The following is a 72089-nucleotide window of genomic DNA, read 5'->3' as shown; positions in this document are numbered from 1 at the left end:
CTTTTGGGACATTTAAAAATGGTCCCTGCAGTCTCCAGACAGCTTTTGTGGATTCAGCCCTGAAATAAAGAGTAGATTGCCTTTCAAAAGCTAGGCTTTATTAACCTTAAAAATCCAGCAAGTACATGTTGAGCACCCAGTCTCAACCACTGTAGAAAACTGAATTTAAGATGGCCACCACAGGTCACATGGAATCAACTAACCAATAAGTTTACAGCATATATCTCAAGGCAGGAAAACAGGCAACCAACTACAATGCTTCTTATAAAACAAGAATAATCACCACATTCACCCCTCCTTTTAAAATATACTTCAACCTAGGTAGCCTTTACAGTTTACAATTAGTTATTTATGACTAGAGCAATACATGTATAATGCCTTCAACAATTTTAAAATTTTACTATTAATTTATTAATTATTTTAAAAGTCCATTTTTAATCGGTCGACCGGATATCTTGTTCGTGTCGACCTTTTTAGCCTTGATGGAGTTCCTTGCCCTCCCACACCAGGAGACACAGAAATATCTTCTGCAGGGAGGCTATCAATATCCCGATTATCAACAGTTTCCGGATTAGAAGTCCCATTAGAAGGTAGACTGGGAGGGTCATGAACATCCATCGGGGGCAGACTAAGAGAATTGTAAGTGTCTGCAATAGGATTGGAAATGTTCGTAGAATCTGTGACGACATCAACATTATCTGAATTATGGCTATTGTTAATGTCCTCAGGAGAGGGCTGGCCACCACAAGGAGCTAAGTCTTTAACTGAAACCGTACTTTCTTTCCCATCTTGGAATCGAATGTGAGCATATTGGGAATTTGCCTCCAATAGCTCCACCTCCTCCACTAAAGGATCATACTTTGACAGTCTAACATGGCGTCGGAGCAGCACAGGTCCCTGCATAGTAAGCCATGAAGGTACCGAATATCCCGTAGTGGATCTCCGCGGATAGTTGAAGAGCCTTTCATGGGGGGGTCACATTAGTAGCCATTGAAAGCAATGATCTAATGGAATGCAGGGCATCAGGCAGTACCATTTCCCACTGTGTATTCTTAAGGTTCCGGGATGTCAAAGCCAACATAACTGCCTTCCAGATCGCCCCATTGTATCGTTCGCACTGTCCATTACCCTGGGGATTATACGGGGTAGTTCTGCTAGTAGAAATTCCCCGACTCTGGAGGTATTCCTTCAACTGGGAAGACATAAAAGAACTTCCCTGATCCGAATGGATATACGCAGGCATCCCAAAGATGACAAAAAGTTGAGTCAGACATTTAATAACTGTAGCAGCTGATACATCTGCACAAGGAAAAGCAAAAGGGAACCTTGAAAACTCATCCACAACAGTAAATATATATCGATTCTGAGTCGTTGAAGGAAGAGGCCCCTTAAAATCAACGCTCAGGCGTTCAAAGGGAGAAGTAGCCTTTATAAGATGAGCTCGTTGAGGCTTAAAGAAATTCGGTTTACACCGGGCGCAGACAGAGCATGACGAAGTCATCCGCTTGACGTCTTCAACTGAAAAGGGCAAATTCTTACTGCGTACGAAGTGTATCATCCTCGTAACACCAGGATGGCACAAAGCATTATGAAGATTAATAAGCGTATCTCCGTGAAGCACAGAACAATAAGCCCGCGACAGTGCATCAGCGGCAACATTATCCTTCCCCGGACGATAGACTATATCGAAATGATAGCATGCCAACTCGATCCTCCACCTCATTATTTTATCATTCTTAATCTTTCTGAAATGTTTGACATCAAACATGAAGGACACAGATTTTTGGTCAGTTACTAACGTAAAGTGTCGCCCAGATAAATAATGTCTCCATTTACGCAGTGCTTCTACTATTGCGTACGCCTCTTTCTCTATTGATGAATGTCTCTGCTCACTATTGCTCAGAGTACGTGAGAAAAAGGCCACAGGTCTTCCATTTTGGTTCAGGGTAGCCCCAATTGCAAAATCGGAAGTGTCCGTCTCAATCACAAAGGGAACCTGCTCATCAATAGAATGCACAACTGCTCCAAGGATATCCTTTTTAAGATTATCAAAACACATCCTGGCCTCCCATGATAGAGGATATGTCGTAACCCAAATAAGGGGCCGGATCTTCTGTGAGAAGTTTGCAATCCAATTAGAATAATAAGAAAACAGTCCAACAACTCGTTGCAAGGCCTTAGAATTAGTAGGGCAAGGTAACTCAATCAGTGGTCGCAGCCGTTCTGGATCTGGTTTAATCTTGTTTCCCGAGATAATATACCCCAGTAAATTTACCTCGGTGGTCGAAAAGATACACTTCTCTTTATTGAAAGTTAAGCCAACTTTTTCCGCAACTTGAAGGAATCTTTCTAGATTAAAATCGTGCTCCACCCTTGATTTGCCACACACCGTGATGTCACCTAAATATGAGAAGGTGTCAGAGAGAGAGTTATCACTTATAAAAGCATCCATTGCCCGTTGAAAACAGGCGACACTGTTAGTAACACCGAATGGTACTCGGCAAAACTGGTACAGCTTTCCGCCAGCTTCAAAGGCCGTATATGGTTTGTCCCTCTTAGCGATAGGAATCTGATGATAAGCACTCTTTAGGTCAATAGTGCTAAAAACCTTATATTGAGATACTTTATTGATAAGCTCATCAATCTTAGGCAGGGGGTACGCATCTAATTGAGTATACCTGTTAATAGTTTGAGAGTAGTCTATCACCATTCGCTTCTTATGTCTCTCATTAGTGGTGACAACTCCCTGTGCCCGCCAGAGCGAAAAACTAGGTTCAGTGATTCCTTCCGATAAAAGACGTTGAACTTCAGAATTAATAAATTCTTTATCCTGACTGCTATACCTTCTTGACTTGGTAGCAATTGGCTTACAGTCCGGCATCAAATTGGAAAAAAGTGATAATGGAGAAATGAATAAAGAAGTTAATCCACAAATAGACAAAGGTGGCTTGGTTCCTCCGAAAGAAAGACTGAGGGACTCATGTAATTGAAGCACATCATGACCAATCAAAATGTCCACACAGAGGTTAGGCAGAATGGATAGGCGTATATCAGTACACGTATTACCTAGGAGAATTAATTTCACAAGACAACAACCAGCTACTTGTGAGGTGAGAGTCGTCTGAGCCATACACACCTGATAGGAAACAGGCGAAATTTTCAAATGCTTCTCCCTCACAAACTGAAGACTTAGAAAGCTCTCAGTACTGCCCGTATCTATAAGGGCCTTCACTTCTAACCCATTAACTTGGGCCATAACTATAGCTTTGTTTAGGCCATGGGAAAAGGCGGCAGAAACTGATGCAATAAACGCCCTATCTAAAGGCTGAATGGTCGCAGAGGAGGCAACCGATTTGCAAACACATGCATAATGACCTCCCTTGCCGCATTTACTACACACAGCCTCCCGGGCAGGGCACTTCAGACGGGGGTGCCGGGCGTTCCCGCAAAAATAACACTTCTGAATCCTAGAGGCAACAGCTGCCGAAGTAGAAACTGTTTCGGAATCTGGTAAACCACTCCTATTAAATCCACATAACTCCCTTTCATCCAGAACTGCCGAAACCACGGTCGCAGTCCGATCAAAAAGAGCATAAGAATCCGAACTTCTCTGAGCCAAATCCAATGTAGAGGCTTGCTCAAAAGCACTCTTAAGATCCAAAGTCTTATTTTCTAATAACCGCTGACGAATTGATCTAGACAGTAATCCATTAATAAATGCATCCTGTACCGACTCTTCCTTATGTTCTTCTGCAGACACGGCCTTATAATTACAGTTAGCACCAAGACGCCGGAGTGCTTGAAAATAAGCATCCAAGGATTCTCCCGCCTGCTGCCTACGGGCAGATAAAAGGTGACGTGCAAATACCTCATTTTTGGGTTTAACAAAATTTTTTTCCAACGTAGCAATAGCCAATTCATAAGTTTCACAGTCCAAAATATACTTATACACATCCGGAGCAATGTAGTTGATTAGTATATCCAACTTATTCAGAGACTGCTGATCCAACGCACCCAAAAAGTTTTTAAATGTACGATACCAATGTTTCCATTGATCATCCACTCCTGCAGAATTAGGGTCAGCATTAAATCGTTCCGGTCGAAGATATCGTTCCATTATAGCAAAAGGTTAATAAATTGAAATAAAGAGTAGATTGCCTTTCAAAAGCTAGGCTTTATTAACCTTAAAAAACCAGCAAGTACATGTTGAGCACCCAGTCTCAACCACTGTAGAAAACTGAATTTAAGATGGCCACCACAGGTCACATGGAATCAACTAACCAATAAGTTTACAGCATATATCTCAAGGCAGGAAAACAGGCAACCAATTACAATGCTTCTTATAAAACAAGAATAATCACCACAAGCCCACAGTAAGTTATGGAAGGCAGTTTCGGAGTAAACAAAACCAGACAGAGCCCATACATATGGATTGGATGCAGATCCGATCAGATCGGCCTGTAGATAAAGGCCATCTAAATGTTTACCCAGACAAAGGGGAACAGATTCAAGGTTAAAGGGGGACATTAAAGACAATACAAGGTCATTCCAGACCAGAGATGGCAGTTACCGGCCATCCCAAAGATACTTTAAAAACAATGACTACCCCGCTGTGCTACAAGCCCGCCAAAAGTTAAACAAAGACTAACCTTGATTTGGTGGGAGATAAGGGCCTCCATGGAAAAGTATAACTGGAGTCCTGGGGTAGCATTGAGGGGGAAGGTATTCGGATCGGAGACCATCGGGTTTCGGTAGCCATTGAGGAGCATCAGCTTCATTGGTGCAGAGTTCGAGTGGAGATGATCGAGGAGAGGATCGGGTTTGGAGGATCGAGATTCGAGTTCGGAGAGAAGCTCGAGGGGGAGAGAGAGGTTCGAGAGGGGAAATCAAGTCAGCATCCAGCCCCGGGGTAACTTTCAGGAGATCATCGACCAACCCCGGGACGTTGACGAGACGAGAAGAAACCCATGTGATAATGGTAAAACAGATGGCCTCTCTCCACACCGATGTCCAGGCCTGTTAACATCCAGCCTGTCCGAGTCCATTACCTCGAGGGAGGAAAGAGTGTGTCGCAGCCCGCTGTGTTCCGCTGACCACGTGGAGACAGGACGCCCGAGAGGACCAAAACGCAGACTTCAAAACCTCTGTTTTCTAACTGGGATTGGTGAGCATGTTTCTGGCCCCATCATAATCTAATCTAGCTAGGCTTAGGAGGTGGGCATTTTAGGGGATAATTAACAATGAGTTGTTGTCCCTCGATGTTCCGTGTGCTTCCCTATTTCATGATGAACCTTGTAAAGCATAATATGCCTGTAGATATGTTGGTTAGTACTGTATTATGATTTGTTTTTCCCTCCCCTGTACCTTATTTTGGCTTACATTCAATTTTTACTTATGCAATAAAATTTCATTTTGTTTCATTAAACCTGGTCTATAGAGTATTCTCTGCATTGTAGTTCCTGCCTCAAAGTCCAGTGTATAGAACCTAAGGGGTGAGTGGGTCGAACCACTCGGTAAATTACTGTGCAAGAGAGAGAGGCCTCTAGAGCGAGAGAGAGAGAGACCTCGGCGATCGAAAACCCATTACACACCATCCAGAACAAAGCAGCCTGCTTGATTGGCACCCCATCCATCACCTTAAACCTTCACTCCTTCTACCACCAGCGCACTTTGGCTGTAGTGTGTACCATCTACAAGATGCACTGCAGCAACTGACAAAGACTTCTTTGAAAGCATCTCCCAAACCCGTGACCTCTACCACCTAGAAGGACAAGGGCAGCAGGCACATGATAACACCATCACCTTCAAGTTCCCCTCCAAGTCACACACCATCCTGACTTGGAAATATATCGGCATTCCTTCATCGTCGCTGGAGTCAAAATGCTGGAACTCCCTCCCTAACAGTACTATGGGAGTACCTTCACCATACGGACTGCAACGCTTCAAGAAGGCGGCTCACTGCCACCTACTCAAGGGCAATTAGGGATGGGCAATAGATGCTGGCCTTGCCAGCGCATTCACTTCCCATGAATAAATAAAGAGAAAAGTTTCTTTATCCTTGACCAGGCGGATGAGTCTTGACCATTAGAGGGGCAGAAGTGGGACTCATCTGTTGTCCAATCTTGATTCTTAGGCTAGATCCTGAAAAGAAAGGTAATGACATTTTGGATTGCCTGGCACCCTTATAAAGACGGCTACTGGGCATTCAAGGTCACTTTTTTTGGCTGAAGCCCTGGGACCCTCCCACTGACCAGCCTATGTCCCATTATGCAGCCTCCTTGCACTGATAGCTGCCTTAAATGTGCCATTAATGGCACAGGCACCCAACAGGAATATTTAAATTAACTCCCTGATTCAGTGAAGTCCAGGAAGGTCAGTAGCAGAGCTCGCTAGCTGGCAGATCCTGTGAATTACTTTTGGATTAAAGGTCCATGGTTTTTCATCCCCAGGAATTATCCCCACTATGATTACAATGATATTAACCAGAAGAAATCTTTCCCATTGGAAACATTTGTTGATTTCCATGGAGAGTAATGGGATACCTAAGAGCACAGCCTTGACATTCCTGTGGGCAGGGTACCTGCGTTTAGAAGTGATGGACAGCATCAGAAGTGCACTCGAACAGGATGTAATGAGTAACTCCTATAATTCAGGTCAATGCTTATGAATATCTCGGGGGCATGCACTAGGCGCGAGTGCACCTCCGATTGGGTGCATTGCCATTGAAGAGGAATGAATTGGTATACAGTCTCAGGATATAAATCCTACAGCTGCATTTCTTTTTTATTAATTCTCGGGATGTGGCCGCTTTTATTGCCCATCCCTAGTTACCCTTGAGAAAGTGGTAGTGGGCCTTTCTTACTGAACCGCAGCAGCCTGTGTAATGAAGGTGCTAGGCAGGGAGTTCCAGGATTTTGGCCCAGTAAGAATGGAGAAACTGTGATATAACTCTAGGTCAGGCTGTTGTGTGACTTTGAGGGGAACTTGGAGGTGTCCTTATAGATGGTGGAGGTCACCGTTTTGGGAGGTGCTGCTAAAGAAGATTAGGTGAGTTGCTGCAGTGCATCCTAGGATGCACAACAGCCACAGTATGCTGATGGTGGAGGGAGTGCATGTTTAAGCCATTGGATGAGGTGCCGATCAAGCAGACTGGATGAACAGAAATGTCCTCCAACTAAATATTGGTAACACCGAAGCCATTGTCTTTGGTCCCCGCCACAAACTCTGTTTCCTAGCCACCGACTCCATCCCTCTCCCTAGCATCTGTCTGAGGCTGAACCAAACTGTTTGCAACTGAGGTATCATATTTGACCCTGAAATGAGCTTTCGACCACATAACCTATTTTCACCTCCATAACATCGTCCGTCTCTGCCCTTGCCTCAGCTCATCTGCTGTTGAAACCCTCATCCATACATTTGTTACCTCTAGGCTATGCACTCCTGGTTGGCCTCCCACATTCTACCCTTCATAAACTTGAGGTCATCCAAAACTCTGCTGTCCGTGTCCTAACTAACACCAAGTACCATTCACCCATCACAGAGAAACATAGAAACATAGAAGATAGAAGCAGGAATAGGCCATTCGGCCCCTCGAGCCTGCTCCACCATTCAATGAGATCATGGCTGATCATCCAAATTCAGTACCCTGTTCCTGCCTTCTCTCCATACCCCTTGATCCCTTTAGCCTTAAGAAATATATCTAACTCCTTCTTGAATATATTTAATGAATTGGCCTCTACGGCCTTCTGTGGTAAAGAATTCCATAGGTTCACCACTCTCTGGGTGAAGAAATTCCTCCTCATCTCTGTCCTAAATGGCTTACCCCTTATCCTTAGACTGTGACCCCTGGTTCTGGACTCCCCGACCATCGGGAATATCCTTCCCACATCTAGTCTGTCTAGTCCTTTTAGAATTTTATAAGTTTCAATGAGATCCCCTCTCATTCTTCTAAACTCCAGCGAGTATAAGCCCAATCGACCCAATCTCTCCTCATACGTCATTCCTGCCATCCCAGGTATCAGCCTGGTGAATCTTCGCTGCATTCCTTCCATGGCAAGAACATCCTTCCTCAGGTAAGGCAACCAAAACTGCACACAATACTCAAGGTGTGGTCTCACCTAGGCCCTGTACAACTGCAGCAAGACATCCTTGGTCCTGTACTCAAACCCTCTCGTTACGAAGGCCAACATACCATTTGCCTTCTTAACCGCCTGCTGCACCTGCATGCTTAACTTCAGCAACTGGTGCACAAGGACACCCAGGTCTCATTGCACTTCCCCTTCTCCCACTCTATTGCCATTCAGATAATAATCTGCCTTCCTGTTTTTGACACCAAAGTGGATAACCTCACATTTATCCACGTTATATTGCATCTGCCATGCTTCTGCCCAATCACCCAACCTGTCCAAATCATACTGGAGTTTCTCGGCATCCTCCTCACAGCACACACGCCCACCCAGCTTTGTGTCATCTGCAAACTTGGAGATAATACATCTAGTTCCCTCGTCTAGATCATTAATATATATTGTGAATAGCTGGGGTCCAAGGACCGATCCCTGCGGTACCCCACTAGTCACTGCCTGCCACTCGGAAAAAGACCCGTTTATTCCAACTCTTTGCTTCCTGTCTGCCAACCAGTTCTCTATCCAAGTCAATAGCTTGCCCCCAATCCCATGTGCCTTAACTTTACACCCTAATCTCTTATGCAGGACCTTATCGAATGCCTTTTGAAAGTCCACCGCTGTGATCGCTGACCTACATTGGCTCCCGGTTAAGGAACACCTCGATTTTAAAATTCTCATGCTAATTTTCAAATCTCTCCATGGCCTTGCCCCATCCTCTTTCTGTAATCTTCTCCTGCCCCACAACCCTCCGAGGTATCTGCATTCATCTAATTCTAGAAACATAGAAAGAAAAATAGGAGCAGGAGTAGGTCATTCAGCCCTTCGAGCCTGCTCCACCATTCAATATGATCATGGCTGATCCTCTATCTCAATACCATATTCCTGCACTCTCCCCATACCTATCTCTCTCTTTCTTTAATATATTCAGTGACTTGGCCTTCACAGCCTTCTGTGGTAGAGAATTCCACAGGTTCACCACCCTCTGATTGAAGAAATGTCTCCTCATCTCAGTCCTAAATGTCCTACCCCATATCCTGAGACTGTGACCCCTCGTTTTAGACCCCCCAGCCAGGGGAAACATACTCCCTGCATCCAGTCTGTCTAGCCCTGTCAGAATTTTATACGTTTCATTGAGATCCCTTCTCATTCTTCTAAACTCTAGTGAATACAGGCCTAGTCAACCCAATCCCTCCTCATACGACAGTCCTGCCATCCCAGGAATCAGTCTGGTGAACCTTCGCTGCACTCCCTCTATGGCAAGTATATCCTTTCTTAGGTAAGGAGAGCAAAACTGCACACAGTACTCCAGGTGTGGTCTCACCAAGGCCCTGTATAACTGTAGTAAGACATCCTTGCTCCTATACTCAAATCCTCTTGCAATGAAGGCCATGATACCATTTGCCTTCCTAACTGCTTGCTGCACCTGCATGTATGCTTTCAGTGACTGGTGTAAAAGGACACCCAGGTCACTTTGTACATCAACATTGCCCAATCTATCACCATTTAAATAATACTCTACCTTTCTGTTTTTCCTACCAAAGTGGATAACTTCACATGTATCCACGTTATACTGCATCTGCCATGTATTTGCCCACTCACTCAACTTGTCTAAATCGCCTTGAAGCCTCTTTGCATCCTCCTCACAACTCACAATCCCACCTAGTTTCGTGTTGTCAGCAAACTTGGAAATATTACATTTGGTTCCCTCATCCAAATCATTGATATATATTGTGAATAGCTGGGGTCCAAGCACTGATCCCTGCGGTACCCCACTAGTCACCACCTGCCACCTCGAAAAAGACCCATTTATTCTTACTCTCTGTTTCCTGTCTGTTAACCAATTTTCAATCCATGTCAGCATATAACCATCCATCCCATGTGCTTTAATTTTGCACACTAACCTCTTATGTGGGACTTTATCGAAAGCCTTCTGAAAATCCAAATACACCACATCCACTGGTTCTCCCTTATCTATTGTACCAGTTACATCCCCAAAAAACTCCAGTAGGTTTGTCAAACACGGTTTCCCTTTGATAAATCCATGTTGACTTTGTCTAATCCCGTTGATATTTTCTAAGGGCAAGATTTTCATTAGGCTGTGGAGGCGGGATTGGAGGCATGTGGGGGGTTAAAATCCCAAAATTGGGGGGCACGAACCCATCCCGCCCCAACCCGCCTCCATGCCAGTTTCAATGGAGCCGGTTACCCGACCCACACTGGGACCTGCCTCCCCGAGGCAGGAAGGGGATTAGTGCCAATTAACTGCCTGTTAACAGGTAGTTAACTGGCAGTTTTTAGCCTAATCCCTATTTTCATTTGTGAAATGTGGGATTCCCGATGGCTCCAAACCATGACAAGTTAGTGAGGTGGGCCGTTGGGATGAAGGGCTTGGAGGGGTCGAGATTGGTGTTCAGGTGAGTGATGGGTGCATGAGTGCAGAGGTAAGTGTGTTTGGTGTGTTTAAAGTGTTTAAATAAGTTTTACTTACCTTTACAGCCTTCCTTCCTTCAGGTCTCAGGAGTCCCTCATCTCACCGGCACAGAAAGCAGAATGGCCGCGATCTGTCAAAAATTGTAGCATTCAGCTTTCTGTTCCGGAGAGACCTCGAAATCATCCTGAGAGGAAGGAATTAACTTGGAGTACAGATTGTCAGTGTTTGACAGCTTCAAACAGCTGTCGAACACTGATATTTCATCTGTCAAAAGGTCTTGAAATATCAATCTGTGACGTCACCTGTTGCCGGGTGGCCCTTAATTGGCCCGCTGAGCCCGCTGGGCAGGCTCAACAAGGTCAATCAAGTCAAAATCGTGTGGATTGGCTAGAACTCAATGGAGGCAGGACTACATCCCCGAAAGTTGTAGTCCCGCCTCCTACCAGCCTCCTCAATGAAAATCCAGCCCTAAGTGTCCCGTTATCACATCCTTTATAATAGACTCTAGCAATTTCCCTACAACTGATGTTAGTCTGTAGTTCCTTGTTTTCTCTCTCCCTTCTTTTTTAAATAGTGGGATTACATTTGCCACCCTCCATTCTGCAGGAACTGTTCCATAATCTATAGAATTTTGGAAGCTGACAACCAATGCATCCATTATTTCCATGGCTACCTCTTTTAGTACTCTGGGATGCAGATTATCAGGCCCTGGGGATTTATCGGTTTTCAGTCCCATTAATTTCTCCAGCACTATTTTTTTACTAATACTAATTTCCTTTAATTCCTCCTTCTCACTAGACACTTGGTTCCCTAACATTTCTGGGAAGTTATTTGTGTCCCCTTCCATGATGACAGAACAAAAATATTTATTTAATTGCTCTGCCATTTTCTTGTTCCCCATTATAAATTCTCTCATTTCTGACTGTAAGGGACCTACATTTGTCTTCACTAATCTTTTTCTTTTTACATACTTGTAGAAGCTTTTACAGTCCGCTTTTACGTTCTTTGCAAGTTTACTCTCATACTCTATTTTTCCCCTCTTAATCAATCTTTTGGTCCTTTTTTGCTGAATTCTAAACTGCTCCCAATCCTCAGGCTTGCTACTTTTTTTGGCAACTTTATATGACTCCTCTTTGGATCTAATACTATCCTTAATTTCTTTTGTTAGCCATGGTTGGGCCACTTTTCCTTTTGTGTTTTTGCGCCAGAATGGAATGTATAACTATTGCAGTTCATGCATTCGTTCCTTAAATGTTAGCCATTGCCTATCCACCGTCATGCCTTTTAATGAAGCTCCCCAATCTATCATAGCCAACTCACTCCTCATACCTTCGTAGTTTCCTTTGTTTAGATTTAGGACCCTGGTTTCAGATTGGACTTCTTCACTTTCCATCTTAATGAAGAATTCTATCATTTTATGGTCACTCTTCCGTAAACGACCCCGCATAACAAGATTATTAATTAACCCCTTCTCATTGCACAATATCCAATCTTTGATAGCCTGTTCCCTAGTTGGCTCCTCAACGTACTGGTCTAAAAATCCATCTCGTGCACACTCCAGGAATTCATCCGCCACAGTTTTACTGCTAATTTGGTTTGGCCAGTCTATATGTAGATTAAAGTCACCCATGAGTAGTGTAGTACCCTTGTTACATGCATCTCTAATTTCCTCCCTACATTACCACTACTGTTTGGAGGCCTATAGACAACTCAGACCAATGTTTTCTGCCCCTTGGTGCTTCTTAGCTCCACATCTTGATTTTCTGAGCTAATATCCTTTCTCACTATTGCTCTGATTTCATCCTTTACAACAACGCCACCCCACCTCCTTTTCCTTTTTGCCTGCTCTGGCCTCTTGAGCATCCCTGGTTTTAATCGTTCCACCGTTGGTGGCCGATCCTTCAGCTGCCAAGACCCTAAGCTCTGGAATTCCTTCCCTAAACCTCTCCGCCTCTCTACCTCTCTTTCCTCCTTTAAGACACACCTTAAAACTTACCTCTTTGACCAAGCTTATGGTCATCTGCCCTAATATCTCTTTATGTAGCTCGGTGTCAAATTTTGTTTTCTAACGCTCGTGTGAAGCGCCTTGAGACGTTTTACTATGTTAAAGGTACTATATAAATACAAGTTTTTGTTGTTGTCCTGGATGGTGTCAAGCTATGATAGTGGGGTCCTCGGGATGTGGCTGAATAGGTAAATCTACTCAGCACTTTTGGCTGAAGACACTTGCAAACACTTGCAAAGCCTTGAACTCATATGCTGGGCTTGACCATGGTTAAGAATGGGGATGTTCATTCAGCAGCCTCCTCCTGTTAGTTGCCTGGTTGTCCACCACCATTCCCTACTGGATGTGATAAGGCTATAGAACTTTGCACTTATCCATTGATTGTGGGAATGCTTAGCATGCAGGTAGGCCTGTGCAGTAGCTTCACTATATTCATACCTCATTCTAATGTATGTCTGATGCTGCTCTTGGTACACCCTTCTACACATTACATTGAACAAAGGTTGGTTTCCTGGCTTGATGGGGATCAGGGAATAAGGAATGTGCTGTGGCTTGAGGTTACAATTTGTGCTTCTGCTGATGGCCCATGGCATTTCATAGATGCCCAGTTTTGGGTTGTTAAATCTGTAAGTAGTTAGTCCTAGTGATTCATTGCTTGATGGAAGATGATATCACAGTGTAGCCAACACTTTTTCTTTACAAGGACTGTGTGGTGGTCACTTCTACTAGTGCAATCATGGACAGGTATGTCTGTGACAAGTAGGTTGATGAGGTTACAGTCAAGTAGGCTACTTCTTTGTGTTAGTTCCCTCACCACCTGATGCGGGCCCAGTCTGGCAGCTATGTCCTTCAGGACATGGATAGCTCAGTCAGTGATGGTACTATGGAGCCACTCTTAGGGGTCCCCCACATCGGAGTCCCCCACACAGAGTACAGTTTGTGCCCTAGTCTTCCTCCCACTTGACTGTATATCACTGTGCCCTCTGGTGAGTCTATCTTCCTGGTAGGACAAAACATAAACAGGAATGATGCTGGAGGAGTCTGGGATGTTAGCTGATAGATATAATTCTGTAAATATAATTATCTTAGGCTGTTACTTGTCTAGTCTCTGGGACAGTTCTCCCAACTTTGCACCAGCCCCGAGATGTTAGTGAGGAGGACCTTTCAGGGTGGACTGGACTGAGAGTGTTGTAGTCTTATATGATGCTTGGGCTGCTGTTGATAAGTCTGTCTGATTTTCTTATTATTGACATTGTAGCAATTGTTTTCAACTGGGTGGCTTGTTGGGCCATTTAGAAAGCATTGAGAATATGATATAATTGGGATTACGGAGACATGGCTCCAGGGTGCCCAAGGCTGGGAATTCAACATCCAGGGGTATTCAATATTCAGGAAGGACAGGCAAAAAGGAAAAGGCGGTGGGGCAGCATTGCTGGTTAAAGAGGAGATTAACACAATAGTAAAGAAGGACGATAGCAAAATTTTTCCACTCCTTTCCCCCCGCCCTTTCCTTTTGTTTCGCTCTCACACCTGGCAGCTATCCCTTGCCCTGCCAGTACACTTTACACCCAATCTCAGCCTATTACCATCTCGTCTAACTTCTAACACCTTTTATTGTCTCTTTTTTACTTCTTTTGTTTCTTTTATTCTTTTGTCCGATCGCAGCCCTGCCTCTGATCTATCGTTTCTTTCCAGTTTTGAAGAAGGGTTCGACCTGAAACGTCAACTCAAACTTCTGTCCACGGATGTTGCCTGACCTGCTGAGTTTTTCCAGCATTTTCTGTTGTTAGTAAGGAAGGATATTAGCTCTGATGATGTGGAATCTGTATGGGTAGAGCTGAGAAATACCAAGGGACAGAAAACGTTAGTGGGTGTTGTATACAGACCCCCAAACAGTAATGCTGAGGTTGGGGATGGCATTAAATGGGAAATTAGAGATGTATGCAATAAGGGTACAGCAGTTATCATGGGTGACTTTAATTTACATATAGATTGGTCTAACCAAATTAGTAACAATACTGTGGAAGAGGAATTCCTAGAGTGTATACGGGATGGTTTCCTGGACCAATATGTCGGGTAGACTGGGTATTATGTAATGAAAAAGGATTAATTAGCAATCTTGTTGTGCGAGGCCCCTTGGGGAGGAGCGATCATAATATGTTAGAATTCTTCATTAAGATGGAGATTGAAGTAGTTGATTCAGAGACTTGGGTACTGAATTTAAATAAAGGAAACTATGATGGTATGAGGCACGAGTTGGCTAGGATGGATTGGGGAATGTTACTTAAAGGGTTGACGGTGAATAGGCAATGGCAAACATTTAAAGAGCACATGGATGAACTACAGAATTTGTTCATCCCTGTTTCGCATAAAAATAAAACAAAAAAGGTGACACAACATTGGCTAACAAGGGAAATTAGGGATAGCATAAGATCCAAGGAGAGGACATATAAATTGGCCAGAAAAAGCAACACTCCTGAGGATTGGGAGCAGTTTAGGATTCAGCAAAGGAGGACAAAGGGATTAATTAAGGGGGGAAAATAGAATATGAGAGTAAGCTTTCAGGGAACATAAAAACTGACTGTAAAAGATTCTATAGCTATGCGAAGAGAAAAAGATTGGTAAAGTCAAGCATAGGTCCCTTGCAGTCAGAATCAGGGGAATTTATAATGGGGAACAAAGACATGGCAGACCAATTAAATGCATACTTTGGTTCTGTCTTCACAAAGGAGGACACAAATAAACTCCCAGAGATGTCTGGGAACATAGGGTCTAATGAGAGGGAGGAACTGAATGAAATCAGTATTTGTAGGGAAATGGTATTAGGGAAATTGACAGGATTGAAGGCCGATAAATCCTCAGGGCCTGATAATCTACATCCTAGGGTACTTAAGGAAGTGGCCCTAGAAATAGTAGATGCATTGCTGGTCATCTTCCAAAATTCTATAGACTCTGGAACAGTTCCCATGGATTGGAGGGCAGCTAATGTAACCCCACTGTTTAAAAAATGTGGTAGAGAAAAAATGGGGAATTATAGACTGGTAAGCCTGACATCGGTAGTGGGGAAAATGCTAGTGTCCATTATAAAAGATGTAATAGCAGAGCACTTGGAAAACAGTGACAGGATTGGACAAAGTCAACATGGGTTTACAAAAGGTAAATCATGCTTGACTAATCTACTGGAATTTTTTGAGGATGTAACTGGTAGAATAGATAAGGGAGAACCAGTGGATGTGGTGTATTTGGACTTTCAGAAGGCTTTCGATAAGGTCCTACATAAGAGACTAGCATGCAAAGTTAAAGCACACAGGATTGGGGGTAAGGTACTGACTTGGATAGAAAACTGGTTGGCAGGACAGGAAGCAAAGAGTTGGAATAACAGATCTTTTTCCGAGTGGAAGGCAGTGAATAATTGGGTACCGCAGGGATCGGTGCTAGGGCCCCAGCTATTCACAATATATATTAATGATCTAGACGAGGGAACTAGATGAAATATCTCCAAGTTTGCAGACGACGCAAAGCTGGGTGGGTGTGTGTGCTGTGAGGGGGATGCCGAGAAACTCCAGTATGATTTGGACAGGTTGGGCGATTGGGCAGATGCATGGCAGATACAGTATAATGTGGATAAATGAGACGTTCTCCACTTTGGTGGCAAAAACAGGAAGGCAAATTACTATCTGAACCACAATAGATTGGGAAAAGGGGAAGTGCAATGAGACCTGGGTGTCCTTGTGCACCAGTTGCTGAAGGTAAGCATGCAGTTGCAGCAGGCGGTTAAGAAGGCAAATGGTATGCTGGCCTTCATAGCGAGAGGATTCGAGTACAGGAGCAAGGATGTCTTGCTGCAGTTGTACAGGGCCTTGGTGAGACCACACCTTGAGTATTGTGTGCAGTTTTGGTCGCCTTATCTGAGGAAGGATGTTCTTGCCAAGGAGGGAGTGCAGCGACGATTCACCAGACTGATACTTGGGATGGCAGGAATGACGTATGAAGAGAAATTGGGTCGATTAGGCTTATATTCGCTAGAGTTTAGAGGAAAGAGAGGGGATCTCATTGAAACTTATAAAATTCTAACAGGACTAGACAGACTAGATGCAGGAAGGCTGTTCCCGATGGCGGGGGTAGTCCAGAACCAGGGGTCACAGTCTAAGGATAAGGTGTAAGCCATTTAGGACTGAGATGAGGAGGAATTTCTTCACCCAGAGAGTGGTGAACCTGTGGAATTCTCTACCACAGAAGACAGTTGAGGCCAATTCATTAAATATATTCAAGAAGGAGTTAGATATATTTCTTAAGGCTACGGGGCTCAAGGGATATGGGAAGAAAGCAGGGACAGGGTACTGAATATAGGATGATCAACCATGATCGCATTGAATGGCAGAGCAGGCTCGAGGGGCCGAATGGCCTACTCCTGCTCCTATCTTCTATGCTTCTATGTTTCTATGTCAACCACTAAGCGTAGCACTGGAGTCACATGTTGGCTAGATGAGATTGGAGACCTTCTCTGAAGGACATTATGAACTAGTTTAGTTTTTATGATAACCGAGAAGGTTTCAAGTCAATATGGCATCATATTTCAGGCTTCCTTGGGGCGCAGGGCATAACCTGAAAAGTGGATCATTTTTGCCCCCGTCTTCCATCCAGAAAACACATACAATGAGGACCAGTTTCTGCCACAATATATTTTAATGGAGGATGATGGTATATTTTAGATGTTTTTGGGAATTAACAAAATAATAGTGAATAATGAAGCACCTGAAAATATAGGTTACCTGCTTCACCGCCAGAAGTGTGAGAGACTGAGACTCCTAGCCACCAGCTAGAGAGGATGTGGACTGCATGAAATCCCAGGGATACGTTTCTTTTAATAACTAGACCAGGTGGCTTGTGCCCCAGGCACAACAGAAGTGCCCATCCCAATTGGTTGGCTGAAAATTAGAGTGTCAGATGTCCTTATTGGGCCAAAGGGATTGGCAAAAATGTTTTATTTTTCCTTGAAGGGCATTCATTCTAAGATAAGTGATCTCCTCTGGGATTGATTACCTTTGCTAGGAAACACTTGGGAAGGTCCAGTATAGAACCAATGCTTGCTCTCAGCAGGTGTGGGTTCTGCTGAGCCGAAAAAGGATGCAGTGGGCTGAATTCCTAGGGTAGCCCTTGTAGGGGACGGCGTGTGCTCAGTCAGCTTCACCTCTGACTGCCCTTTGAGTGGTTCGAATCGCTCCCACACCCCTGGGTACTAGACACCGGACTTAGGTACAGGCGGCGATACAGAAAATCGAGTAGACAAGTGGTTTGGTGTAAGAAAACCAAAATTTTATTAAAAGCAGATTACAGCAATCTTATGAAAATTACTGGTATGAAATTACAGGCATAAACAATTACACTTAGATGGGAATGGGGAACACACGGCACATCGAGGGAAAACAATTACATTAAAAATCCCCTTATCCTTATCCCACCCCCTATACGTAACTAGATTAAGCTATGAGGGGCCAGGAATTCATGCTCATCAAGCCAAAACCTGTTGCTTTAATGGTTGTGAGTTTTGAGGTCCGTTCTTGCTGTCCTTTGGGGTATCCCGTCACCACGTGGTCTCAGGGTGCGGCGCTGAAGTTGTTGATGCGAAGCACCCTCCTTTTCCTCAGCTACCGTCGTCGTCGAGTCGCGATGGGTTTTCTTCTTCTTCTCCCTCGAGCAGTCGTCGGCGGTAATGTTAAAGTCGGGGGTCGATTGGCGGTAATGTTACGGTCGGGGGTCGATTGGCGGTCTTTATCATCTAAATGATTTTGCTAGCCATGCTTCGAACGCCAGTTTATTCTTTAACCGGGCTATTACTGTCCAGGTGACAAACACCAGCTTATAACTAGGCTGTATGTCTCGATTTTGCTACCCATCCTTCGAACGCCAGCATATTCTTAAATTGGGGTTATACTATAACGTCAACTTATTCACCAAACAACAGCTCATAACTGGGCGTTTATCCCCAAATTCGTCTTTCCGCTACCTTTCTCTGCCTTTACCAGTTTACCTTCTTCTTCGTCTCGTCTCGTTTTGTCTGCCCGTTTGTGGCCTGTGTGTCCTGTGTGGTTTTGAACTTGGGTCTCGTTCTCCTCCCGCGTTTGGCCCCGGTGTAATGGGCGTCCTTGGTTGTTGAGCGGCGCGGGGAGTGAGAAGAGAGACCGCCACGAGGCCAGGGTGCGAGTACGAGAGGCAGCAGGCCAAGGCCACAGGCAAGAGATAAGAGTCAAGAGTCAAGAGATAAGAGAGCGATTGCCACTGATGGGCCTACAATTATACCCGTTCTTCAACTCCTTATCTGCGCACCAAATCAGGTCAGTCCATTGTCTAACTTTTGGCGGGCTTGTTTAAATGATTACAGCCATTTATTTTAACGACTTGTGGAGTGGTTGTCTCCGGGTCTAATGGCCCCGATGTCCTGGTTGTTTGTCATGGATGAAGCTTAATTGTCCCCATCCTGACTTGATGGCTACTGTGAGCTGTTACCGATTAAATATGCAGAAGCCTAATGGCCTCGATTCTAGGCCCATTCTGGCTTGATCTATCTCAAGCCGAATGAATGCGTATTCTGTGTTTACTTTGGCTGTCTGGCTCCAGAGTGTCCTTTTCACAGATTCCTGCATTTTAAGTTTCATCTCTGGGCCTGCCTGTCTGCAGAGCCCTGTTTTTAAAAATCCTGTCAGTTTTGGTCACGAGGTTACAGAAGCCATTTTGGGTACCCTGTTTTTAATAAATTTTCCAAACTGGTCCCTTGATCCATAATTTGAGGAGTGCGGGAATTTTGAGAACCCTGCACTTACACGCCCCCCTGTTGATACTAAACTCGCTTTAAGTATCATCCTGATGAGGTGAGCAAAATTTCCGACCCTCCATAGTCAACCTTCCCCTGTAATTATCTATCTAGGATAGCCACGACACATGCACTTCCCATTCCGCGAAAATGTAGTGTACATAAGCATACATAGAATAATTACAGTCGTTTACACACATCCAAGCATGGAGGGTCCAACACCCCTGCACCACTTGGTACACATACATCTTTATTAACAACACGTTTGAAAATCTTTATTAAAACAACAAACACAAAAAAACAATCTTTAATCAGAAATACAAATAAATTCAAAAAGTTGTATCTCCCTCCTCCTTCACATAATGTTCCTTCCAGGTCCTTTGGTTTCGGAATTCTAGTATTTGACCTTTTCCCTTGCACTGAGTGCACACTAGGTACAATACTATCCCCAGCTGGCAAACCACGAGGATGTGGGAAGCCAGTCTAATCCACGAAGGGACCTCTATATTGTGGAAATTGTCCCACCAAGGTGGGGTCACAATGTCCAATATCTTAGCCCCTATCTCTACCGTTTTCTGCTCCAACGTGTAGAAATGTTTCTGCGAGACTATAACTGCTTTGAGTATCTTGGTAAGGTGTTCTGGGAGAGAGGGAATTTCATAGCTGAAATGCGCTACGTACTTTGGCAGGTTGGTAAAATTCTCCTTTACAGTGAGGTGAACAGTGGAGGGTTCAGGAATGGGGACAATTCGTTCCTGGGCCACTTGAACTTCTGCCTCGGGTTTAAAGCAGAAACCGCTGTCACTTAACGGACACCAGCTATGCTGTCCATGCTGATAGTGGGGCGCCCCTGTGGTGACACAATATGTCCCACCTCCTATATATGCTACCTGTGGGGGAACATGGCCTTGTGCCATTGCCTCCATGGTACAATTTATAGGTTTTGTGCCAACAGCTTTAAACTCGCACTGTGGTTTTGAATAGGCATTCAAGTGCTGTGGACACAGTATTATGTGTGCTCCCTGGCTCTGGCACCCCAAGAGGTCGGTACCTGTCATAGCGTGCTCCCACTTTATGACATAAGGTTGGACCACTGTGAAACGAATGTGTGCACCCCCTTGAATGACTCCAATGTTCTCAACCCTGTATACCGGTGCGGGTCGGGCTGTCCTACCCATGACCGGCATTCTCACTACTAGTCCCATGATCATGTGGTTGGACCACCCATAATCCAGTGGGACTGGGTAGGCCTCGGAAGCTAGCCGGAGTTGACATGGACTTAATGCATTCTCAAACGGATGGAGGGCTGCGAGGTGTTTGTTGCTGATCCAGGAGGGGACTAAACCCTGTTTTAAATCCTCCAGATTACTGCGGCCCTCGCCCAGCAACCATGCCCCATACAGCACGCACACCTCGTTCTGCGCAGCCTGGTCAGAAGCATTTCTGTCCTCTCTTATGAGGGCATTTACAGTCTTTGCGTGCTTCTCCAGCTCCGCTATAATTTCTTTTAAATGGACCGTCATGACCTGGTCCTCATGTAACTCCGAGCCTACTACTTTGTTCTCGTCCATTAATATCTTCCTTAACTGTGTTTTTAAACCGTTTACCTGGGTCTGTAATTCTATGTCATCTAAACTGTTGATGACAGAGGACCCAGTGTTAAACGCGGTAAAAACATCATTCCATACTCCCCTTCTTTGTCTCCCTGTGTTGCCAAAGTACTCACGGTGTGTGGTGTACAGTTCGGTTTTGTCGACATTGGCGAAATCAAACTCATAAAACTTCTTAAACATGTCCTTTAACAGGGCCTGGTACAGCTGCTCTGTCTCTTTGGGACACCACTCCAGTAAGTGTACCTCGGTGAGGTTTAAAATCACGGAGGCTACCGCGTAGTGTACCCCCTGGTATAGTACCATTCCCTGGTCCCTTGGTGGTGGCAGGGCACCCCTCCCTGTGTGTCCTTGCTGCCTGAGTCGTGGGCAAGGGCTTCCGGGCGCGTGCCACTAGCTCAGTGGCTTTAACTGGGGCTGGGTAACGTGGGACTATGCAAGTGTGTAGGTGGGAATCCCATTCCACCCCCTTCCCCTTATCCTGCCATGATGTGGAGAAGATGATCGATATGCCTGTGGGGCGGGCCCTTTTTGACCCCCACATACAGACATAGATTCCCTGTTCCGACTCCCACAACTTATCCCAACACACGTGAGTCCCTTCTTGGGTCCTGGTGACCGTCCAGTGGGTGTCGTTTGCCATCCGTTCCCAGTCGGCTGTACGATCCCCCCTGTCCATGCTCAGCTTTCTGAGCCACCACCACCTTCCCAGGGGAATCTGTCCTTTGCAGGTCAGGCACACGCGTTTCCCCTCAGTGACTCCGACCCGTGAGGCCACAACCTGTACGCTGGGGCAGGGGAGGGAGGCCTCCCCGTAGGTGAACCCGGTCTGGCTGGAGTACAGGGTGGAGTTGGATCCCAACCACCCGGGCCATCTTCCCTCATGGGCGTAGATGGCAGGCTCCTCCGCGCCTTGCTCGCTGCTCCCGGCAGTCACCACTGGAGCCTTTTCTCCCGAGCACCCGTAGATGTGAGAGTCCTCCACGTCGCCTCGCTTTCCGATGCTCATTCCTAGCAGGGCGAGTGGGAGTACGCCCCCCTTCATTCTCAAATCTTCTTTCTGCAAAGAGACACAAGAGCATATAGCCAGGTCCCGAGGAGATTCTCTGGCTTGGGTGAAGCATAGTCGAGTCTCGCGACCTCGATTTAATACACACATTCTTAACAATATTACTACTATATTAAGAACTACCCATCACCTTATTTAAATTTAAACTAACGCCCAAACTTAACAATAACCAAACTTAAATTACCTAAACTATATACATCCGCTGCCCATCTCCGGGCGGCCAGGCTAATCTCTGTTTGGACTGCGGCACACCGCTCCCTCCGGCGTGGCCGCACTGTCCTGCACTGTCGGCCCCTCGCAGCCTGTGGCTGCTGGCTGGGGACCCCAGTCCTTGGACTTCCCCCTCACTTGGGAGGCTGTCACTTTAAAATGGGGAGCTGGTGACCATGGTTTCCTTGGCTGGGGCGTCCGTGGGGACCTTCTGAGGGCTTTGGCAGGTGGGGTTTTCTTGGCTGGTGGGCCTTTAACCCGAACCGCTGCTCCCTCCGGTGCGGTCTGTGGGCTCACCACTGCCGCTGGCTGGGGATCCTTTTCCTCAGGCTTTACCTCTCCCGAACCTGGGCTAGGGGCAGGTAACTCTTCGCAGCCTGCTGCTGCAGGCTGAGAGTCTCTGCCCCCAGGTCCCAAAACTGGGTCTGGGGCGGGGTTTTCGACCTCAGGTCCCTCCTCCTCTACACCTGGGTTAGGGGCGGGGTTTTCGCCCTCGGGTCCCTCCACATCTGGAGCCCAGAAGAGTGGGGGAGTGTCCCAATCGGCGGGCGGGATGGCCCCTCCCTTTAAGCAAGCCACAGCACCTGCCTGTGCAGTCTGTGAACTCGCTCCCGCTGCAGGCTGAGGATCTCTATCCTCAGGCCCTACCCCAACTGGCTGTTTTCTCTTTTCGGGTTTAAACAGTTTACACTGATTAATATGGAACCATTTGGTGCGCCGAGGCATCTTAACGGCGTATACCATGGGGCTGGCCTTGTCAACAATGCTGTAGGGCCCCATGTATAATGGTTCCAGACTCCCTACTCGGGCATAGTTCCTCACCATGACCTGATCTACCTCCCACTCGTGGTGCTTTCGGGGTTCCAACAGCAATCGGTTACTCCGATGCTGCTTTCCCATGTTCCCAGCCGCCTGCTCATGGACCTGTTTAAGGTGCTCGAAGAGGTTTCGGGCGAACCTGTCCCAGTTTACCTCTCTGAGCTGATCTTCTGTGAGCACTGGGGCTAGTACATGGGTGGGGGTCTGCATGACCCTGCCAGTCATCAGCTCGTGCGGGGAGTACCCCGTGCTTTTTAACTGGCTGGCCTGGATCCCCATCAGAACCAACGGTAGGACCTTGGCCCATTTACGGGGCGAGCCCACCATCTCCTTCCTCAACCTTTCTTTTAGGGTCCTATTCATTCTCCCCACAATCCCTGATGACTGTGGGTTGTGGGCCACGTGCCACTTCCCCTCGATGCCTGGCAGCATATGGGTATTCTGCATCACCTGTCCGGTGAAGTGACTCCCTTGGTCAGACTCCACATACTGTGGTAGTCCCCACCGCGAGAACACTTCCCGGACCAGGATCCTGGCAGTACCCAGAGCTGTGGCTGTTCTGCAGGGGAAGGCCTCTACCCATTTCGTGAACACATCTACTAGGACTAGGCAGTACTTATAGCCTCCCTGGGCGGCGGGCAGGGGCCCGATGTAGTCAACCTGTATCGACTGCCATGGTCCCTCTACCCTCCTGATGTGTCCCATAGGTACCTTCCTTTTGTGGGGGCCAGGGTTATTAGCAGCGCACACCAGACAGCCGGCGCAGAACTTGCGGACATCTTCCCTGAGTCCTGGCCACCAACCCGCCTGTTCCACCCATTGCCAGGTGGTCTCAAGCCCGGGGTGTCCCGCTCCTGGACCCTCATGGGCCAGTTGAAGGAATTCCCTCCAGTGTTGCTGTGGCACTACCCATTGTTCCCCCCGGAACAGCATGCCCTCTTTCACGGAGAGGGTGGTGTGCCATAAGGACCCTCTATCCTTTTTCCCTCAGTCACTGCGCTGAGGACCGCCTTGAGGACGGGGTCTTGGGCTTGTACCGTCTTAAGGTCTGGGGCTAACGCTACCCCTGTACTCCCTTGTGTCCCGTCCCTACCTCTGACTGCTGCCATGGGTCTGGACCCATATGGGTCCCAGAAAGTGCCTGTGCGGGCACCCTCCTTGGCGAGCATGTCAGCCTGCTGGTTGCCTTGGCTGCGGGGTTCTGTGGAGGAATGGGCCTTCACCTTGTGGATGAAAACCTCCCCTTCCTCCCCCACTGTTGCTAGGATCTTTTCCAGCAGGGGTTTCACTGTGAGGGGTCTCCCGTCGGCGGAGGTGTATCTGCGGTGGGACCAGATGGCCAGGTACTCCGTACATGAATTGCACGTAAACATGCTGTCCGAGCAAACCATGTATGGGGTTGGGAAGATTTCGGGGTGTGTAACGACGTACACTACCGCAGACAGTTCAGCCTGCTGGGCGCTCATGGTGCTGGGGAGCCTGATCGCCAGGGCAATGTTTGCCGCTGGGTCGTAAACTCCACACCCCGTGAGTCGCTCCCCAGCAGATACCGTGCTGGAGCCATCCACATAGATCTCGCGGCCTGTGGGATGTATCCCGGCCCGTAAACCTATGTCCACTTCCCAAACCTCTTCTATGGAACACCGGTGGGCTGTTCCAGGATATACCAGGTTGGCTGTGAGCTTAGGCTCGCAGAGACCCTTCACCTTTAAGTCCATCTGTGAGAGGAGCAGGGTCCAGTGAGCAATGTGGGCACTGCTCACTGTCCCATCCTTGATCCTCCCATCCAGGAGCATCTGGGTGGGTGTGTGATGGGTGAGGAGGGTGATGGGAGAGGTGCCTGTGAAGATCAGTGATCTTTTCACAGCCCAATGTGTGGCTAAGAGGTGCCTCTCACAGTTGGAGTAGCTCCTCTCCACACCCGTGAGTATCCTGGAGGAGTAGACCACCGGCCTCAGCCTGCCGTGCCGCTCTTGGAGCAACACAGCACTCAGGCTGTCCCCGCTGGCTGCTACCTCCAGGAAAAACTCGTTCCCCCCATCTATGGCCCCTAGAGCTGGTGCGGTCTGTAAGTCCTTCTTGAACCTGACAAATGCTACCTGGCAACCCTCATCCCAAACTCACTCCACTCCCTTGTGTAGGAGTCGGAGCAGGGGGGCTGCTGTGGCTGCATAGTCTTCAATGAAGTCTCTGCAGTAGCCGGTTAGCCCTAGAAACGACCTCACATCCGTGACTGTGTTGGGGACCGGTAACTCTTGTACCGCTTCTCTCCTAGCCTTATCTATGGCCCTTTCTCCAGCACGTACGGTCAGGCCTAGGAATTTCACCTCCTGCTGGCCGATCTGCGCTTTCTTGGGGTTTACCTTAAAACCCTTCCACCCAAGCAGCTCCAGCAGTTCGGCCAATAGTGGGCCATGCTCTTCTCTTGAATCGGTGAACAGGAGCAGGTCATCCACATATTGTACCAACTGTCTGGGCTGACTGAAATCCTTTAAACTGTTTGCCATGCACTGATGGAAAATGCTGGGGCTGTTGTGGAAGCCCTGAGGCAAGCAGTTCCACGTGTACTGTTGCCCTTTAAACGTAAAGGCAAACTTGTACTGATCCTCCCTCCTTAAAGGGATGGACCAAAACCCGTTGGAAATATCCAGCACCGTGAAAGTGGTCGCGGATGCTGGGATACTTCCTATCAGGTCGGCAACTGCTGCTACCGTGAGTGCACAGGCTGGGATGTTGCTGTTGAGCACCCGATAGTCTACCGTGGCCCTCCAGGAATTGTCCGGCTTTCTAACCGGCCACAATGGAGAGTTTACGTGGGTGGCTATCGGTCTCAGAACTCCCTGCTGTACTAAGGAGGACATGGCTGCTTCCATGTCTGGCTCCGCTTCCCTGGGGAAGATATACTGTTTCTGTGGTCGGGCCATGGGGTCCCCGTCTACGCTGACCTCAAATCCGTTGACCCTCCCGCAGTCGTGTTTGTGTGTGGCAAATGTGGCCAGGTGGGTCTGCACAAATGCCTGGAACTCCTGTGGGGTGTTACTGACCATGAGCTCGAGGTTATAACCCTCTTTGGGCTTCATGGTGCATAGGGTCCCCTTCCCTTCTTTTCCTGGGTTTATGACTACCTCGCTGTCCTTTCCTGTACTTGTTCCCCATAGGCAATGATTTCTTAAATCGACCAGGATCCCGTGGCCTACAATAAAGTCGGCTCCCATGACCCCTCTTCCACCCTCCACTTCCCATTTCATCAGGATACAGGTCCACTTAGAGCGGAGGGGTCCTAAACGAATGGCGAGTGGGATGAAAAACGAGCCGGCCTGTTCTTTGCCTGTGAATCCCGACAGACTGTATGGGACCCCGTTAGATAGAGGCGAGGTGGTGGGGTTAGCTTAATGGACCATGGTGCATGATGCCCCTGTGTCCAACAGATAGGTCCCCTTCACCTTTTCTACCTCCATCTCCACGAGGGGTCTCTTCCATTCATCGTACCGAAGGGAACACAGGTAAACAGGCTGCGCTGGCTCTCATCAGGGCTGTGGGTTGGATGGGGCTGATGGGGTCAGAGCACCGGTAGCGGCTGCTACTCTCCCATGGCCAGTCAATAAGGACCTCATAGTGTCCAAAAATGACTCGACCACGACGGGAGAGATTCCTGCCTCCACCTTTTGGGCTGGGGCTGTGGAATTCATTCCCTTGTTGTCTTTCCAAGGGTTTTTGCACTCCTTCCACCAGTGACCATCCTTCCCAAACCCGTAACAATTCATCTTTGTGTTGGGGGGGTTAATCCCTTCCTGATGCCACTCTTTCTTACCCTGTCCGGGTTTTACCTCATGCACCTTCCCCTTGAGTGGGTGTGCATCAGTTCCCCTACCGTTCTTATAGGCTAGGGTCAACTGTCTGTTCACCATAAGCTCGGTGGTCTGGGGATTCTTGGGGTCAAACCAGACTTCCGCCTTGGCCCGGACCTGTGGCAAGCTGTTTGCCACCAGGCAATGGAGCCAATGGGCCAGTGGATCCCCGTTCGGGAATGCCCGGTTAGGCGTCCCCGGGCAGGTACTCCGGTACACCGGCCATAACCTGTCCGCGAAAGCCTGCGGGGTTTCCCCTGTGAGCCGGACCATCTTCTCCACACGGGAGAAAGGACTTCCCTCATTCATCCCCATGGCCTCCAGAACTTCATCCCTGAGCTCCTCATACCTGCACTGCCCCTTTTTGCACTCGTCAGAGAGGGATTGGAGGAGCCTACTCTCCAGGGAGAATAGCAGCATTTTGGCCTGCTCAGCGCCATCGCAGTCGTTGACGCTGGCTGCCTGCTCTACTTCCCTGAAGTGGATCGAGGGGTCCCCCTTTTCGGAGAGCTTTGGGATATGGCTCACCATAGCCCTAAGCTGTTGGGTGCTATAGGGTAATACGAACTGGTTTGGAGGGGTCCCTCATCGTCGCCATTAACGGATGAGCTGAACCTCCGATGCCAGGCTGGGCACATCGGTCCCGGCTCCGGCCTCTCTGGCGGGGGTTGCTCCACCTCCACTCCCACCTCTGGCTCCACTCCCCCTTGCTGCCAGACCTCCCTGAAACCTGGCGCTACGGGTGGTGGTCGTGAGACCTCCTGTTCCTCAACCGGGTCGTCCCTGGGCACTACCAGTGATGTTTGAACTGTCCTCCCCTCGTTCCCCATAAAATCCGCCTGACCTGCCTTCAGGCTTATGAGGCACACCATGCCTTTTGCCTTCCTCAGGGCCAAGCTCAGATTTTCTATCTGCTCCTTGCAGGGGCCATGATCTGCAGCTTCGAACCCCTGTTCACTCGCTAGCTTGTAAGCTGCCTTTACCTCTTTTACTTTCTCCTCCTGTTCCCTAACTTTCCTTGCTAGGCGGGCGTTCTTTTCCCGCAACCTCAACTCATTACCCTTGGCTTCGGTGATGTGGCACTGTAGGTATTCCAACTTGGCCTTATGTTCTCCCATTAAATGCATCCTTTCCTGATTCAGAGCCTGCAATGCTACTAGTAACTTCTCCCCTGCAAGAGCCTTTTCCTGGATCTCCAGGGCTGACTCATTTAACTCGGCTGCCTGTTCTGCAATGAGCCTGTCCAAAAGCTGGACCTGCTTTTTGAAACACATCAGTCAGACTGCCTTCTCTAAGGACTTCTTGTGTTCCCTCCCCTCAGTCCATTTATCTGCTGCATCTACCGGACGCCGAGCCTTAACAGAGTGGTGATCCACTTCTTTGTGATATTCACCTTGCTAAACACATAATCAGAAATCCTTTCCTCCATCATGGTTTGCTCATCCGAACCATTGTCTACTGTATCGCACCCCTGTTGCCGGAGTCCTGCCGCGGTCGCCATTTCTATAAGGGGTGGCGTGTGCTCAGTCAGCTTCACTTTTGACTGCCCTTTGAGCGGTTTGAATCGCTCCCACACCCCTGGGTTCTAGACACCGGACTTAGGTAGAGGTGGCGATACAGAAAATCAAGTAGACAAGTGGTTTGGTGTAAGAAAACCAACATTTTATTAAAAGCAGAATGCAACAATCTTATGAAAATTACTGGTATGAAATTACAGGCATAAACAATTACACTTAGATGGGAATGGGGAACACACGGCACATCGAGGGAAAACAACTACATAAAAAATCCCCTTATCCTTATCCCACCCCCTATACCTAACTAGATTAAGCTATGAGGGGCCAGGAATTCATGCTCACCAAGCCAAAACCTGTTGCTTTAACGGTTGTGAGTTTTGACGTCCGTTCTTGCTGTCCTTTGGGGTATCCCATCGCCACGTGGTCTCAGGGCGCGGCGCTGAAGTTGTTGATGCGAAGCACCCTCCTTTTCCTCAGCTACCGTTGGCGTCGAGTCACGATGGGTCTTCTTCTTCTTCTCCCTCGGGCGGTCGTCGGCAGTAATGTTATGGTCGGGGGTCGATTGGCAGTAATGTTACGGTCGGGGGTCGATTGGCAGTCTTTATCATCTAAATGATTTTGCTAGCCATGCTTCGAATGCCAGTTTATTCTTTAACCGGGCTATTACTGTCCAGGTGACAAATGCCAGCTTATAACTAGGCTGTATGTCTCGATTTTGCTACCCATCCTTCGAACGCCAGCATATTCTTAAATTGGGGTTATACTATAACGTCAACTTGTTCATCAAACACCAGCTCATAACTGGGCGTTTGTCCCTGTGGTGATTATTCTTTATGTTTAGTAAGAAGTATTGTGATTGGTTGTTTGTTTCCTGCCTTGGGATATATGTTGTAATCTCATTGGTAGTTGATGTCATGTGATTTGTGGTGGCCATCTTAAATTCAGTTCTTTCCAGCCTTTAGTTGGGACTGGGTGTTGAAGATGTGCTCCAGGATTTTTAAGTTAATAAAGCCTAGATTAGAAAGGCAAATCTATTCTTTATTTCAATTTATTAACTTTATGTCAGAATGGAGCGATATCTTCAACCAGAACGATTCAATGCTGACCCTAATTCTGCAGGAGTGGATGATAAATGGAAACACTGGTATTGTGCATTTTAAAACTTTTTGGGCGTGTTGGATCAAGAGTCTCTAACTAAGCTGAATATGCTGATCAACTACATTGCTCCGGATGTGTATAAGTATATTTTGGACTGTAAAACATACGAAGTGGCTATTTCTACATTGGAAAAGATTTTTGTTAAACCAAAGAATGAGGTATTTGCACGTCACCTTCTATCTGCCCGTAGGCAGCAGGTGGGAGAATCTTTGGATACTTATTTACAAGCACTTCAGTGCCTTAGTGTTAACTGTAATTATAAGGCCGTGACGGCTGAAGAATATAAGGAAGAATCGGTACGGGATGCTTTTATTAATGGATTACTGTCTAGATCAAATCATCAGCGGTTGTTAGAAAATAAGACTTTGGATCTTAAGAGTGCTTTTGAGCAAGCTTCTACATTGGATGTGGTTCAGAGAAGTTCGGATTCTTATGCTCTTTTTAATCGGCCTGTGACTGTGGTTTCGGCAGTTCCGGATGAAAAGGAATTATGTGGACTTAATAGGAGTGGTTTACTAGCTTCTGAAACAGTTTCTACTTCAGCGGCTGTTGCCTCTAGGATTCAGAAGTGTTATTTTTGTGGGAACGTCCGGCACCCTCGTCTGAAGTGTCCTGCTCGGGAGGCTGTGTGTAGTAAATGCGGCAAGAGAGGTCATTACACACGTGTGTGTAAATCATCAGTTTCAATTACCTCCTCTGTGACTATTCAGCCTTTAGATAGGGCGTTTATTGCATCAATTTCTGCTGCATTTGCTCATGGCCTAAACAAAGCTATTGTTACGGCCCAAGTTAATGGGTTGGAAGTGAAGGCCCTTATAGATACGGGCAGTACCGAGAGTTTTATAAGTCTTCAGTTTGCAAAGGAGAAGCATTTGAAAATTTCGCCTGTTTCCTATCAGGTGTGTATGGCTCAGACGACTCTCACTTCACAAGTAGCTGGTTGTTGCTTTGTGAAATTGATTCTTCTAGGTAATACATATACTGATATACGCCTATCTGTTTTGCCTAATCTCTGTGCAGATATTTTGATTGGTCATGATGTGCTTCAGTTACACGAGTCTCTCAATCTTTCATTTGGAGGGACTAAGCCACCTTTATCTATTTGTGGATTAACCTCTTTATCCATTTCTCCATTATCACTTTTTTCCAATTTGATGCAGGATTGTAAGCCAATTGCTACCAAGTCAAGAAGGTATAGCAGTCAGGATAGAGAATTTATTGATTTTGAAGTTCAACGTCTCTTATTGGAAGGAATCATTGAACCTAGTTGTTCACCTTGGCGGGCACAGGTAGTTGTCACGACTAACGAGAGACATAAGAAACGAATGGTGATAGACTATTCCCAAACTATTAATAGGTACACTCAATTAGATGCGTACCCTTTGCCTAAGATTGATGAGCTTATCAATAAAGTATCTCAGTATAAGGTTTTTAGCACTATTGACCTAAAGAGTGCTTATCATCAGATTCCTATTGTTAAGAAGGATCAACCATATACGGCCTTTGAGGCTGGTGGAAAGCTGTATCAGTTTTGCCGAATACCATTTGGTGTTACTAATGGTGTTGCTTGTTTTCAACGGGCAATGGATGCTTTTATAAGTGAAAACTCTCTCTCTGACACCTTTTTATACTTAGATGACATCACGGTGTGTGGCAAATCAAGGGTGGAGCATGATTCTAATTTAGAAAGATTCCTTCAAGCTGCGGAAAAAGTTAGTTTAACTTTCAATAAAGAGGAGTGTACCTTTTCGACCACTGAGGTAAATCTACTGGGGCATATTATCTCGGGAAACAAGATTAAACCAGACCCAGAACATCTGCGACCATTGATTGATTTACCCTGTCCTACTAATTCGAAGGCTTTGCAACGAGTTTTTGGACTGTTTTCTTACTATTCTAATTGGATTGCAAATTTTTCACAGAAGATCCGGCCTCTTATTCGGGTTACGACATATCCTCTATCATGGGAGGCCAGGACGTGTTTTGATAATTTTAAAAAGGATATCCTTGGAGCAGTTGTGCATTCTATTGATGAGCAGGTTCCTTTTGTGATTGAGATGGACGCTTCTGATTTTGCAATTGAGGCTACTCTGAACCAAAATGGAAGACCTGTGGCCTTTTTCTCACGTACTTTGAACAATAGTGAAAAAAGGCATTCTTCAATAGAGAAAGAGGCGTATGCAATAGTAGAAGCACTGCGTAAATGGAGACATTATTTATCGGGGCGACATTTTACGTTGGTAACTGATCAAAAGTCTGTGTCCTTTATGTTTGATGTCAAACATTTTGGAAAGATTAAGAATGATAAAATAATGAGGTGGAGGATTGAGTTGGCATGTTACCATTTTGATATAGTTTATCGTCCGGGGAAGGATAATGTTTCTGCTGATGCGCTGTCAAGGGCTTATTGTTCTGTGATTCACGGAGATACGCTTATTAATCTTCACAATGCCTTATGCCATCCTGGGGTTACGAGGATGATACACTTCGTACGCAGTAAGAATTTGCCCTTTTCAGTTGAAGACGTCAAGCGGATGACTTCATCATGTTCTATCTGTGCTCGGTGTAAACTGAATTTCTTTAAGCCTCAACGGGCTCATCTTATAAAGGCTACTTCTCCTTTTGAACGTTTGAGCATCGATTTTAAGGGGCCTCTTCCTTCAACTACTCAAAACCGATATATATTTATTGTTGTGGATGAGTTTTCAAGGTTCCCTTTTGCTTTTCCTTGCACAGATGTATCAGCTGCTACAGTTATCAAATGTCTGACAACTTTTTGTCATCTTTGGGATGCCTGTGTATATCCATTCGGATCAGGGAAGTTCTTTTATGTCTTCCCAGTTGAAGGAATACCTTCAGAGTCGGGGAATTTCTACTAGCAGAACCATCCCATATAATCCCCAGGGTAATGGACAGTGCGAACGATACAATGGGGTGATCTGGAAGGCAGTTATGTTGGCTTTGACATCCCGGAACCTTAAGAATACACAGTGGGAAATGGTACTGCCTGATGCCCTGCATTCCATTAGATCATTGCTTTCAACAGCTACTAATGTGACCCCCATGAAAGGCTCTTTAACTATCCACGGAGATCTACTACGGGATATTCAGTACCTTCATGGCTTACTATGCAGGGACCTGTGCTGCTTCGACGCCATGTTAGATTGTCAAAATATGATCCTTTAGTGGAGGAGGTGGAGCTGTTGGAGGCAAATTCCCAATATGCTCATATTCGATTCCAAGATGGGAAAGAAAGTACCGTTTCAATTAAAGACTTGGCTCCTTGTGGTGGCCAGCCCTCTTCTGAGGATATTAACAATAGTCATGATTCAGATAATGTGGATGCTGTTACAGATACTATGAATATTTCCAATCCGACTGCAGATAATTATACTTCTATTAGTCAGCCCTCGATGGATGTTCATGACCGTCCCAGTTTACCTCCTGATGGGATTTCTAATCCGGAAACCATTGAAAATCGGGATATGGATAGCCTTCCTGCAGAAGATACTTCTGTGTCTCCTGGTGTGGGAGGGCAAGGAATTTCACCAAGGTTAAGAAGGTCGACACGAACAAGATATCCGGTCGACCGACTGAAAATGGACTTTTAAATTGATAGTAATGTTTTAAAATTTTTGAAATATTATATTATATTGTTTTAGTTGAGAGATATTTAATACTTATGTGCAATGTTACTATTTGTTGTTGCTCACTTAGTATTGTGTCATGTTGAATAGTTTTATTTTGTCTGTGCATAGTTTTAGTTGTAAATAATTAATTATAAATTGTAAAGGTTATTTAGGTTGGAGTATATTTTAAAAGGAGGGGTGAATGTGGTGATTATTCTTTATGTTTAGTAAGAAGTATTGTGATTGGTTGTTTGTTTCCTGCCTTGGGATATATGTTGTAATCTCATTGGTAGTTGATGTCATGTGATTTGTGGTGGCCATCTTAAATTCAGTTCTTTCCAGCCTTTAGTTGGGACTGGGTGTTGAAGATGTGCTCCAGGATTTTTAAGTTAATAAAGCCTAGATTAGAAAGGCAAATCTATTCTTTATTTCAGTCCCCAAATGCGTCTTTCCGCTGCCCTTCTCTGCCATTACCGGTTTACCTTCTTCTTCGTTTCATCTCGTTTTGTCTGCCGGTTTGTGGCCTGTGTGTCCTGTGTGGTTTTGAACTCGGGTCTCGTTCTCCTCCCGCGTTTGGCCCCTTGGTTGTTGAGCGGCGTGGGGAGCGAGAAGAGAGACCGCCACGAAGCCAGGGCGCGAGTATGAGAGGCAGCAGGCCAAGGCCACAGGCAAGAGATAAGAGTCAAGAGTCAAGAGATAAGAAAGCGATTGCCACTGATGGGCCTACAATTATACCCGTTCTTCAACTCCTTATCTGCGCACCAAATCAGGTCAGTCCATTGTCTAACTTTTGGCGGGCTTGTTTAAATGATTACAGCCATTTATTTTAACGACTTGTGGAGTGGTTGTCTCCGGGTCTAATGACCCCGATGTCCTGGTTGTTTGTCATGGATGAAGCTTAATTGTCCCCATCCTGACTTGATGGCTACTGTGAGCTGTTACCGGTTAAATATGCAGAAACCTAATGGCCTCGATTCTAGCCCCATTCTGGCTTGATCTATTTCAAGCCGAATGAATGCGTATTCTATGTTTACTTTGGCTGTCTGACTCCAGAGTTTTCTCTTCACAGATTCCTGCATTTTAAATTTTGTCTCTGGGCCTGCCTGTCTGCAGAGCCCTGTTTTAAAAATCCTGTCGGTTTTGGTCACGAGGTTACAGAAGCCATTTTGGGTACCCTGTTTTTAATAACATAAGAACATAAGAACATAAGAAATAGGAGCAGGAGTAGGCCAATCGGCCCCTCGAGCCTGCTCCGCCATTCAATAAGATCATGGCTGATCTGATCCTAACCGCCAATCCACTATCACAGAACCATCTCCTGAATCTAACAGAATTAGACACACGAAATAGGAGCAGGGTCAGGCTACACGGCCCCTGGGCCCGCTCCGCTACCCACAGGGCCATGACCGATCCGAACCTAGACTCATGTCCAAATTCCTGCCCGCTCCCCGTAACCTTTAATTCCCTTTACTTCTAGGAAACTGTCTATTTCTGTTTTAAATTTATGTAATGATGTAGCTTCTACAGCTTTTTGGGGCAGCATATTCCATGGACCTACCACCCTCTGAGTGAAGTAGTTCCTCCTCATCTCAGTTTTGAAAGAGCAGGGTCCCTTGATCCATAATTTGGGGAGTGCGGGAATTTTGAGAACCCTGCACTTACACCTTAAAGCCACTGGTAGATGTAAAACATAGGAACAGAAGTAGGCCATTCAGCCCCTGGAGCCTGTTCTACCATTCAATGAGATCATGGTTAATCTGTATCTTAACTCCATTCACCCACCTTGGCTCCATATCCCTTAAAACCTTGGCTAGCAAAGATCTATTGATCTCAGATTTAAAATTATTAATTGAGCTAGCATCTACTGCTTTTTGTGAAAGAGAGTTCCACACTTCTACCACCCTTTGTGTGGAAAAGTGTTTCCTAATTTCTCTCCTGAATGGCTTGGCTCTGATTTCAAGGTTATATCCCCTTGTGCTAGACTCAGCAGAAAAAGTTCCTCTCTATCTACCTTATCAATTCCTTTCAAAATCAAAAGAAGCGCAATCAAAACAACCCTTGAACCTTCTATATTCCAGGTAATACAAGCCTAGTTTATGTAATCTCGTAATTTAACCCTTGGAGCCTTGGTAACATTCTTGTCAATCTGCACTGCAGTCGTTCTATATTCTTTTAACGTTGCGGTGCCCAGAATTGTACACAGTATTCCAATGTGGGCCCACATGGCTTTGTATAGCTGTAGAAAACTTCCTCTCCTTTATATGCTAGTCCTCTAGTTATAATGGCTAACATTCCATTAGCCTTTTTGCTTATTTTTTTGTACATGACCACTACATTTTAGTGATCTATATACACGGACCCCTCAATCTCTTTTGACTTCCACTGTTCCCAACTTTTCACCATTTATAAAATATTCAGATCTATCTTTCTTAGGTCCAAAATGGATGACCTCACACTTACCTGTATGAAATCCATCTGCCACAGTTTTGCCCATTCACTTAATCGATCAATGTCTCTTTGTAATGTTATCCTCCTGCCTACACGACTTACAATGCAACCTATAATTGTGTCATTGTTAACTTGGATATATGGCTCCTATTGTATTATCTAAGTCATAATAAATATAGTGAATAGTTGAGCCCCCAGCATGGATCCTTGTGGGACACCACTGGTCACTTACTTCCAATTTGAGTACATACCTATTATCCCTACTCTCTGTCTTCTACTGCATAACCAATCTTCTAACCAGGTCAATAATTTGCCTACAATTCCATGAGCTTTAATTTTAGCTAACAGTCTCTTATGTGAGTACCTGTCAGTAAGACCTAACTGCCTGTTCCCTCTAGAACTCGTGCCACTGTTGCAAGACCTCCTTGCTGGCTTGCTGAGCTGGATACCTTCTAGCTCTGTTTTTAAATTGGCATGACAGTCTGACTGCCTCGTAAGCGAATCCAGGGGCGCGATCTTGCCAGGCGGGTATGGAGGCGGGATTGCTGGGAAAATGGCAGAATCTGGGGGCGGGTGCCTGTCCCGCCCCCAAGCCACCTCCATGCCACCTTGCCAGGAAGGGGGTAGCCGACCAGCGCCGGGTCCCATCTCCTTGGAGGCGGGAAGGGGGTTAGTGCTACTTATCTGCCTGTTAACAGGTAGTTAACAGGCAGATAAGAGGATTATCCCCATTTTAGCCACACAAAAAATGTTTGCCAGATGGAACATCATACGCTGACATTCTCTGTAACCGGCTTTCCCTTAATTAGCCTGCTAAGCCTGCTGGGCGGGCTTAACAATGTCAACCAAGGGAAAATAGCATGGGTTGGCCAGAAGTTGATGGAGGCAGGACTGAAACCCGACATGTGGGAGCCCCGCCTCCAAAAACTCCCCAATGGCAAAATCCAGCCCCAGGTCTTTAATCCCCAACCCAAGTTACTGAGGAAGAGCTGGCAGTGAGATCTAAAAGTCCTCATCATTATCTTAAAATCCCTCTATGATCAATTTCCGATTTTGGCATTGAGTAACAGCACTGTAAATGTTCCAAATGGAAAGTGGAGAGATGGAGGATGAAGATTCCCTTTGTGCTTTTTAAAAATTGAAATTAAATAAAAATTATTTTTAATTTTATTAAAACATTTTATTAAATAACGCGACCACTTTGCGTATAGTGGACAAATCGCGTTCGCACAAATGCCCCTGCTATACGCGGTGGGGACTAATTGAAAGACTGCATGAAATTATGGGCCAGAATTTACTGTTAAAATAAAGGTTAGTCTAACAGTGCTCACCGTTATTTATGTGTAATTCGCCCAGCAACTTCAGGTGAGAGCAGATGCGAGGTTAAATGCGAAAATCAGGAAGTTGCTGTCTGAGACCCGCTGCTCTGCCGAAAACGGCATCTCGCTGTCTGGACAATGTGAAGTTGACGTACTTGCACAGTAGATACGAACTAAACTAGCCACCGAAAGTTAGGGCTTCTCCATTTCAGTCTAAGTACCCTTTACAACTTCTCTGGCACTGAAAATTAACTTTACAAGTGTGGAGTCTCATTCCTTCAAGTTTAATTTGTTGTTGGAGATATAAAAAAAGTAACTTTTTTTAACTTTTTCTTCCTATCATTTTTTTACTCTCTTAAAATTTCCCTCTTTGTTTTGCCTTCTGTACCTGAATTGAATTTACCATTCTAATTTACACTTCCTGGTTCAGGCTCTGCACTGTTCATGAAGAATTCTTCAATTTAATTGGTTAAGGAAATACACAGTTGCTTGCCCTATTCACACAGTTCCCAATGGCCCTGTAGAGGGTACTGTGCCGTTTTGATCTCTCAGTTACAGCAACTTGCCATGCAAATATTCATGGAAATTAACCGCCAAGGGCAAGTGTAATGAACGGTGGGCACCGTTTGTTTGTTGGCTACAGTAAATTCTGACCCTATATGTTGGAAGGATTTACGTAATTGTAGAATTTATGACTGAAAAATTTGGGAGTTATAATAAATTAATGTCAAATAAAAGAACTAGCATGCTGAAATATATAGGCCCAGAAATTCAGGTCGGGGGCTTCCCGCAGGTGCAAGCCCCCGACCTGCACTTACTTTGCGCGCCGGCCGTTGAGCTGTAGGGCCCCGTGGAATTCCAATCTGGGGCCTGGTCCAGCTGCCGGCACGCAGTGCTTGCGTATCCCAGGGGTGCAGTTAGTTCGATGCGTCCCCTGGGATCATGTGGGCCATGGGCAGCCAATCGGAGCAGGAAATGCTCCATTCATAAGTCTTGACAGGAAGTGCTGTCAAGACTTATAAATACTACGGCCCCAAAATAGCACTAAACCTTCAAATAATTATTTATTTAATCACATTTTTTAAATAAACTATAAATTACATTAAATAACTATTTTAAACAATAATTTAAATTTTTGAAAAAAATAATTTTATATTCTAACGGGGCTAAAAATAAACTTACCTTGCTTTAAAGTATTTAAAAATAATAAACCTGTGGAAAAAATATTTAAATTTTAATTCATTCACCACTTACCTTGTAAAAAGCAGGCCTTACCCTCCCGGGAAAACCTGTAAAAAAAACCTAAGTTTGATGCACACGCGCAGCCTCCACTGCGCATGCGTTCGACCTCTGAACCTCTTCGTTCAGAGGAACGGAAGTGCCGGTTTCCCGTGCATGCGCAGTGCATGCAGGAAACCGGCACTTCCATCGGGCCCACGGGTGAGTACCCAACTCATACTCACCCGTGGAGACCCGAATTTCTGGCCCAAGTCCAACATTTACCATTAAAGATGCCTGTGTAATCAGTTATAATGGGAATTTCCCAAGTAAATAGTTTTTGGTAACGCAGCTTGCAAGCTTTGGGGCCTAGAAATTGGATTAGGCATGAAAATGTGGGGTGTCACGGGCGCAGGCATATAGCAGGCCAGTGCTATTTGCCTGCGTTCATTAAAAGTGCTCATAAAGTGCTCATTATAATGATTGGAGTACTGATCTCAGCGCTAAACATGCTGCTGATTGGCTTAGCACTCAACAGGTGGGGAGCCGATATCAGGTGCAGTCTAATAATAAGGAGACACACCATCACTGCATCTGACACTCGCAGACACAAGCTCAGAAAATGGGACTGCACAGAATTGGTAGAGTAGTATAGAGGTGGGATCTGCACGTGGTAAGGCACTGTGCACGAGTGGGCTGCAGCCAGGCCAGGGGGAAAGGGTAGCTCAGGTGCCAGGTCCTCAGAGGGCGAGTTTGCACATGAGTTCTGCCGCACAGAACTCAGATGATGACTGTAGTGTATGTACCTTTAAGGGGAGAACTACTTTTTACAGCTCCTGTATACTGTAGTACTGGCAGTGACCACACCCGTATATAAACCCTGAGTAGGGATCTGTACGTTTAGTTTTAGAGTAACCCTCATCCAGTAAATACCTGTTGATTGTTCCCTGCAGTCTCGTGTCTAGTTATTGAAGGACACACAACATCAAAATACACGGATCCAACATTGGCAACGAGGCAGATTCGAACCTACCTGCAACTCTGCATTACCTCCCAGGGATTCGCTCCTGGAGAACAGTGGAAGAAGGTTGAGGCCAGAAGCACGGGCGTCGACCACGAGCAACCGCCCAGTCATCCAGCGGAGATTTGAGCATCGCAGGGGAGGCTGCTGAGAGCTGGGCTTGGTTCTCCAGTCACGGTGGTCCAGCGAAATGGGCTGGCAACAGGTATGAGGCAGACCCTTCCCGGACAGCGGTGGCTAGAGCCGACCGACGGCACAGAAAAGGCCGAGCAGCATCGACGTGAGAAGAGAGAGGGTGGAGCGCACAGGGCGCAGCCGGTGTTCAGGACCGAGCGGCGTCGACGGGAGAAGAGAGAGGGTAGAGCGCACAGGGCGCAGCCAGTGTTCAGGACCGAGCAGCGTCGATGGGAGAAGAGAGAGAGGCGCGAAGGAAAACACGCAGAGCACAGCCGGTGTTCAAGGGACAAGCAGCGTTAGCGGGGAAGAAAGGAAAACGCGCAGAGCGCAGCCGGTGTTCAAGGGACGAGCAGCGTCAGCGGGGAAGAAAGGGAAACACGCAGAGCACAGCCGGTGTTCAAGGGCCGAGCAGCCGCAGCGGAGAAGAAGGGAGAGCGTGGGAAACGCCATTTTGAGCCGCAGTGGAGAAGAAGGGAGAGTGCGGGAAAACGCCATTTTGAGCCGCAGCGGAGAAGAAGGGAGAGCGCGGGAAAACACCATTTTGAGCCGCAGCGGAGAAGAAGGGCAAGCGTGGGAAAACGCCATTTTGAGCCAGTCTAACCACACCCAGGGATGCCAAAGAGTGGCAGTATCACAGCATTCGACAATGAAGTCGAAGATTGGACGACATATGTCGAACGCATAGAAGTGTACTGCAAGGCGAATGAAGTGCCAGATGAGAGGAAAGTGCTGGTATTGTTGAATTCCATGGGTGCAAAAACGTATGGCTTACTGCGAAACCTAGTAACCCCAGAGAAGCCAGTGGAAAAGGATTTTGGAAACATAGTGTCAATCCTACAGAACCACTTAAACCCCACACCGCTGCTGATAGCAGAAAGATTTAAGTTTCACAAAAGGAACCAGTATAAAGATGAAAGTAATGCTGAGTATTTAACAGAACTGCGCAAGCTATCGAAACACTGCCAGTTTGGAACGGGACTAGCAGATACTTTAAGGGACAAGTTTATGTGTGGGCTTCAAATTGAAGGAACCCAGAAACGGCTTCTATCAGAAAAGGATCTTACGCTGGACAAGGCTTTCAGCATGGCAGTATCACATGAAGCAGCCACACAGGGCGCTGCAGAGATACAACGGAGACCGCAAGAATATGGCACAAATGAAACGTCATACGGAACAGTGAAGTGCTATCGCTGCGGCAGAACAACACACTACCATAATGATTGCTGGTTCAAGGACAAAGTGTGCAGACAGTGTGGAAAAGTAGGACACATAGCAAGAGTCTGCAGGTCGGGAAAGAAAACCAGCAGCAAGAAATCTCCACAGGAGAAGTACAAAAAGGTGCATAAGGTGACGGAGAGTAGTTCAGACGAACAGAAAAGTGATACAGACTCCGGAAGCAAGGAGCTGGGTTGTCTGAAACTACATAAGGTGATCAAAACGGAGGATCACCAAACTACCTGGGTCACGCTCAAGATAGCTGGAGTCCAAGTGAAAATGGAATTGGACACAGAATCAGCCCTAACAGTCATAAACCGAAGGGACTACAAGCGGCTATTCTCACATATACCCTTGAGAGATACAGAGATTGTCTTGAAGACGTACATGGGGCAAAAAGTCTACCCCAAAGGAAAACATAAGGGTGAACGTTATATATAACGGCAAGGAAACACCAAAAATGGACCTATATGTATTGCCAGATGGAGGACCACCACTACTAGGACGTGAATGAATCCGGAAGATACAGCGAGATTTGCATTCCATACAAGCACTGACTGCAGATGCTAAAAAGGATGATGACGCCACACCTGGACGACTGTCAAAAATGCTAACTGACGCACAAGAAGTGTTCCAGGAGGGACTTGGAACACTAAAAGGCATAACAGCGACGATCAAAATAGAAGAAAATGCAAGCCCAAAGTTATTTAAGGCCAGACCGGTGCCTTATGCGATCCACCCAGCCGTCGAAGCGGAGCTGGAAGGTTTGGAACATTCAGGAGTACTGTCCAAAGTGGATTGAAGCGAGTGGGCCACACCCATCGTTCCTGTAATGAAGAGGTCGTTGAGTAATATGCCTGGGGAACCAAAGAAAGTTCGCATCTGTGGGGACTTTAAGGTGACAGTGAGCCCAGTCCTTCACACGGTACAATATCAGCTTCCGCGGATTGAAGATAGTTTTGCCTCGCTATCTGGAGGGAAACGCTTCACTAAGATTGATCTGGCCCAGGCGTACCTGCAAATGGAGGTAGAAGAAGCCTCGAAACAGTACCTCACGATCAACACTCATAAAGGTCTCTACTAATACAACCGGCTGGTGTTCGGGGTAGCATCAGCTCCGGCTATTTGGCAAAGGGCAATGGATCAAGTCCTGCAAGGGATTCCAGGGAACAAGTGTTATTTGGACGACATCCTGGTCACGGGCGAAAATGACAGTGCTCACCTTGCCAACCTGGAGCAGGTGCTCACTAGATTGAAGGAATATGGGCTCCGAGCAAATCGCCACAAATGCGAGTTTTTCCAGAAGCAGATCTCGTATTGTGGCCACGTTATTGATGAAGAGGGGTTACATAAGTCCCCTGAAAAGATTGAGGCAGTAGTCAAGGCTCCAGCACCGGAAAATGTGTCACAACTGAGGCCGTTCCTCGGGCTGGTGAACTACTACTATAAGTTCTTGCCGAATTTGCCTACAGTACTACACCCACTGAACACCCTACTGCAAACGAGGGTACCATGGAAGTGGAATGACAAATGTAAACGAGCTTTCCAGAAGTGCAAAGAATTGATCACATCAAAAGAGGTGTCGGCTCATTTCAGCCCAGCACTACCAATTCAGTTGGCGTGTGATGCATCACCCTATGGCATTGGAGCGGTGCTGTCGCACAAGTTCCCGGACAGCTCGGAGAGGCCGGTAGCCTTTGCGTCTCGGTCACTAACCTCAGCCGAGCGTAACTATGCCCAGATTGACAGGGAGGCCCTCAGCCTAGTCTGGGGAGTGAAAAAGTTCAACCACTATCTGCACGGGCAGAAGTTCACCTTGCTGACTGACCACCAACCACTTGTCTCCATCTTTAGCCCAAAGAAGGGCGTGCCGGTGATGACTGCGCAACGGCTACAAAGACGGTCCCTTTTTCTAGGGGCGAACCAATATGAAATCGAGTATAAGGGCACGAAACAGCATGGAAACGTTGATGAGCTATCACGCCTGCCACTGCCTACTGCGGAGGAAGCACCAGCAGTGGACCCTGTCGAAATATTTTATTCGACTATAATTGAAAGCTTGCCAGTAACTAACGCTGATATAGAGAAGGAGACCCGAAATGATCCGACACTGTCTCGGGTATATGACTTGACGGTGAAGGGATGGCCAACACATGGCGACTCACTGTTGCCAGCATTCTCATCCAGAAGAGAACAGCTGTCAGTATGCCAGGGGACCTTGATGTGTGGATCCCGAGTGGTAATTCCACCCAAGTTAAGGGAGAGAGTGCTAAATGAGCTTCACGAAGGCCATCTGGGAGGAGTGAAAATGAAAAGCCTTGCTAGGGCTTATGTGTGGTGGCCGGGGATCGATCAGCAAATTGAGGACCTGACAAAGAGCTGTTCAGGATGCCAGAAGGTCCAAAATGCACCACCACATGCCCCTCTACACCCATGGAAGTGGCCCTCATCTCCATGGCAACGGGTGCATATTGATTTTGCTGGACCATTCATGGACTCAATGTTTCTAATAGCCGTGGATGCGCACTCGAAATGGCCTGAGGTGATCAAAATGTCGTCCACCACCACGGAGAAAACTATTGCAGTCCTACGGACCATATTTGCCAGGAACGGCTTGCCAGAGCAGATTTGCTCTAATGACGGACCACAGTTTGTGTCCGAAGAGTTTCGAAGTTTCATGAAAAGGAATGGGGTAAGGCATTACACATCCGCCCCGTATCATCCAGCCACAAATGGATTGGCGGGGAGGTTCGTACAAACCTTTAAGAAAGCAGTAAGGGCCATGTGCAATGACGACATTCCACTGCAGCATAAGGTGGACAATTTCCTGTTAGCCTACAGAAATGCGACACATGCAGTCACCAACCAGACCCCGACAATGATGTTCTTTAACCGAAGGTTGAGATCTCGTCTGGATTTGCTCAGACCAAATGTACGAAGAGATGTTGAGAATAAGCAATTCCAGCACATCAATGAGAAGCCGACAAGGAGCTTCAATGTAGGGCAGCCAGTCTTGGCCCACGACTACCGAACAGAGAAATGGCAACCAGGAACGATATGCACACGGCAGGGGCCACTAATGTACACAGTGGATGTTGGGGAGAGCATTGTGAGACGCCATGTCGACCAGATCCTAGAGTCACAGGAATGCGTCAACCCCATGTCTCGCGCACCTGGTGAGGAACCCGACATACAGATAGCATCTGCCCCAGAAACAGTAGCATCGGAAGCTGATGAACCAACTGACGACAGGGGGCCTCCGCACCAAGAACAAGACACTCAGGAAAGGCGCTATCCAGAAAGGATCAGGAAGCCGCCCCAAAGACTGAATTTATAAATGGACTATTTTCAGTTAATGTGCATGTTAAAAGTATTAATTGTTAAATGAATGTTATGGTACTGTCAATCTAAAAGGGGAGGAATTGTAGTGTATGTACCTTTAAGGGGAGAACAATTTTTACAGCTCCTGTATACTGTAGTACCGGCAGTGACCACACCTGTATATAAACCCTGAGTAGGGATCTGTACGTTTAGTTTTAGAGTAACCCTCATCCAGTAAATACCTGTTGATTGTTCCCTGCAGTCTCGTGTCTAGTTATTGAAGGACACACAACATCAAAATACACGGATCCAACATTGGCGACGAGGCAGATTCGAACCTACCTGCAACTCTGCATTACCTCCCAGGGATTCGCTCCTGGAGAACAGTGGAAGAAGCTTGAGGCCAGAAGCACGGGCGTCGACCACGAGCAACCGCCCAGTCATCCAGCGGAGATTTGAGCATCGCAGGGGAGGCTGTTGAGAGCTGGGCTTGATTCTCCAGTCACGGTGGTCCAGCGAAATGGGCTGGCAACAGGTATGACGCAGACCCTTCCCGGACAGCGGCGGCTAGAGCCGACCGACGGCACAGAAAAGGCCGAGCAGCATCGACGTGAGAAGAGAGAGGGTGGAGCGCACAGGGCGCAGCCGGTGTTCAGGACCGAGTGGCGTCGACGGGAGAAGAGAGAGGGTAGAGCACACAGGGCGCAGCCAGTGTTCAGGACCGAGTGGCGTCGATGGGAGAAGAGAGAGAGGCGCGAAGGAAAACGCGCAGAGCACAGCCGGTGTTCAAGGGACAAGCAGCGTCAGCGAGGAAGAAAGGGAAACACGCAGAGCACAGCCAGCGTTCAAGGGCTGAGCAGCTGCAGCGGAGAAGAAGGGAGAGCATGGGAAACGCCATTTTGAGCCGCAGTGGAGAAGAAGGGAGAGCGCGGGAAAACACCATTTTGAGCCGCAGCGGAGAAGAAGGGCAAGCGCGGGAAAACGCCATTTTGAGCCAGTCTAACCACACCCAGGGATGCCAAAGAGTGGCAGTATCACAGCGTTCGACAATGAAGTCGAAGATTGGACGACATATGTCGAACGCATAGAAGTGTACTGCAAGGCGAATGAAGTGCCAGATGAGAGGAAAGCGCTGGTATTGTTGAATTCCATGGGTGCAAAAACGTATGGCTTACTGCGAAACCTAGTAACCCCAGAGAAGCCAGTGGAAAAGGATTTTGGAAACATAGTGTCAATCCTACAGAACCACTTAAACCCCACACCGCTGCTGATAGCAGAAAGATTTAAGTTTCACAAAAGGAACCAGTATAAAGATGAAAGTAATGCTGAGTATTTAACAGAACTGCGCAAGCTATCGAAACACTGCCAGTTTGGAACGGGACTAGCAGATACTTTAAGGGACAAGTTTGTGTGTGAGCTTCAAATTGAAGGAACCCAGAAACGGCTTCTATCAGAAAAGGATCTTACGCTGGACAAGGCTTTCAGCATGGCAGTATCACATGAAGCAGCCACACAGGGCGCTGCAGAGATACAACGGAGACCGCAAGAATATGGCACAAATGAAACGTCATACGGAACAGTGAAGTGCTATCGCTGCGGCAGAACAACACACTACCATAATGATTGCTGGTTCAAGGACAAAGTGTGCAGACAGTGTGGAAAAGTAGGACACATAGCAAGAGTCTGCAGGTCGGGAAAGAAAACCAGCAGCAAGAAATCTCCACAGGAGAAGTACAAAAAGGTACATAAGGTGACGGAGAGTAGTTCAGACGAACAGAAAAGTGATACAGACTCCGGAAGCAAGGAGCTGGGTTGTCTGAAACTACGGCCTAGAAATTGAGTAGCCTTAGCGCCGCATTTGAGGCGCTAGAGGGCCTAGCGCCGGAGTTATGGCCAGTTGGGAAATTGAGTGGGGCCCTTCCGTCGGCATTAAGCCGGTAGCGCTGCGCCGGCACCGATGACGTCATCGGTGTGCGCAGCGTCCCGGTTGCCATGCCGACGGGCCCCAGCGCCGAAATTCAGTTGCGGACGCCTCGCCCGTGGCAGCCGCAACTAAGACTCTGGCAACCGAGTCTTCCCCGAGTTAGCGCCGGCGCATTAAGGTCGCGCGGCGGCCGGCCGCTTTCCCGCCGGCCGCCTGCCCGCACCTCCCTCCCCGGACTCCTCCACCCCCCCCCCGCAGAACAGATGCGTCTGGCCTGCAAGCCCGGCACTTGTCCGAGGTGCCGGGCTCATTTTTTTCAATATTTGAACGGACAGCGGGCGGGTGCAGGCAGCTCCTCCTTAACTGAAGGAGGAGGCCTGCACTTCCCCAGCCTGCCGCACCGCATCGGGTCCCGCAGCGCCGGATTAGCGCCGCAATGTGGCAGTCAGCGCCCATTGGGAGGCGCTCACGCCCGCCAGTAGCGCCGGCAGCCGTCTGGGCGCGGCGCTACTGAATTTTTGGCGCGCGCAAGGGAATTAGCGCCGGTGCTAAATTTCTGGCGCTAAAGCCCTGGCGCGGCGTCAACTCAATTTCTAGGCCTACATAAGGTGATCAAAACGAAGGATCACCAAACTACCTGGGTCATGCTCAAGATAGCTGGAGTCCAAGTGAAAATGGAATTGGACACAGAATCAGCCCTAACAGTCATAAACCGAAGGGACTACAAGCGGCTATTCTCACATATACCCTTGAGAGATACAGAGATTATCTTGAAGATGTACATGGGGCAAAAAGTCTACCCCAAAGGAAATATAAGGGTGAACGTTATATATAACGGCAAGGAAACACCAAAAATGGACCTATATGTATTGCCAGATGGAGGACCACCACTACTAGGACGTGAATGAATCCGGAAGATACAGGTAGATTGGCATTCCATACAAGCACTGACTGCAGATGCTAAAAAGGATGATGACGCCACACCTGGACGACTGTCAAAAATGCTAACTGACGCACAAGAAGTGTTCCAGGAGGGACTTGGAACACTAAAAGGCATAACAGCGACGATCAAAATAGAAGAAAATGCAAGCCCAAAGTTATTTAAGGCCAGACCGGTGCCTTATGCGATCCGCCCAGCCGTCGAAGCAGAGCTGGAAGGTTTGGAACGTTCAGGAGCACTGTCCAAAGTGGATTGAAGCGAGTGGGCCACACCCATCGTTCCTGTAATGAAGAGGTCATTGAGTAATATGCCTGGGGAACCAAAGAAAGTTCGCATCTGTGGGGACTTTAAGGTGACAGTGAGCCCAGTCCTTCACACGGTACAATATCCGCTTCCGCGGATTGAAGATAGTTTTGCCTCGCTATCTGGAGGGAAACGCTTAACTAAGATTGATCTGGCACAGGCGTACCTGCAAATGGAGGTAGAAGAAGCCTCGAAACAGTACCTCACGATCAACACTCATAAAGGTCTCTACCAATGCAACCGGCTGGTGTTCGGGGTAGCATCAGCTCCGGCTATTTGGCAAAGGGCAATGGATCAAGTCCTGCAAGGGATTCCAGGGAACAAGTGTTATTTGGACGACATCCTGGTCACGGGCGAAAATGACAGTGCTCACCTTGCCAACCTGGAGCAGGTGCTCACTAGATTGAAGGAATATGGGCTCCGAGAAAATCGCCACAAATGCGAGTTTTTCCAGAAGCAGATCTCGTATTGTGACCACGTTATTGATGAAGAGGGGTTACATAAGTCCCCTGAAAAGATTGAGGCAGTCGTCAAGGCTCCAGCACCGGAAAATGTGTCACAACTGAGGTCGTTCCTCGGGCTGGTGAACTACTACCATAAGTTCTTGTCGAATTTGCCTACAGTACTACACCCACTGAACACCCTACTGCAAACGAGGGTACCATGGAAGTGGAATGACAAATGTAAACGAGCTTTCCAGAAGTGCAAAGAATTGATCACATCAAAAGAGGTGTCGGCTCATTTCAACCCAGCACTACCAATTCGGTTGGCGTGTGATGCATCACCCTATGGCATTGGAGCGGTGCTGTCGCACAAATTCCCGGACAGCTCGGAGAGGCCGCTAGCCTTTGCGTCTCGGTCACTAACCTCAGCCGAGCGTAGCTATGCCCAGGTTGACAGGGAGGCCCTCAGCCTAGTGTGGGGAGTGAAAAAGTTCAACCACTATCTGCACGGGCAGAAGTTCACCTTGCTGACTGACCACCAACCACTTGTCTCCATCTTTAGCCCAAAGAAGGGCGTGCCGGTGATGACTGCGCAACGGCTACAAAGATGGTCCCTTTTTCTAGGGGCGAACCAATATGAAATCGAGTATAAGGGCACGAAACAGCATGGAAACGCTGATGAGCTATCACGCCTGCCACTGCCTACTGCGGAGGAAGCACCAGCAGTGGACCCTGTCAAAATATTTTATTCGACTATAATTGAAAGCTTGCCAGTAACTAACGCTGATATAGAGAAGGAGACCCGAAATGATCCGACACTGTCTCGGGTATATGACTTGACGGTGAAGGGATGGCCAACACATGGCGACTCACTGTTGCCAGCATTCTCATCCAGAAGAGAACAGCTGTCAGTATGCCAGGGGACCTTGATGTGTGGATCCCGAGTGGTAATTCCACCCAAGTTAAGGGAGAGAGTGCTAAATGAGCTTCACGAAGGCCATCTGGGAGGAGTGAAAATGAAAAGCCTTGCTAGGGCTTATGTGTGGTGGCCGGGGATCGATCAGCAAATTGAGGACCTGACAAAGAGCTGTTCAGGATGCCAGAAGGTCCAAAATGCACCACCACATGCCCCTCTACACCCATGGAAGTGGCCCTCATCTCCATGGCAACAGGTGCATATTGATTTTGCTGGACCATTCATGGACTCAATGTTTCTAATAGCCGTGGATGCGCACTCGAAATGGCCTGAGGTGATCAAAATGTCGTCCACCACCACGGAGAAAACTATTGCAGTCCTACGGACCATATTTGCCAGGAACGGCTTGCCAGAGCAGATTTGCTCTAATGACGGACCACAGTTTGTGTCTGAAGAGTTTCGAAGTTTCATGAAAAGGAATGGGGTAAGGCATTACACATCCGCCCCGTATCATCCAGCCACAAATGGATTGGCTGAGAGGTTCGTACAAACCTTTAAGAAAGCAGTAAGGGCCATGTGCAATGACGACATTCCACTGCAGCATAAGGTGGACAATTTCCTGTTAGCCTACAGAAATGCGACACATGCAGTCACCAATCAGACCCCGGCCATGATGTTCTTTAACCGAAGGTTGAGATCTCGTCTGGATTTGCTCAGACCAAATGTACGAAGAGATGTTGAGAATAAGCAATTCCAGCACATCAATGAGAAGCCGACAAGGAGCTTCAATGTAGGGCAACCAGTCTTGGCCCGTGACTACCGAACAGAGAAATGGCAACCAGGAACGATATGCACACGGCAGGGGCCACTAATGTACACAGTGGATGTTGGGGAGAACATTGTGAGACGCCATGTCGACCAGATCCTAGAGTCACAGGAATGAGTCAACCCCATGTCTCGCGCACCTGGTGAGGAACCCGACATACAGATAGCATCTACCCCAGAAACAGTAGCATCGGAAGCTGATGAACCAACTGACGACAGGGGGCCTCCGCACCAAGAACAAGACACTCAGGAAAGGCGCTATCCAGAAAGGATCAGGAAGCCGCCCCATAGACTGAATTTATAAATGGACTATTTTCAGTTAATGTGCATGTTAAAAGTGTTAATTGTTAAATGAATGTTATGGTACTGTCAATCTAAAAGGGGAGGAATTGTAGTGTATGTACCTTTAAGGGGAGAACAATTTTTACAGCTCCTGTATACTGTAGTACCGGCAGTGACCACACCTGTATATAAACCCTGAGTAGGGATCTGTACGTTTAGTTTTAGAGTAACCCTCATCCAGTAAATACCTGTTGATTGTTCCCTGCAGTCTCGTGTCTAGTTATTGAAGGACACACAACAGCACAATACACGGATCTAACAATGACCTCAATGGGGCGGCCTTCAGAAGAAGGGTGATGGGCGTGCACATGGAAATGCTAGGTGCAATGGCAAGCCTGCCAGAAAGCCTCTTGTCAATGTCAAGGAGCATGGAGGAGAGCAGCTCCAACATTGTACACGGCTTTGTGCAGAGCTTGGAGCCCATGATTTTCAGGATGGAAATGATGGAGAACTCCAGGAGAGAACTTGTGGACCCAGCCATGATGCTGCGTGTGATGGGAGATTTTGCGGCCTCCATTGCAGCACAGTTGGAGGTGACCAAACATCTCAGTGCTGCAGTGGAAGCACAGACTGCCCTCCTGCAGCCTCAGCTTGCTGCCACGCAAGCTCAGACTGCTGCCATTGTCGCTGGGTTTATGAGTGTCGATAGGAGCTTGCAAGATTGGATTTCCAAAAGGCATTTGAAAAGGTACCACATAAAATGTTGCTACACAAGATAAGGGTTCAGGGGTTGGGGGTAATATATTATTATGGATAGAGGATTGGTTAACGGACAGAAAACAGAGAGTATGGATAAACACGTCATTTTCAGGTTGGCAGGCTGTAACTAGTGGAGTGCTGCAAGGATCAGTGCTTGGGCCTCAGCTACTTATAATCTATATTAATAACTTAGATGAAGGGACCGAGTGCAATGTATCCAAGTTTGTTGACGATACAAAGCTAGGTGGGAAAGTAAGCTGTGAGGAGGACACAAAGGGGGTAAAAATTTGTGTTCACCAGCAAAGTTGCCAGTGCCATTGGCAACTGGAGTTAACGGCCGCTAAAAATGTCAGCAATGCTGATGAGGCAAAATTGGTGTGGAGGCATGGAGATTGGTGGTGCCGCGCTTACCTTCCATGCAATGCTGTCCTGGTGGCATTGCTGGAGGCATCTGAGACAAAGTTTGTGTCCAGGAGCGGCATTGCAGCTTCGCACAACCTCTGGAATCGAGGCTGTGGAGCTCACAAGGAATTGTGGGTAATGAGGAAGCCTAAGAATTAATGCATACTGAAGCAATACAAAATAAAATAAAGTGAAACAATACATTTTGCAGCCTTTTCTGCCTTTTAAAAAAATATTCAACATTAAAAAGTGGTCCGAAATGTAAATATTCAGCTCTTAAATCTGAATTACCTTCCGAACCTCAGCAAATGGGAAAACCGCCTTAGCATTAACACAAATGGCTCAGCAAGCCAGGGAAGGGGCACCCAGGGTCTCGCACGCAACCCTCCAGCTTTATGCAGGAGGTCAAGGGCCAGGAGGCCCTCCAGAAAGAAGGATGTGGGAGTACACCACCGAGGCCATCATTGCCAGCAGTGTCACCTCCACCATCAGGCTCCAATGCCCAAAGACGCTGCATGACCTCCTACCAACTGCACCACTAGCGTCACACACTTCTCAATACACGACCCCCAATCACTCACCTACCAACAATCTGCACCAATGACGAGTCACATCTCCCATTCCTAGCCTCACCTCACCCCCTTGGAGGAGACGGTGCAGGCCATTCTTGACTGGGGCATGGCTGAGCCCTTGGCCAGCGGCGGGGCTGAAAGGATACAAGATGCTGGTATCCTCATACGTTATTCGCCTTCTAGCATGCACCTCATGCTTTCCCGCCCTCCCGTCACCACAACTCCACCCTCCTGCCTTCCTCATTTCACACACCCAAGAAATGCAGCCTGTCCAGCCAATGGGTGAACAAGAAGAGGAAGAGGAGAGTGAAGAAGAACAAGAACAGAAGAAGATTGATTTGACATTCCCAGCCACCAGCCCCTCAAGGTCAACCAGCAAGGGCATTTGCAGTGTCCCCCACTGAAAGACTGCAGCCTTCTACCAGCCATTCTGCAGCCACTGGGGTAGCACTGCATGACTTCAGTAGGACAGGCAAAGGCACACACAGGACAGTCACTAAGAGAATGCATATGGATGATGAGTTGATTTCTTGATGTCACATTGGATGAGTAGACGTGTATAGGTGGATTAGAAAGTTTGCTTTTATTTCAGCATCATGGCCAAGAGGATGTTGTGATGGTCAGTAACAGGTAGAAGGTAAGGTGTGGGACTAATGTTGAAAGGGTAATTGGGATTGTGGTCACTGGGACCAGAGGCAGATGATTCCATCCCAGATATCCTGGCCACAAAGGGGCTGTCTGGGATGCATCCTTCCATCTGATTCCTCCTCTTCTGCTTCCTCCTCTTTGGCTTCCTTCTCTTCTGCTTCCTCCTCTTCTGTGTCTTCCTCTTCCCTCTGCAAACAGATGCTGTAAATGTGAAATGATAGCATAATATGCTGGTCAGGCAGCATCTCGACCTGAGACGTGAACTCTGTTTTTCTCTCCACGGATGTTGCATGACCTGCTGAGTATTCGCAGCATGTTCTGTCTTCTCAAAGGCCTTTGTTTACCATCCGAGCCCTTGCAAGCATCCAGCAGCACTCCCTGCACACTTAAAAAACTTTTCACATCTATCGCAGTAAGCCACCAGGAATATGACGGCTGCCGCGGGACCTGCCCCTAGCTGATGAAAGTGCAGTGGCCGACATTTTATCACCATTTCATGACGCTACAGAGTGGCGGTAAGTAGATGAATTTCTAGCCCAAAGAGCCTGCAAAGGGATATAGGCAGTTTAAATGAGTGGGCAATAAGGTGGCAGATGGAGTATAATGTGCAGAAATGTGAGGTTATTCACTTTGGTAGGAAGAATAGAAAAATAGAATATTTTTTAAATGGTGAGAGACTATTAAATGTTGGTGTTCAGAGAAATTTAGCTGTCCTCGTACAGGAAACACAAAAAGTTAGCATGCAGGTACAGCAAGCAATTAGGAAGGCCAATGGCATTTTGGCCTTTGTTGCAAGGGGTTGGAGTACAAGAGTAACTAAGTCTTACTACACTTGTATAGGGCTTTGGTTAGAGGTGGTGCAATGATGGTTCACTAGATTGATCCCTGGGTTGATAGGGTTGTCCTATGAGGAGCGATTGCGTAAGAACATAAGAACATAAGAACATAAGAAATAGGATCAGGAGTAGGCCAATCGGCCCCTCGAGCCTGCTCCGCCATTCAATAAGATCATGGTTGGTCTGATCCTAACCGCCAATCTACTATCACAGAACCATCTCCTGAATCTAACAGAATTAGACACATGAAATAGGAGCAGGATCAGGCTACACGGCCCCTGGGCCCGCTCCGCTACCCACAGGGCCATGACCGATCCGAACCTAGACTCATGTCCAAATTCCTGCCCGCTCCCCATAACCCTTTATTCCCTTTACTTCTAGGAAACTGTCTATTTCTGTTTTAAATGTATGTAATGATGTAGCTTCTACAGCTTTTTGGGGCAGCATATTCCATGGACCTACCACCCTCTGAGTGAAGTAGTTCCTCCTCATCTCAGTTTTGAAAGAGCAGCCCCTTATTCTAAGACTATGCCCCCTAGTTCTCGTTTCACCCATCATCGGGAACATCCTCCCCGCATCCACCCGATCCAACCCCTTCACAATCTTTTATGTTTCAATAAGATCGCCTCTCATTCTTCTGAACTCCAATGAGTAGAGTCCCAATCTACTCAACCTCTCCTCATATGTCCATCCCCTCATCCCCGGGATTAACCGAGTGAACCTTCTTTGTACTGACTCGAGAGCAAGTATGTCTTTTCTTACGTATGGACACCAAAACTGTATGCAGTATTCCAGGTGCGGTCTCACCAATACCTTGTACAACTGAAGCAATACCTCCCTATTTTTATATTCTATCCCCCTAGCAATGAAAGCCAACATTCCATTGGCCTTCTTAATCACTCGCTGCACCTGCATACTGACCTTTTGAGTTTCATGCACCAGGACCCCCAGATCCCTTTGTACTTCAGTACTTTCCAGTTTCTTGCCATTAAGATAATAACTTGCTCTACGATTTTTCCTGCCAAAGTGCATAACCTCATACTTTCCAGTATTGTATTCCATCTGCCAAATCTCTGCCCAGTTACTTAGCCTGTCTATGTCCCCTTGCAGGTTTTTTATGTCCTCCTCACTCACTACTTTCCCTCCCATCTTAGTATCATCTGCAAACTTTGATATGTTACACTCGGTCCCCTCCTCCAAATCGTTAATATAGATTGTAAAGAGTTGGGGACCCAGGACTGACCCCTGTGGAACACCACTAGTTACTGATTGCCAGTCCGAGAATGAACCATTTATCCCAACTCTGCCTTCTGTTAGATAGCCAATCCTCTATCCATGCCAGAATATTACCCCCAATCCCGTGATTTTTTATCTTAAGCAATAATCTTTTGTGTGGCACCTTGTCAAATGCCTTTTGGAAGTCTAAATACACTACGTCCACTGGTTCCCCTTTATCCACCTGTAGGGTTTGAAAATCCACAACCACGTTTTATTGGAGCCCTCTAAGGGCAAGGTGACCAAAATTGGATTGCCCTATACAGTTTAAAACCAACATTTTCGGCCAATGCAGTGGTCCCGAAAAGCAGGCTGGGATATCTGAATACAGGGGACTGTGGCTCAGAAGCGAGCCATAGATGTCGGCCAATCGAAACAAAGTGCATTCTCAAAGGCCAATCAGGGGACTGAGTCGGGCCTGAAGCAAGGATATGTGACTCACCCCAAATCGAGCTATGAGTACAGGCCATCATCACCTTAATCAACTCGGACTAGGGACGATAGTTTTGGGATCACTACAGTTAAGAGGTGGCCCAAAATAATCAAGTCCCAGGACTGACACAATGGGACAGCAGACTTGGAGGAGCCGATGTGCACTCAAAACAATAGCCCTGCCCTCACACTTGTAAACACCAATTTAATTGGGCGCGAAGAGGCCGAAATGGAATTGGGTATAAAATACAGAACCAAGAGATTATTAGAAAGTGACCAGAAGAAAGAGCAGGAGAGTGAGTTAAGAAGCTGAGGGCGAGACGAGCTGGGGCGAACTACCATCTAAAGAACTCCAACCACGCTGATGAGAAGATCCACCATCAGGCCCCAGACTCAATCGGCATACTGAAAGTTTACTCCGCTACCAGATGGCGCAACATCACCGCGAGAAACCGCACCGTATACCAACTCCCATCCCGGGGACATCAACAAGAAGACACCAACGACCGAAGTGGCTGTGGAAGACGGCATTCACTCCCGCTATTTCGGGAGCCTTTTCCATCAAGCACAAACCAACCAACAACAGCGACAACCCAACAACCGCACTCAAAGTCGGCTGTGAGTATAATCCAAGGGCCTGCAACTGTCAATCTAGTCTAGGTAGGAAAGTGGGTTGGTGGGATTGGACTTGGTAAAGTTAAAACAGTGTAAAACATTTTCGTTATGTCCGTTCTCTCCCATATTTTATTTATAGTTATAGAGTGTGTGTGTTTATTACGTTTGTGGTAGAACCAAATAAAATTGGTTGTCACCTGTTTTTTCCAAGAACTACTTGTCTCCGAGTGTCTATTTAAAGTGCATCGTTCTCCATCCAAATTCTGGAGTTAGAACCAGATAGGGGCATTAGAGCGCTTCGAACCCGCCAAACAAGGGAACAGCAGGCTAGGGAAAAAGAGAGAGGACTATATGGGCTCAGGAGTACCCCGCAGATTAGGTATAAACTGTGCGGGTCGCCACCGTATTCTAGTCCTCCTCTATAAGCTGTTGTTCTCTATCTCCTTAGAGGGTGTTTAGTGACACCCGACCTGCAGGCTAACATAAGCTGCAAAGGTATAAAGGAGACAGAGGCCCAATACATTAACAGGCACTAAAGACCCCTGTAATTGGGCAGAGCAAAACCCCCTACACAATGGAGACCGCGGCAGGACTCCAGTGGGTGAATGAATGCACGACCTCGGAAACAGTGGTTTTTGGTAAATCTAAGATGGAGAAGAGAATCTCCGCCTATGCTATTTCCAAGGTAAACTTCACAAAGGAATGGGTACAGAACCTAAGCAGGGCGCCACGTCCCGTGGATGCGGCAGCCCAGTGGACGGCAGGATCAAAGCATAATAAGAAGATAGAAAAGGCAATTTGGCTCATATGCCTGACAAGGCAGGCCCGGGCATCGGACTGCGAGATAGCCAGGCTTAGTGAGGAGCTGCGAGAGGCGCTGCTCACCTCAGAAGCTAGGGAGGCTACAGGGCAGAGGATCATGTTAGAGCTGTTTGAGGAAAGGGAAATAAGGGCCAAAGAGGAGGAAGCCTCCCGCAGCCAGCAACAGTACCTGCAGGGGCAGGTGACCGAGGCTAAGGCTGGGGAGCGCAAGGTTAAGAAGTTGAACGTGACTTATGCGCTGAAAATCGAAGAGCTGGAAGGCCAGCTGAAAGATTTGCAGGCGGCATATAGAGTTAACTGCAAGGAGGGTTTTGAGAAAACAGATCACGGGCCTTGCAGAGAACGGGTTCAGCCGCTGCTCCAATCTCTTGCCCAGGCGAAAGGCACGATCTGTTTGTTAGAGCCAAAGAGGGCTGACAACAGATCGGAGTATTGGGGAATAGTAGAGGACCCGGCTGTGAAGGACAGCCAACCGCTTCCCGAAGCACCGGTAGGTCCGGTCGAGCCATGGGGGGAACCAAGGGTGCAGACCAGGGAGCCCACAGGGCGGGGGACCGGACAGGGAGGTCCGGCCCAGCCCAAGGGGTATGGGTCACCCACAGAAGGAGTTGGGCCTGTAGGATCGGAATCCGAGGCAGAGGAAGAGGAGGTAGAGGAAATAGGGACCCCGGCTACGGAGTCTGCGGCGGGACCTATGTGTCCAGTGGTCCAGAAAAAGTACGGGCCTCCACATGGGGCACAGGCCCGTGGGCCACTGGACAGTGAGTTTGTAGTCCCGCACGCAGCTCCAGCTCTGAAGGCCATGATTGCACATATCCCCACGCTCACCAGAGGGGGGGGAGATCCATCTGTACATTTCTCTAACATCGCGCAGGCGGTGGAAATGAACAATTGTGACGACCAAGAAGCAGTAAAGATGCTGCTATTCTCAATAGAGGGGAGGGTGTACCAGGCCCTCCCAACAGCCTGTAGAACGGGGCAGGTTACCCCAGAGCAGTTACAACGGGCCATCTTAGAAGCCCTGGGGTGTAACGATGGGAACCCCCTTGACAGGCTCAACAAGACCAGCCAGTTACCTGGGGAAGCCCCGCAGGTATACGTGGACAGGCTGTGGACGGTGTACCGTGCAGCCTGTGGCAATATCCTGGATAGAAGGGCTCTTACAGCGGACCAGCGTGAAGCGTGGTTCCGGATGATTATCGCAAACAGTCTGCCCTGTATTAAGACCCGGGCAGATCTCTGGTTCAACCCCAGAGACCCTAACCTCACCGAAGAGGCGGTGGCGGAAAGGATGTCGGTTACCCAGCGTAACGGGGAAACCCCAGATGAAAAGCTGGATAAACCCACAAAGGGGCGAGTGCACGAAGTGCACTCAAACCCTAATCCAAAAAGGGAATGGTATCAGGAGGGCAAGCACCCGTCCGTTAAGAGGGGAGTGTGTTACGGGTGTGGGAAGCCCGGCCACTACCGAAGTAGTTGTAGGAGCAATCCACCCCAGGCGCAGGAAGGAAGGAACCCTCCCGCGACTGCCCAGTCTGGAGGAAAGAAAGGACAGGCAAACGAAGTTTTTGAAAACGCAGTGGTAGCACTCCGACAGCTGATGGCAGGGACGGGACGCATAGATGTAGCCGTAGGAAAGGAAATCCCCACGGCGCCACAACCACAGGAACAATGACTACAGCCCACGCAGCCTGCTTACTTGTGCCCACTAGATTATGACTCATGGGGTACACCGTGGGTGAAGATGGAGGTAGAGGGAGCACGGGGTACCTACCTGTTGGACACAGGTGCCTCCAGCACCATCGTCCATGCGGAGGATCCGGGGGCTTCACCTCTATCCAGCAGGGTGCCCCATGAACTAGTGGGATTCACGGGGAATGAGAAGACAGGGTACTTCTCACTCCCACTTACGCTTCAGTTAGGCGCACTTACTGCAAAGTGGAAGTGTGTCCTGATGAAGTGGGAGCAGGCTGACAAGGGGATACTGGGGGCTGACTTTGTAATCGCCCACCAGATCCTGGTGGACTTGCGGAACCATTGTCTGTGGGGAACCGGAAACCCGGGGACCAAGAAGGGAGTTATGATGATTGACAAGGTGCAGGATAAGGGGACTCTCTGTACAGTGAAGCCAAAGGGGGGCTACGACCTGGAGCTTCTGGCCAGTGGCACCCCAGCAGAGTACAGGGCCTATGTGCGAGCCAATCTCGCAGCATTTGCCACCCACAAGCACGACTGTGGGAGAGTCACAGGGGTGGAGGTCAGAATAGATGGGGATCCCATGTCTAGGCCCCAAAGACAATACAACTTCCCGAGAGAGGCGGAAGCCGATTTAGAGGTGGCGCTGGGTTCGCTAGTCGAGCAGGGTGTTCTGAGGCCCATAGCCACCCACGTAAACTCTCCCCTTTGGCCGGTCAGGAAACCGGACAACTCGTGGAGAGCCACGGTGGACTATCGGGTGCTCAATAAGAACATCCCGGCTTGCGCTCCCACGGTGGCGGCGGTTGTAGACCTGATCCGAGAGATCCCTGCTTCCGCCACCACATTTACGGTGCTAGACATTTCAAACGGCTTCTGGTCGATCCCTGTGAGGAGAGAAGACCAATACAAGTTTGCTTTCACGTTCAAGGAGCAACAGTATACTTGGACCTGCCTCCCACAGGGATTCCACAATAGCCCTAGCATCTTCCACCAGTGCATGGCCAATTGTCTAAAGGGTTTCAGCCAGCCAGGACAGCTGGTGCAGTACGTGGACGACCTGCTGCTCTTCACAGAGAGCAGGGAACAACACGGTCCACTGCTGGCTGAGCTGTTGGCTGTGCTGAAAGACGGCGGGTTTAAAATAAACCCCAAGAAGGCCCAGATAGGGTTGAGGGAAGTCAAATTCCTGGGTTTAACCTTAAGGGCAGGAGAAAGGGGCATTGATGAGGCCCGAAGGCGGACAGTGCAGGAACTCCCGGTACCGACCAACGTGTCCGGAGTTCGATCTTTTCTGGGGATCATGGGCTATTGCAGGGACTTCATCGAGGATTATGCAGCCACGGCAGCCCCCCTACTCAGACTCCTCCACAAGGGGGTTGAGTGGCAATGGGACGACGGCTGTCAGGCTGCATTCCTTCGATTGAAGCAAGATTTGCAAAAAGCACCTGCACTGGGGGCAATTGATGGGGGTGAGGATTTCTTTTTGGAGGTGGCAGCCAGCGGGGACAGCCTGAGTGCCGTGCTTTTACAGGAAAGGCACGGACGGCTGAGACCGGTGGTGTACTCCTCCAGGGCTTTCACGGATGTGGAGAAGGGGTACTCGAACTGTGAGAGACATTTGTTGGCTACTCATTGGGCAGTGAAAAGGTCACAGGTCTTCACAGGAGTATCCCCTATCACACTCCTCACCCATCATACCCCGACCCAGATGCTGCTTGATGGGAGGATAAAAGATGGGACGGTCAGCAGTGCAAGGATCACTCGCTGGACCCTCCTCCTCTCCCAGATGGCGATCAGGGTCAGAGGCCTCTGTGAGCCAAAGCTCGCAGCCAACCTTACTTATGCAGGGGAACCGCACAAATGCTCAGTAGAGGGGGTGTGGGACATCGACTTCGGATTTCGGGCAGGGATACATCCCACAGGCCGCGAGATCTACGTCGATGGGTCAAGTTCAGTGTCCACGGGTACAAGACTCACGGGCTGCGGAGTTTGGGACCCCAAGGCAGGCATAGCCTTGGCACTTAAACTCCCCAGCACGCTGAGCGCCCAGCAGGCTGAACTCTCGGCGGTGATGTACGTGGTCACTCACCCCGAGAAATTCCCCACCCCGTACACGATTTGCTCGGACAGTATGTTCACATGCAATTCGTGTACAGAGTATCTGGTGATTTGGTCCCGCAGGGGGTACACCTCCGCGGATGGGAGACCCCTGGTCACCAAGCCCCTGCTAGTGAGGATAGTGGCAGCCCTAGAGAGTAGTAGGGACGTCTACATCCATAAAGTAAAAGCCCACTCTAAGACCGAGCCACGGGCAGAGGGTAACCAGCGAGCCGACTTGCTGACCAGAGAGGGAGCACAGACCGGTCGCTTCTGGGACCCGTACGAGAAAGGCAGTGTAGTAGCTGTCAGAGGCCAGCCAAGGACACCAGGGAGCGCAGGGGTAGGATTGGCCCCGGACCTGAGAATGTTCCAGGCGCAGGATCCCGTCCTCAAGGCGGCCATAACAACCATCCTCGGTGGAGGAAAAGCAGAGGGCCCGTATGATACTGTGGACGTAGCTGTGAAGGAAGGGATGCTGTTTAAGGGGGACAAGTGGGTGGTCCCAGTGCAACACCAGCGGGAGTTCCTACAACTGGCCCATGAGGGCCCAGGTGCAGGACATCCCGGGCCAGAGTCCACCTGGCAGAAGGTGGAACAGGCAGCGTGGTGGCCAGATCTCCGGACCGACGTCCGCGACTTCTGTGCAGCCTGCCTGGTGTGTGCAGCAAACAACCCAGACCCCCAGAAAAGAAAGGCATCCATGGGGCACATAAGGCGGGTAGAGGGACCATGGCAGTCGATCCAGGTCGACTACATAGGACCCCTACCGACTGCCCAGGGAGGATACAAGTACTGCCTGGTGTTGGTAGACGTATTCTCCAAGTGGGTGGAGGCCTTCCCTTGCCGAACAGCCGCTCCAATAGGGACGGCCAGGATCCTGGTCAGGGAGGTGTTTTCAAGGTGGGGACTGCCACAGTTTGTGGAGTCCGACCAGGGGAGGCACTTCACTGGCCAGGTGATGCAGGCCACCCTAAAGGTACTAGGAATTAGGGCAAAATGGCATGTTGCCCACAACCCCCAGTCCTCAGGTCTAGTGGAACGCCTGAACCGCACCATTAAAGAAAGACTCCGCAAGGAGACTGGGGACTCACCGAACAAATGGGTAGAGGTCTTGCCTCTGGTCCTCATGGGAATTCAGGCCAGTCAGTCGAAGAGCACAGGGTACTCGCCCCATGAGCTGATGACTGGACGGCCCATGAGGACCCCGGTACACGTGTTGGTGCCTGGCCTCACCGAAGGTCAGCTTCGGGAAACAGACTGGGACCGCTTTGCTGGGAATCTGCTGGAACGACTGCAGCAGATTCACTGGCAAGCGGCCACCAATATGGGGAAACAGCACCGCAGCAACAAACTGCTGCTGGAACCCCGCAAGCAGCAGGACTGGGAAGTCGGCGACCAGGTCATGGTCCACAGCTTCGCCAGAGTGGGGGTGTTTGAACCACTGTACATGGGTCCTTATAGTATCGTTGATAAGGCCAGCCCAATGGTTTATGCGGTCCAATTACCCCGCCGGGTGAAGTGGTACCACATTAACCAATGTAAGCAGTTTGACCCCACTAGGGCAGGAAGCAAGAAGGTCCCCAAACCCAGAGAACCCCCAGAAGTGACAGGGGACGCCCCGGTGGAGGTGGCAGCTTTGACAGAGGTCGATGTCGGCCCGAAGGCTGTGCCGCCCGGGATGGTCCTCTGCCACTGCGGAGACATCACACCACTTGACAGACAGGCAGGAAGGATAGGACAGGAAGTTCAAAGTCAAGGTCACAGGGAGGCTGGAGCTCAGTGTGAAACCAACGCGCAGCCGAAGGAAGCCCTACGGCACGCAGCAGAGAAGGGAATTGTGTTACGCATAGTAACCGGAAAAGCAAAGGAAGGGGAGGATCAGTGGGAGGACGAAGGGATACTGCCCATGATGTGGGACTTTGTACCACCGGTGAGGTGTAGTTCCCGGGCGGTCCGACCCAGGGTGACTTGGTCCCCCGTGTATCCTTCCCCGAATACAAGGGTTCAAAAGCAGCGGAAGCGCCGGAAGGGTAAACTCTGTACTGTGAGGGGTAAGTCCCCGTCACAATCCCCAGAACGAGCACCAGACACAGGGGGACAGTTGAAGGAGGTCCTGATGCAAGCCCTACGAAAGGGGGTATCTCGATCCCCTGGGCAAGGTCGACAGGATGACCAGGAAAGAGGGAGGCAGTTACAGAGACTGACCTGGCCACACGGAGACGGGTGGTGTTGTACATAGCACTGTTTTTTTTTGAAAGATAGTTGGGGTGATTTCACAGTGAGGTGAGGGTGTTTGGTTAAGCAAGGAAAACAAAACTTGGTGCTACTCCAGTCGAGCCTGAAGAAGTCTCAGGCAAGACTGTGTTTTTCAATTTGTGTTCCAGAAGATGCTCCGGACCATTGTGATGATACTCACCTACCTGGGGACCTGTGCCGGACGCCGAGGGGACAGCGAGGAGTCCCTGGTGTACGGGTGTTCCGGGGGCAGGGCGCCAACCGTAACCACGGGAGAAGGGATCATGGGGGCAGAAGACCAGGCCACCTACTTCCACGAGGGAAGATGGCCTGGGTGGTTGGGCTCGAATTTCACCCGGCATTCGAGCCACAAGAGCTTTACTTATGGAGAGGCCTCCATCCCCTGTCTGAACATCGAGGTGGCCACTTCCCGGGTTTGGGTGACAGAGGGGAAAAGGGTGTGTTTGACGTGTAAGGGGGACGTACCTTTAGGACGCTGGTGGTGGCTCAGGAAATTGAGCACGGACATCGAGGACAGGAGCTCAGACTGGGAACGTCTGAGCAACGATACCTACCGGACCATCACGGGGTCACCGGGGGAAGTCACAGTGTGTTGGGAAAAATGGTGGGCCTACGACGAAGGGATGTACGTATGCCTATGGGGATCAGCCCAAGTATGCCCAGCAGGGCTGTCCATCGCCTTTGTCAGGTGGTGGCAGGACACAGGGTACGGGTTGGAGTGGGATAGAAGCGGGGAAGCTTGCGTCACCCCTCGCATCCGAGTGCCCATCAATGCCACCGAGCTCCTGGCTCAGGTGAGGAAACCCCTACCCACGCCCAAACACACTGACGCCCATGGATGTCCGACCACCACTAGGGGACCTGGGAATGGGTTGGTATTAGTACCGACGGGTAAGTTAGTGTACCAGGGAGTGCACTATGCAGTTGCATCTGTGGTCCTTAACCTAACAGAAGCTCGCCTACCTGCGTTCTGCCCCCGGAAAACCGAGTTGCTGTATCAGGCTCTGCTGAGGGAGATGTTCCGAAGCTTCTATGAGCTGGACTTTGGGGACATCAGTGTGGCAGACCTGTACACAAAAGAAGACACGACCGAGAGGGGCAGACAGCGCAGGGGGGTTTTGAACGATGTTTTCACTGGGTTTAATACCGGGGCCTCAGTTATGAACAGCCTGGATGATGTGCAGCTGGCCCTACAGATTAATGGGCTAAAGTCTCAGCTGTGCAGCATCCTAGGGAAGGAGAATGATGTTTTGGGCTCCACGCTTCACGAGGGGGTGGCTATGACAGTGCACCTGAAGCAGATTGTCGCCCAGCTAGAGGCTCATGCTCGGACAATAAACACTTTGATTAAGGAGGACCGGCTGGCCTCCGATCAGGTGGCACAGAATGAGGTGTGTGTGCTCTGTGGGGCCTGGTTGCTGGGAGAGGGCCGCAGTAACTTGGAAGACCTTAGGCAAGGTCGGGTCCCCTCCTGAATCAGCAACCAGCACCTGGAGGCACTGCACCCCTATAGCCACACCCTCAGCCCATGCCAGCTCCGAGTGGCGTCGGAGGCCTATCCTGTCCCGGTTGACTGTGGGAAATCCAACCACACTATTATGGGTGTGGTTGTGCGAATGCCAGTGATGGGGTCATCCGCCAAACCAGCACCCCTGTATCGTGTGGAGAATGTCGGGGTCATTCGTGGGGGGGGTACACGTCCGTTTCACAACGGTCCCACCCTATGTCATTGTGTGGGAGCACACAGTGACGGGTACTGACCTGTCTGGTTGCCGTAGCCGGGGAGCACAGGTGATACTGTGTCCCCAGCACTTGAACACCTTCAGGAGGTCACAATGCGGGTTTAGCACTGCTGGGGCAGAACCTATAAATTGCACGATGGAGGTAATGGCGCCTGGCCATGTACCTCCACAGATAGCATATGTGGGTGGTGGGACATATTGTGTTGCCGTGACTGCCCGCCGGTATAGGCACGGCCCGAGTGAGTGGTGTGATATACCGGACAGCAGCTTTTGCTTTAAACCTAGGACAGAAGTTCAAGTGGCCCAGGAAAGGATCATTCCAATCCCGGAACCCTCCACAATTCACCTCACGGTACAGCACAATGTAAGTGATTTGCAGAACTATGTTGCCCGGTTAACAGAAAAACAAAGACATAGCTCTTGGGATCGCAGACATACAGTCACCCATGTGGTGGGAATGGGGAACGAGGGTAGATATCCCTGTCGGGCTTCACATGGCCTCCCACACGCTGGTAATTGTACAACTGCTCATTGTAGTGTATCTCATTATAAACACCTGCAAAGCCAGAAGAGCCCTCAAAGCACACCGGTATCTGAAATTATTCAACAAGCAGCAACAGAAGGACAGCCCAGTATAACCATGAGAAGAATGCCCTTTTGTTTCCAGGTATTCTTTCCTCGTCGGAAACAAAGGACCATTCTGATGCACTGTATCGCAGCATTACTCGCACCCGGAAGCTGGCTAATACCATACACTACGTAAGCTGTCAAAACTTATATACGGCAAAGTTGTACGAACTTACACCATCACGGATGGATAGGGTGAAAGCTGTACAACTTTGCAGGAAAGGACGCAAGGAACACACGCGGCATGGGGTATTTGTTATGCTCTATGTAATGGAAAAATGTAGTACCTTGTATTGATGTATACCTGAAAGGGGATATGATTATTGTACCTTTTTCTTTAAGGAAAATGATATTGTTTTGTACACACTAACTTTGTAAGGGTTATTAGTTAGAGTAAACAACGGGGATGACTGGCACTTGGTAGGCCTTTGGATTTTCTTACATGTCAATTGACACATCCCAGCTATATCCGGTTGTGTCAAGATGGGGGACTGTAGGGTTTGAAAATCCACAACCACGTTTTATTGGAGCCCTCTAAGGGCAAGGTGACCAAAATTGGATTGCCCTATACAGTTTAAAACCAACATTTTCGGCCAATGCAGTGGTCCCGAAAAGCAGGCTGGGATATCTGAATACAGGGGACTGTGGCTCAGAAGCGAGCCATAGATGTCGGCCAATCGAAACAAAGTGCATTCTTAAAGGCCAATCAGGGGACTGAGTCGGGCCTGAAGCAAGGATATGTGACTCACCCCAAATCGAGCTATGAGTACAGGCCATCATCACCTTAATCAACTCGGACTAGGGACGATAGTTTTGGGATCACTACAGTTAAGAGGTGGCCCAAAATAATCAAGTCCCAGGACTGACACAATGGGACAGCAGACTTGGAGGAGCCGCTGTGCACTCAAAACAATAGCCCTGCCCTCACACTTGTAAACACCAATTTAATTGGGCGCGAAGAGGCCGAAATGGAATTGGGTATAAAACACAGAACCAAGAGATTATTAGAAAGTGACCAGAAGAAAGAGCAGGAGAGTGAGTTAAGAAGCTGAGGGCGAGACGAGCTGGGGCGAACTACCATCTAAAGAACTCCAACCACGCTGATGAGAAGATCCACCATCAGGCCCCAGACTCAATCGGCATACTGAAAGTTTAAAGCACTACCAGACGGCGCAACATCACCGCAAGAAACCGCACCGTATACCAACTCCCATCCCGGGGACATCAACAAGAAGACACCAACGACCGAAGTGGCTGTGGAAGACGGCATTCACTCCCGCTATTTCGGGAGCCTTTTCCATCAAGCACAAACCAACCAACAACAGCAACAACCCAACAACCGCACTCAACGTAGGCTGTGAGTATAATCCAAGGGCCTGCAACTGTCAGTCTAGTCTAGGTAGGAAAGTGGGTTGGTGGGATTGGACTTGGTAAAGTTAAAACAGTGTAAAACATTTTCGTTATGTCCGTTCTCTTCCATATTTTATTTATAGTTATAGAGTGTGTGTGTTTATTAAGTTTGTGGTAGAATCAAATAAAATTGGTTGTCACCTGTTTTTTCCAAGGACTACTTGTCTCCGAGTGTCTATTTAAAGTGCATCGTTCTCCATCCAAATTCTGGAGTTAGAACCAGATAGGGGCATTAGGGCGCTTCGAACCCGCCAAACAAGGGAACAGCAGGCTAGGGAAAAAGAGAGAGGACTATAGGAACCCTTGGGCTCAGGAGTACCCCGCAGATTAGGTATAAACTGTGCGGGTCGCCACCGTATTTTAGTCCTCCTCTATAAGCTGTTGTTCTCTATCTCCTTAGAGGGTGTTTAGTGACACCCGACCTGCAGGCTAACATAAGCTGCAAGGGTATAAAGGAGACAGAGGCCCAATACATTAACAGGCACTAAAGACCCCTGTAATTGGGCAGAGCAAAACCCCCTACACACTCTATATGTTACTTCCTCAAAGAACTCCAGCAAATTTGTCAAATATGACTTCCCCTTCATAAAACCATGCTGACTTTGTCCTATTAAATTATGATTATCCAAATGTCCTGTTACTGTCTCCTTAATAATGGACTCCAATATTTTACCTACCACAGATGTTAGGCTAACCGGTCTATAGTTTCCAGCCTTCTGTCTACTGCCCTTTTTAAATAAGGGTGTTACATTAGCAATTTTCCAGTCTGCCGGGACCTTTGCTGAGTCCAGGGAGTTTTGGAAAATTATTACCAATGCATCCACAATCCCTACCGCCACTTCCCTCAAGACCCTAGGATGTAAGCCATCAGGTCCAGGTGATTTATCCGCCTTGAGTCCCATTATTTTACCGAGTACCACTTCCTTAGTGATTTTGATCGTGTTTAGCTCCTCCCCCCCTAGAGCCCCCTGTTTGTCCAGTGTTAGGATATTCTTAGTGTCTTCTACTGTAAAGACTGATACAAAATATTCATTCAGTGTTTTTGCCATCTCTACATTTCCCACCATTAATTTCCCGGTCTCATCCTCTAAGGGACCAACATTTACTTTAGCCACCCTTTTTCTTTTTATATAACTATAAAAACTCTTACTATCTGTTTTTATATTTTTGCTAATTTACTTTCATAATCTATCTTCCCTTTCTTAATCAATCTTTTTGTTATTTTTTGCTGTCTTTTAAAGTTTTCCCAATCCTCTATCCTCCCACTGGATTTGGCTACCTTATATGCCCTTGTTTTTAGTCGAATACTATCCTTAATTTCTTTACTTAGCCACGGATGGCTGTCTTTTCTTTTACACCCTTTTCTTCTCAGTGGAATATATATTTTTTGGAAGTTGTAAAATAACTCCTTAAATGTACACCACTGATCATGTATCGTCTTACCCTTTAATCTATTTTCCCAATCCACTCTACTCAATTCCGCTCTCATACCTTCATAGTCTCCTTTATTCAAGCTTAGCACGCTTGTTTGAGATCCAACCTTCTCACCCTCTAATTGAATATGGAATTCAACCATGTTATGGTCACTCATTCCAAGGGGATCCTTTGCTAGGACATTTTTAATTAATCCTGTCTCGTTACAGATTGAGCCTGTATTCTCTGGAGTTAGAAGAATGCGAGGTGATCTCATTGAAACATATAAGATTCTGAGGGGATTGACAGGGTAGATGCTGAGAGATTCTTTCCCTCGCTGGTGAGTATAGAACTAGGGGGCAGAGTCTCAGGATAAGGGGTCGGCCATTTAAGATTGAGATGAGGATGAATTTCTTCACTCGGAGGGTTGTGAATCTTTGGAATTCTCTACACCAAAGGGTTATGGATGCTGAGTCGTGTATATTCAAGGCTGAGATAGATAGATTTTGGACTCATGGGGAATCAAGGGATATGGGGATCCAGTGGGAAAGTGGAGTTGAGGTTGAAGATCAGCCATGATCTTATTGAATGGTGGAGTAGTCTTGAGGGTCCATAAGGCCTACTCCTGCTCCTAATTCTTATGTTCTTATGTTCTTGCTGGGTGTTGCAGTGGGCCAGCAATCTGTCCTCCTGGGGAAGTGGCCGTGGTTCTGTGGAGCAAGAACCTGCTGTCCTCTCTCAAAATGGCAGCATTCCTACTCCCACCAATACCTCTTGGTCATTGCCCTTGCCAGTGCCTATCAGCCAGCCAGCCCAGACTACTGTCACCCATGTTGAGGTGGTGCAATCTAAAGCCAGGCCTTCTAGGTCCACAGCTAGTCAAGGTCATCCTGCAAGACCATCTGTAGTCTCCCCCACTGAGAGTCAGCAGCCTTCTACCAGCCATGCTGCAGCCAATGGGGAAGCATTGAGTAGGAGCATTAGAGTAGGTAAAGGCACACAAACGACAGGCACTAAGGGAATGCGCAAGGGTGATTAGTTGATAGTGTAATGTAGATTGGATTCGGATAAATTTATGATTTTTGTTTGTAATGTGTATTTTGTGGTGGCTCTCATTTCAGCTTCGTGCCCAGGAGGATGTTTTGATATTCTGTGACAGCGGGATGGTCTGATGGGGAAGTGGTGAGCAACGGGGATCTGGGGATTAATTTACTAGAATCAGATTCTGATGAGGCGTTCACGGACAACCCGTCCGGAACGGAGATTTGCTGCCTTCCTCCTCCCTCCCTCCTCGTCCTCATCCTCTTCCTCTTCCTCCTCCTCCTCTCCCTCCTCCTCCTCCTCCTGAGGTGGTCCCACAATCCCTGGTGGCAAGGGCTGGGCCCTCATGATGGCCAAATTGTGAAGCATGCAGCAGACCACCATGAAATGGAACACCCACTCTGGTGAGTACTGGAGGGCTCCTCTCGATAGGTCAAGGCAGCGGAACCGTTGCTTGAGCACACCGATGGTCTGCTCAATGACGTCCCTGGTGGCAGTATGGCTGTCATTATATGAGTGCTGGGCACGAGTGATAGGGTTGCGGAGGGATTTGATGTGGTGGCTGGAAAATTGCTGGCACAGGATGAAGGCATCATGACTGCTGCCAGGATACCGGGCATTCACCATCATGAATCGTTGGGTGTGGTCACACAACAACTGCACATTAAGTGAGTGGTAGCCTTTGCTGTTACGGAAGATCTCAGGGTTGGTATATGGTGCCTGCAAAACCATGTGTGTGCAGTCGATGGCGCCCTGGCCCATGGAGAAGCTCGATATACTGCCAAAGCCACACATGCGCTCGTCCTCCCTTTTCAGAGAAAAGACAATGTAGTCTCTTCTCCTGGAGTCTAGAACCTCTGTGACCTCTTGGATGCCGTGATGGACGGCGAAGTGGGATATGTTAGCTATGTCTCCTGTTGCAGACTGGAAGATTCCACTGGTGAAAAAATTGAGGCCCCGGTGACCTTGAGGGCTACTGGGAGAGCCGTGGTCGCCCTGCTCTGAAGCTGCAGGTCTGGTTGCAGGAGGTGGCAGAGTTCAGTGACCACCTCCTTGGTGAAGCGGAGCCTCCTAATAAACTACTCCTCGCTTAAGTGTAGATAAGAGAAGTGCTCTCTGAAGACTCTAGGTGGGGAAGGCCTCCTGTTGAGATCCCTCCTGGCCCTCCCCCTCCTCCCTCTGCGCGCATCTTCTTTTCTTCTCGCTGACTCCGCTCCCTCCCCGAAGATACTTGAGCGCAAGGGGGACTGCAAGTAGAGAACCCATGACTATGAGCAAGTGGTGTGAGTAGAAGCCTTTAACTAAAAATGAAGGTTACACCAACACTCCCTGTCACATCAGGAACTTTAAACAAGTTTAGAAAGCTGCAAGAGTTGCAGAAAGGTACACAGAGCCAGTCAAACTGAGAAACCATATCAGCTGCAAGTTGTTGATGATGATCCCTTTAAGTATCACTGCTGGAGTCTCCTTCCAGCTGCTGAATGCTTGGTCAGCTAGTTGTGATTAAGAGAGGGCAGTAAGTGGAACAGCGACAGCTAAAATGGCAGATCATGCGTCAAATGAGCGTTGCACACTCATTGACGTCATGATCTGCATACAGGAAACTTTGGTTTATCCGGAGGTTGTATGTCCGGAAACCTCGATCTAACGGCAGAAATCAGCAGCCATTTTGGTTAGGTTTTTTTTCTTCTCCTAGCATTTTTTTAACAGTCAGGCTCTGGAAAGTGTCTCTGTAGCTTAGCAACAGCTTCAGAGACGCTTCCGAGGTACAGGCCAAGTGTTTACAAGCTGTTGCTAAGCAACAGTGTTTGTTGTCTGATACGGAGATGAAAACCTCCGTATCCTTCAACATTAGCGCTGGTCTATCCGGAAGTTTTGATAGATCGGCAGCAGCTCGGTCCCGTCGGTGCCGGAAATCGCGAAGTTTCCTGTAATTTCCATTTCTGCAGCGAGCGCAGGCAACGGCAGCATTATCAACCTGCCGAACATGGCGGTGGCCATGGGATCCACCAGAAACGGGCAGAAGTGAGGTGGCTGCAATCTTTTCTTCAAAATGGACCTTAATGGCTGGTGTTAAAACCTCGAATTTCTAGGCCTCGGTGTTTTTGTATCACTGTATCCTCTGACATAATTAACCAATGCCATAAGAGATCTACAATCTGTAGAGTAAATATTTTTATATAATCTGTGTTTTTAATTCAATTTCATGGAGTATTTTGTATGCAAAGATCTATATCTTTAATATATTAAAAAAACACACACCTTTACACACTTCCAGTATAGAAATGACTCGCTGTTATTTAAGTGGAAATACCACAGCAACTTCAGGCGACACCAGATGTGCGATTAAACACGGAAATCGAGAAGTTGTTGTTAAGTCAAGTCATTTCAAGTCTGAGTACCCTTTTAACGACGTAATAAGTATCACCCTCAGTAAGCTCCCTACTGGAGTGGAGCTAACTTACAGAACAAACGGGAAACTGTTCAACCTCCGTCGCCTCCAGTCCAGATCCAAGGTCGCCCCATCATCTGTCATTGAATTACAGTATGCAGCCGATGCTTGCATCTGCACTCACTCGGAGGTCGAACTCCAAACCATCGTCAACACCTTCACCAAAGTGTACGAGAGCATGGGCCTTACACTAAACATCCGTAAGACAAAGGTCCTCTACCAACCTGCCCCCGCCACACAGTACTGCCCCCCGATTACCAAAATCCACGACAAGGCCTTGGACAACGTGGATCAATTTCCATACCTCGGGAGCCTACTGCCAACAAGGGCAGACGTCGATGACGAGGCCCAACACCACCTTCAGTGTGCCAGTGCAGCCTTCGGTCACCTGAGGAAGAGAGTGTTTAAAGATCAGGACCTCAAACCCGGCACCAAGCTCATGGTTTACAGAGCAGTAGTGATATCCGCCTGTAGGATTCGCAAAATTGGACTTTATATTAATAAGGGTCAAATGGCAGAAGAGGCCATGATTTTAAAGACTGTTTTAAAAGAAGCCCAGAAAAAGGGGAATACAAAATGGCCACCATGCCATGTGACCAGCTTATTGGGACACTTTAAAATGGTTCCTGCGCAACCTCAGACAGATTTGTGGATTCAACCCACAGTAAGTTCTGGAAGCCGTTTCTGAGAGAACGAAACCAGACCCACACGTATGCATATGGATTAGATGCAGATCTAGTCAAGATCGGCCTGGAGACAGAGGCCATCAAAATGTTGCCCCAGACAAAAGGGGACAATTTCATATTCATGAGAACAGCACCCAGGACTAGATAACGAGATCAGCAGGCCATTAAAAACAATTCCAGACCAGAGATGGGCCTGTTACCAGCCGTTTAAGACATTTTAAAATATAATGGCTACCCCACTGTGCTCGCAGCCCGCCAAAAATAAAACAAAGACTAACCTGATTTTGGGCGGGAAGTGAAGCCTCTGGAAGAAAGGTATATCTGGAGAGACTTTTCGGCAGTTGGGAAAAAGCTTGGAGAGGAGAGAGGGAAGAGCGAGTTGGAACGCAGACAGTTGCAAGCCTGCAGCTTGAGCTCAGACACACAGCTTGAATCCGGACACCCAGAAGAAGAAGCAGGCAATCGCAGGAGGAAGAAGAAAGCCAACATCGAGAAGGCTGTCTCGAAACCGGCGTTCCGCCCCGGGGAAGCACATCGGGAGATCATCGACCATCCCCGGGCCGTTGCCAGAACGAGAGGCCATCGACCCAACTTGGGAGAAGAGACAAAAAAATAAAAACCCTAAGAGGAGAAACCTCCCAGCCACCCCGACTCGGGAGAAGAGAGAAAAGAAAACTGAAGAAGCGATGGGAGCCAGCCCAAGGCTCCTCTAACCAGGGTC

The sequence above is a fragment of the Somniosus microcephalus genome, chromosome 7 (assembly GCF_052327205.1).
Source record: "Somniosus microcephalus isolate GS21.2 chromosome 7, FLI_Smic_1.0, whole genome shotgun sequence".
Taxonomy (NCBI): Eukaryota; Metazoa; Chordata; class Chondrichthyes; order Squaliformes; family Somniosidae; genus Somniosus; species Somniosus microcephalus.
The sequence above is the reverse complement of the archived record's forward strand: the minus strand, read 5'-3'. Positions refer to the sequence as shown.